The following is a 68199-nucleotide window of genomic DNA, read 5'->3' on the forward strand; positions in this document are numbered from 1 at the left end:
GAGTCTTGCTCTGTTGCCCAAGGTGGAGTGCAGTGGTGCAATCTCGGCTCACTGCAACCTCTGACCCCAAGTTCAAGCGATTCTCCTGCCTCAGCCTTCTGAGTAGCTGGGATTACAGGCGCCCGACACCATGCCCGCCTAATTTTTGTATTTTCAGTACAGCCAGGGTTTCATCGTGTTAGCCAGGATGGTCTCGATCTCCTGACCTCGTGATCTGCCTGCCTCGGCCTCCCAAAGTGCTGGGATTACAGGCGTGAGCCACCGCGCCCGGCCTCTCAGCTCCCATTTTTTAGAGTTGTCCTCCTTGGAGTGACAGGCTGGCAGCCAGCAGTGCCAAACCTCCGATACCAATTTGGGCCCAGGCACACAAGCGCTGGTGCTATCCCCAGGGCCCTCCCGTGAGGCTTCACCCCACTGCTCCAAGGACCGTGCTGGCCACAGCAGCAGCAGCAGAGGAAACATCGTGTCTCATTAGGTCCCACTTCCCTGCTTCAGTCTGTTCAGTGAGGAAGGAGGCTGAGGAAGGGGTGCTGGCAGGGATTCAGGAGGTGACCCTGGGCAGGGCTCCACACCTCTGTGTGCCCAGCAGCACTCCCTGTCCTCCCCACCCCAATACCATTCCATTGAGGAAAGCACTTCAGTCCCCAGAGCCCCACCGTGTCCAGGGACTGAAGTGGTTTCCTGCGTGGAATGGCACTGGGGTGAGACGGGCATTATCACCCTCACGATTTAGAAGAAACACAGCTCAGAGAACGTCAGTGACCGGCCTGCAGTCCCCTGGCAGTCTGAGATGGGTCTGCACGGTGCCCAGGCCATGCTCTTCACACGCCCATTGACCCGGAAGGCACAGCGTCCTGTGCTGCCTCCACGTGCCAGGGCTGGGAGCAGCCAGGCAGGGGTGAGAGTTGGGGGGTCAGACCCAGGGGAGGCCCCAGCCCAGACTCCAGGCCAAGATCCCACCATGGCAGAGATGCACTTGCTGCCGTCCCAAAGCAAGGCCCCTTCCGAGCGTTCCCTTCCGTTACTGCTGCCTCTCCGTGGAGACTGGCTGATGACTTCCAGGTACCCGGCTGTCCCTAGGGGAGGCCATGTCCTTCTCAGGGGAGCTGCCTCCTTCCAGGGCCGGGCAGTCCTGTGTGGCCCTGCTGCCCACAAGCCAGCTGTGATGGAGCTCCTGGCAGTGCCTCAGAGCAGCCAGGGATGGGCGGGACCCTGGGAGCTGCCCGGCTGACTCCACCCCTGTGTGCCACAGAGGGGCAGCCCAGGCTGCCAAGGATGCTGCCCCCAGGCGTGTTCCAAATCCCTTAATCCTCTCTCTCTGTGGCCGCTCTGGGCTCCCCATCAAGCCCTAGTTCAGCCCCCACATCCTCTAGCCTCCCGGCCCACCATCAGCTTTATGGCACCCTTGGCCACTCGTGGCTCGGGTGGAAAGTTTAGGAGTTTCTGCTTCCCTCTTTGGATGCGCCCCTGAGGGGAAGGTGGTGTCCCCCACTGGGCCCAGGAAGGGGAAACGGTCCCCTCTCCTCGCGGTGGTGGCTGCAGCCAGTTACTCCTCCAGAGCAGAACAAGGGTGGGGGGAGTGTGGGGGCGCTTGCTGACCTCAGACACCGCCCAGTTTGCCCTCAGGAGGGATGCATTTCCCCTGTGCACAGCGCTTTGAGGCTGGGCTCACATTTCTTTCTTACAGTCCTGGAAGCTGGGAAGGCCAAGATCAAGGCGCAGGCAGATCGGGGGTCTGGTGAGGGGCTTCCTGGTTTCCTGACAGCTGACTTCTCACACGGTGGAAAGAGGGCTACGGAGCTCTCTGGCCTCCTCTTGTAAGGACACTAATCCCATTCCCAGGGGCTCCACCCTCATGACCTGCTCACCTCCCAAGGGCCCCACCTCCTAACGCCATCACACTGGGAGTAGGGTTTCAACATGTACATTTCAGGAGGACACAAACCTTCAGTCCATCGGGCATATGGGGGACGGGTGGGAGCACGTGTTAGCTGGTGCATGGGTGGGTGGGTGAGTCAAGGGGGGCTCATAGGCCCCTGTTCACACCACTTGGTCGGAAGGGGGCTTTTACCTGGGTGTGGTCACCCCCAGCACCACTGGGGCCTTATGACTTTTATCACCAAAGCTCTACAAGGTGGCAGTCATGAATGAGAAACTGAGGCTCCGAGGGGAGGTGCTGGGCTCAGGCTCACCAGCTGCAGGGTGCCACATCTCATACCCCATCCTCCGCTCCCAGCCCTGAGGAGCCCTCAGAGCCCAGCCTGTCCCAGGCTCTCTGCCCAGTGGCAGAGGAGACCCAGGCCTCATTTGGTGGTTGCCAAAGGCACAAAGGCAGTCCCCGCTCAGTGATGCTATGGTCCCCTCCCTGAATCCACATGCAGAGATCAGGGCTGGAGATGGCCCCAGTGACCTGGGGACTGGCCAGCACCTTGGACACTGTGGCTGATTATCTGGGCTAAGCACACAGCTTCAAGAGTCTACCTGGAAGCTAGGCACAGTGAGCCCCGTAGTCCCAGCTACTCAGGAGGCCGAGGCGAGAGGATCATGTGAGCACGGGAGGTTGAGGCTGCAGTGAGCTATGATTGCACCACTGCACTCCAGCCTGGGTGACAGAGTGAAACTTCGTCTCAAAAAAAAAAAAAAGTTGATTTGGGCCCACTGGGGTGGAGTGGCCTGGGAGTGGTAATGGGGTGAGGATGGGGTCAGGGGAAATGAGAGGGAGGGAGCCGGTGTTGGTGCTGGAAGCTGCTTTTTGGGTTCCCTCCTCCCAAGCATAATGAGCATCTAGGGCGGGAGCTGTGTAGGGCCCTCCCGGGGGTCCCTCTGATCTCCTAGCCTGCCAGCACCCCTGCAGACCCCGCCAAGCTCCTTCAAGATCCCTCCTTCTCGGTGAAAGACGTCAGCCCTTCTCAGAATGCCCGTCTAGCCTTAAAATAAGAAACAGGCCCAACTCTGGACTCCCAGGCCCTAGGTCCCCTGTGGCCTCCTGTCCCACATCCCACTTCCCTCCCTCGCCTGTCCTTCTGGTCTTCCTCTTTGCTCTTCTTCACTCCTCACAGCAGGGGCTGCGGTTTGTGAGTTCCAACTCCAGGGCCTAGGACCACGTGTGGCTTTGAGCAGCCACCCGGGAGCTCTGCCTGCTGGATGCAAACGCCAGGGCCTGAGCACACCGAGAGGCACTGGGGACGTCAGCATAGAATCAACAGCATCAAAGGACATTCGGGCATGTCCTGGGCCCCAAACCTCCCCCAAGCAGGTGACGAAGGGCTCTTGGCAGAAATGAATAGAGTGAAGGGCTGGGGTGGAGGTGGGGAGGCATAGGCGGGCGGTGGCACCCAGAGAAGGGCTGGAGCCTGAGAGGAGAAGGTGAGAAGGTTCTTGGGAGGCAGAAGGGACCAAGGGGCCCTCGCAGTGCGAGCACGCTGTAGCCTGGTGTGACTCCTCCCTCCCCGCTCGCTGGCTGTCTCCATCCACACAGCCACTCCTGGAGTGAGTGGTGCTCTGGGGTGTGAAAGGGTGGCTGGGACCTGCAGGGACACTTGAGCCCAGCCCTTAAGGTCCAACCCAGGAAGTTCCAGAGGAGCCCGGAAGTGTGAGCGCAGCCCTGCTGGGAAATGGTACGGGATGGGAGCACAGAGGTGTTTCAGTTCCCAACACACAGGGGCATACTTTGGGCTTGGAGAGCCGCTCAGCCCTGGGCACGGGGGGACACCCTGTTGGTGGACACCTGGGTTGGCACATATGTCAAGGTCAGTGACTAAATTCAGTCAATTATAATGGAAAGCTAAAATATCCAAACCCAGCCTGGGCAATACAGTGAGACCTCATTTCTACAAACCAACCAACCAACCAAAACAAAAAAAAAGCGGCCGGGCGCGGTGGCTCACACCTGTAATTCCAGCACTTTTGGGAGGCTGAGGCCGGGAGTTCGAGCCCAGCCTGGCCAACATGGTGAAACCCCGTCTCTACTAAAAATACAAAAATTAGCTGGGCGTGGTGGCAGGTGCCTGTAATCCCAGCTACTCAGGAGGCTGAGGCAGAAGAATTGCTTGAAGACGGAGGTTCCAGTGAGCCGAGATCGCGCCACTGAACTCCAGCCTGGGGGAAAGAGCAAAACTGTCTCAAAAAAAAAAAAAAAAAAAAAAAAAAGCCCAATGTGGGGGCTGTTCTGTATTCCCATTTAGATTTATTACGGAAGCAAAAACAATAAAAGCAACACTCCCGTCCGCAACACACACAAAGACCGGCATCAGATTTATTATTATCTCTTGTTAAATATTTTCGATCTTTTCTCAGAACATGGTCTAGAAGGGCATAGTAGTTTTTTTCCCGGTACATGCGTGGGTGGGTAGTGAGGAGAAGGGAGCAGAGGTGCGCGCCAGGAGCCAGGCTGGTTCTCTGCAGAGAACAACCTCCAGATCCTCCCAGGGAAGCCTGACACGCCAGTCCCACGTTGGACGACGTGCAGAGGAAGGGGGAGGTCCACGGGGACGACGAAGATGACCTTATACGTGCACTCGGCATATCCTGGAGTAACGCGCAGTGGGGGAGGTGGGGAGGGGAGGGTCGGCCGGGCAAGCCCCTGCCCGCTGCGCGGCGCCTGTCCTGCAAGCGTCTGGTGCGTGGGTTTGGGGGGTCAGGGTGGTGGTCAGTCTCCGTGGTCCTAACGTGGGGATGTGGCTCTTTCTCCTGGTGAGATGGTTGGGCACTGTGAGCTGGGATAGGGGTCCTGAGCAGAATGCCTCCAGCCTTCAGGGGATCTCTCGGCTGCTCCTCTGGGAGGGCGGCATTCTGACCAGCCAGGGTGCTGATGTCAGGCACAGGGCAGGAAAAGGCTGAAGGCAGGTCCCCAGAATGTCCACTGAGTGCTGGGTGGCACAGGGCAATGCTGGGTGGTCCTTTGTGCCAGCCCCGAGCCTTCCTGAGTGGATCCCACAGTGTTCATCTCTCATGAGCTGGTTCACGGCTTGGGAGGGGCCGCAGGTGGCAGATCCGGGCTCTAAAGGGAAGAACCAGACCGGCAGCTCCAGACCCAGGCTCCTCGGAGTCTGGGCCAGGTGGGAGAGCAAGGGCCTTCTCCAGAGGCACTGACTGCTCTGCTGGCCTTGACCTGGGGCGGGGGTCAGAGTCATCTAGACTCAGTACAGCTGTCCCTGGGCGCCTTCCAGGCTGAATTCGGAAAGCAAATTCTTCTCAGCAGCTCTAACAGTCTGTGAAGTTCTGTTGAAAAAGACTTGCAGGATGGCTCTCAACACCCAGGCGCAGGTGTGCGGGCTGCCTCTGTGTTGCCAGCGTATAATACTGTCATACTGGTGGCCACCCCAGGGGCTAGTTGGCTGTTTGGTCAGGCCCAGAAGAGGACCCTGCAAATGCCTTCTTTGAGATGGAAACACAGCCCCTCCCTTCAACTGTGCAGGGGTGGGTGAGGCCAGCCAGCCCTCGTGGGGAGAGTAGCTGTGTGCCTGAGGAGGAAAGGGCGTTTGGGAGACCTCTGCTCTCGTATGCCTTAACCTCCAACACTGTGTGACTCCCAGACCCACAGATTCCTCGTGGGAAAACAGGGACCAGGCCACCACCCAGTGTGATGAAAGGAGGTCGCCAAAGAGACATTCCCATGGAAGTGCTGGCCCCGGGACCAGCACCTGCGGATGCTGAACTAAATGACATCTGAATCTCAGGGGGAGGGGCCGGGGCAGCTGGAGCGTGGCCCTGGCCAGTCGTGGTGACGGAATTCCGGGAGCCTTGGGCCTGGAGTCCTGCTCTTCCTAGCTGGGAAGTCTGCAGAGAGGGAAGAGGACACTCCTGTGCCACCAGAGTTCAACCAGATGAGTTCCCAGCCTGGGCCTCCAGCCCTCTGCCCGCCCTGCCGGGCCTGAACCCCCAAGTGCTGGGGGTCTTGTCCGATGCTGCTTAGTAGCTGTTGTCTGTGAAGAAAGTCACGCGGGCAGACGGGGAGCAGTGGTCCTCCTCGCTTGGCTCCGACAGCTCCCCATACTCGCTGTTGTAAAACACCTGGCCTCCTCGGGCCCCCCGCTCAGGCCGCCGCCGCCTCCCTTGGGAGTCAGGGTGTGCCCTGGTCACAGCCACATTCTGGCCAGGTCCTTTACAGCTGCCAAGACAGGGAAGGTGGTGTTAGTAAGAGAAGAAGGCTGGGTGGCGGGTGGTGCATACTGGTAATCCCAGTACTTGGGAGGCCTAGGCAGGCGGATGGCTTCAGGCCAGGAGTTAGAGTCCAGCCCAGGCAACATGGGGAAACCCCGTCTCTACAAAAAATACAAAAATTAGCCAGGCATGGTGGTGCACGCCTGCGGTCCCAGCTAAGTGAAACAATTGCTTGAGGCCGGGTGCGGTGGCTCATGCCTGTAATCCCAGCACTTTGCTGGGAGACCGAGGCGGGCGGATCACGAGGTCAGGAGATCGAGACCATCCTGGCTAACACGGTGAAACCCCGTCTCTACTAAAAATACAAAACATTAGCCGGGCGTGGTGGCGGGCGCCTGTAGTCCCAGCTACTCGGGAGGCTGAGGCAGGAGAATGGCGTGAACCCGGGAGGCGGAGCTTGCAGTGAGCTGAGATCGCACCACTGCACTCCAGCCTGGGCGACAGAGTGAGACTCCATCTTAAAAAAAAAAAAAATTGCTTGAGCCCAGGAGGTGGAGGTTTCAGTGAGCCAAGATCGTGCCGCTGCACTCCAGCCTGGGTGACAAAGTGAGACCCTGTCTCAAAAACAAACTAACAAAAAACAAGGAGGGACTGGAGCCCTGTCAGGGTCTGATGGGAACCACCAAGGACACAGTGGAGCATGGCATGCGTTCAGACTTCAGAAAACACACACAGACTCGACTCAAACAGCAAAGCGGATCGATCTGATCCAGCACTCACTGGAGCTCTGTCCCTACCTAGCCTGGACCCGAGACTGTGAAGAATGTCCAACTTCATCCCCCAACCCAGTTCTCACTCTGTCTTGCCCATCTCAGTGAACGGCACCACCGTCCCCTCAGCCGCTCAAGCCAAGCACCCTGGGGTTCTCCTTGCTTCCTCCTTCCCCTCACTCTTCAAAGCCAATCCATCCAGAAGTCCTGTCCATTCTAACTCCAGGACACATCCGTGCATCTCCATTCCTGGCCCTCCTGCGGAGCCAGCTGTGTCCTTGCCGGCTCTGTGACATCCTCCCGCGGACTGCTGTGTGCTTCCACCCTGGCCTCCTGGTGGTCCACCCTTCAGAGAGGTCCTTCAAGTTACACTATGTCATTCTCCTCCTGACACGCCCTCCAACGGCTTCCCGTCACTCCACGAAGCAAATCCAGGCCTCTCGCCTTGACCTAGGGGGTGGTTTCTGCCCCTGCCCTCCTCTCTGCCTGCCCTATCATGCACCATCCTCAAGCGCTCACTTTCTTTGCATTTTTTGAAGATGTTGACTTCTTGTTTGGTGCTTTGCATGGTGCTACTGAAAACTCTTGACTGTAAGTTTAAAATATTAGTTCTTTTACTGTTTGCATTTTCTTCCTCTGGGACTCCCAATTTTATATATATTGTCTCTTTTCTATTCCTGTCACTTTCTGATCCTTTTGCCTCTTTTCAGTTTTGTTTTCCTCTTTTCACGTCCATCCTCTGTGTCTGGCACTATCAGTCTGCTCATACATATTGTCCCTGTGGTGCCCTGGTTTTAGAAAAGATTTATCGGGTTTTTTTCCCCCAAAATGGGGGCTTGCTGTGTTGCCCAGCCTGGAGTGCAGTGGCACGATCATGGCTCACTGCATCCTCGACCTTCTGGGCTCAAGCAACTCTCCCACCTCAGCCTGCTGAGCGGCTGCTACCACAGGCATGGGCCACCACACCCAGCTAATTTTTAAAATTACTATTTGTAGAGACAGCGTCTCATTCTGTTGCCCAGGTTGGTCTTGAACTCCGGGCCTCAAGTGATCCTCCTGCCTCAGCCTCCCAGTGTGCTGTGATTACAGGTGAGAGCTACTGCCTGGCCGAATCTATCTTTTATTTCGATTTCTTTCCTGAATTTAGTCTGCTGTCAGTTGTATCATCACATTGTCCGTCCATTTCTATCCTGAAATTTTGAATTTCAGATTCAACAAAACAAGCCACTGCTTGTTTCCTTATATGTTTAATTCATGTTGGAGCATTTTGCTCGTTTTCCTGTTTCTTTTGAACAATTGTCTACCGGGAAGTTTTAACTCTAATACTGTCTTATTCCTATAACTTTGTATGGAGGGTGCTTTTTTGGGGGTTCAGGATTATTCATGTTAGGATTTCCTACACCAGAAATAGCCACTTCTCCTGTGGATGGGACTAGGGATTTTGGTGGCATCCTACATTTCTTCACTTAAAAGTGCCACCTCAAACCCATATCTTTGGCATCTCAAGTTCCTTTGAGCACATTCTTCCTTCTGAAGGCTCATACACGTCCCGTATCATCCTGCCACCAGGGGCCAGCTAGTCTCTTACCCAGAAGAGCTAGGCCCTCCACTGGCTGCACGCAGCCATGCTGAGTGACCACAAGCCCAGTTTCCTGATCTCCTTCCACCCACAGATGCAGGTGAAAAGCCACATCTATAGGTACGGGCTCTGGCATCCTAAGTGGGTACTGAAGGGGCTGGATGATGTAACCCAGGAGTGAGGAGGTGAACCCCCATGGGGCGAGTGCCGACCAGTGGTTAACAGGAGACAGCGAAGGACTAGGCAGATAGATTCCTCCTTCTTCTCCCCACACCCCACCAAGGCACATTCTCTCCTTGCACCTGTTTGCACAGCATTCTGTATGCCAAGCGGATGCACCCGCCAGAGACCTGTGGCACCTTTTCTTGGCTCATTGTCGACAGAGGACAAAGAACAGTGCCCTCTGCTGCCGATACAGGGTGGTGCAGTTTCTCAAATGAACAAATCCATCATGTGTCTTCTTCTGACTTCTGGATACTATCTTGCTTCCTTAGGACCCATGTCTTCTGGAACTTTCTTCTTCCTCTACCACCAAGCATCCAAGGGGCTGCACTCCCTTCTGGCTCGCCGCCCTTTCAGAAGCAAGATGGCTGCCCAGTGCCTCGGGCTTGGCAAGGGAGCTCTCCTCGCAGCCCCATCTCCTCCGTCACCCCTGGGTCTGTGTTGCCACATCCCCAAGGACCTCGTCACACTCTCCTCTCACGGGACGGCCCTATCTGACTCTCCCACCATGGTGCAGGCTCAGCCGTGCGGGTCCTGGCGTTGAGTCCCCAACTCACGTTTCCACGGAGTCTGTCTCCTAGCTGAGCCACAGGCCTGGGCTGAGCGGCCTTCTTTGATCTCAAGGAGCTGTGCTGTTTCTCGAAGGTGTGTAGAGGTTTGAATTTACGTGGCGATCATTCTCTGTGACACCTTTTACTTAATTACCTTGTTTTTTGAATGTCGAAATGCTGTTTGGTGACGAAAAATTAGCCCAAAGCTATTTCCGTAAATGTGACCACCATTGATTTTCCAAAACCAGGTACTAACAGGAGTCACCTGATGAGCTGGGCGTGGTGGCTCATACCTGTAATCCCAGCACCCTGGGAGGCTGAGGGCAGATCACTTGAGGCCAGGAGTTCAAGACCAGCCTGGCCAACGTGGCGAAACCCCGTCTCTACTAAAAAAAAAAAAAAAAAAAAAACAAACAAACAAACTTAGCTGGGCGTGGTGGCACACGCCTATAATCCCAGCTACTCAAGAGGCTGAGGCAGGATAATCACGTGAACCCGGGAGGTGGAGGTTGCGGTGAGCCGAGATCGCACCACTGCACTCTAGCCTGGGTGACGGAGTGAGACTCTGTCTCAAAAAATAAAAATAAAAATAAAAATAAAATGAATCTTTTAAGCAGACACTGAAGTCTTTGTTTAAATCTATACCCTTAAAAGTTTCAACATTCAAAATGGCCAAAACTGTTTTTCCCCTGGCTGTCATGTTGGGCAAATGGAGTTCACTTTCTATCTGGGATATGTGGGTATTTCTCTGTTGCCAAAATACATCCCAGCCTGTGGGCGAAGGATCACCCAGGTGCTGAGGCAAGAGACTGAAGGCACAAACTGTTTCAGTATAATAAAGAAAACAGTGGCCGGGCGCGGTGGCTCAGGCCTGTAATCCCAGCACTTTGGGAGGCCGAGGGCGGGCGGATCACGAGGTCAGGAGATCGAGACCATCCTGGCTAACATGGCGAAACCCGGTCTCTACTAAAAAAAATACAAAACAATTAGCCGGGCGTGGTGGCGGGTGCCTGTAGTCCCAGCTACTCGGAAGGCTGAGGCAGGAGAATGGCGTGAACCCAGGAGGCGGAGGTTGCAGCGAGCAGAGATCGCACCACTGCACTCTAGCCTGGGAGACAGAGCGAGACTGTCTCAAAAAAAAAAAAATACATACATACATATATATATATAAAATAAAGAAAATAGAATAAGAATAGTCATAATACAAATTAGATAGAGAGATGATCATGGACATTATCAGTCATTAGTATAAACATGATTAATTAGCTTTTAATACTACTCTTTGATGTATTACTCATATTACCAAGGAATAACTGGTGGGCACAGGGTCAGGTGCTGAAGGGACATTGTGAGAAGTGACCTAGAAGGCAAGAGGTGAGCCCTCTGTCACGCTGGCATAAGGGCCGCTTGAGGGCTCTTTGGTCAAGCAGTAACGCCAGTGTCTGGGAAGGCACCTGTTACTCAGCAGACCATGAAAGGGCGTCTCCCTTTCCTTGGAGGAGTCAGGGAACACTCTGCTCCACCAGCTTCTTGTGGGAGGCTGGATATTATCCAGGCCTGCCCGCAGTCATCCGGAGGCCTAACCCCTCCCTGTGGTGCTTCAGTGGTCACACTCCTTGTCCACTTTCATGCTCCTCTTGTCCTCCTGGTTCCTCTTTGAAGTTTGTAGTAGATAGCAGTAGAAGAAATAGCGAAAGTCTTAAAGTCTTTGATCTTTCTTATAAGTGCAGAGAAGAAAATGCTGACGTATGCTGCCTTCTCTCTCTCTGCTTCAGCTACCTAAGAGGGAAGGGCCCCGTCCCATGATCATGTGACTTGCTTCACCTTATCAATCACTTGAACGACTCACCCTCCTGACCCTGCCCCCTTGTCTTGCATGCAATAAATATCAGCGTGCTCAGCCATTCGGGGCCACTACCGGTCTCCACGTCTTGATGGTAGGGGTCCCCCAGGCCCAGCTGTTTTCTCTTTATCTCTGTCTTGTGTCTTTCTTTCTTACGATCTCTTATCTCCACACACGGGGAGAACACCCGCTAAGCCCCACAGGGCCGGACCCTACACCAGCCAGTTCAGATTACAGTATCTACCCGGCTTCTGGAGCCACTGGGTGAAGTTCCGGGGTTCTGGGGCTGGGGTGGCCTCCCCAACCTGGAGGAGAGTGTGTGTGCCCTGGGCATGGTGGGTTACGTGTGGTGTCAGAAAGACACAGCATCTGAGCTCTGTCAGATGACAGGGAGGTGTCGGGACCAGCGCCCACGTGGCCAGCATGTGACAGGGAGGGGCTCCCGCGGTGCTGTAGGTCAGGAGGGGTCTCAGGCAGCTCACCTTGAACGCGCGAAAAGGCCATAGGGAGCCACGAAAGGTTCCGGGAAGAGGGCTGGGCACACCCAGACCCCAGCCTCCCTCCTCCAGGGGAGGGCAACATCGATACCTGCAGTGCAGGAGGCTCACGAAGCCCTTACCTGAAGCCGCTTTCTTGTCTATGCCTGCTCTCTATCTGCTCAAACTCCTCCGAGGCCAGCACCATCCCACTGTCTGTCTGGTTGTCCTGTGTGGAGAGGACAAGCCAGGCTGTGGGTCCCGCCTGAGGCCCTCCTGCAGGGCAGCCACCCCCAGCCAGGAAAGTGCGGCATGGTCCTGCAGCGCGGCTGACCTAACACCTGTCCCTGGGAAGCTGAGCCAGAAACAAGGCGTCCATTCCATCCCAGGGTGAGGGTCACATGCCCCTGCCACGGAGGGAGACACTGAGGTCAGGGGGGCTGTGTGTGGCCCGTGGACGCCTCATACTTGGGGACCTCCACGGTGGCCAAGCATATGCTCAGTGTGTGAAGAGCAGGAGCCGTGGGAGAAGCAGGGAGAGGCCTCACAACCTGGCAGCTCGTAGTTCAAAAAACGATCCATGTGAGGCTGCCTCCCGGTTTGGGGGGCTTTGTTATCCTTCGACTGTGGCTTGGTGTGGTTTTTATTTTGAATTACACGGGAGGGAAACTGCGATCTTTTCAGAGTCCCCCAACATCTCCAAGTGGCCCTGGAGGCAGGAACCCAGGTCCCTGTGGTCTGGCCAAGGGCTCCCATGGGGCCCCTCTGCCCAGCGCTCACTGACCAGGCCCGGGACCCCCGAACCTGCCACCGAGGAGGAGCCGTCCTTCCACTGGGGTTTCTGCGCTGCTGAGGAGGGGAGGCCTCGTGTGGGGGTGACGAGGGCATAGGACAGAAAGCAGCTGTGAGTCGTGGCATCGCAGGAGGGCCCAAATGTGCCCAAGGCTCACCCTGGACTTGCACTTTCAAAGGACAGTCGTTGGGTTCTGCCATTTGCCTTACGAATTCCTGACGCTGCCTCCCCTGAGGCGGCCCCAGCCCTGAGCCGAGAGCGCAGCCCCCACCCTTCATGTGAAGTACCACAGAGCCTTTGTAGGTCGTTGGGGTCATGGGGAATTCCTCAAATGTCTTCATCCTGGAGGAACCACGGGTCTCAGCCCCTCTGGCCAGGCACCCGGGAAAGGACACCCAGTTGTAATACCTGTGGGGAGAAATCAGAAGGTGCTGAGGAACGCGCTGCAGCAACCCTCCTCGAACTTCTCTCCACTGTCCCTGTGCCCCCTCTTCTCCTGGAAAGGACCCCCCGCCTGGGGCAGGAGTATGGATGGGCCTGGGCCTGAGTGCTGGCAGGGGCTCCTCCGTGTGCCTGGCCTCAGATGTCTACCCCACAGCCCCAGCAGCACCCTGGGCTGTGTTTCCTCCCGAGTCCACTGCTGAGCTCTGTGATGGGAAGTGAGGGGGCATCCAGCCCCGTGTGGCATGGAGCTCCTCCCGGGGATGGGCTACCCTGGGCCAGCCAGGCAGCCCTGGGGCTGCAAGCCGCCGACTGCCCTGCCCGTACGTGGGTGCACTAAGGCACACGTTGAGGGGTTTGTGGAAGGAGCCTGGCAGAATCCAGCTAACTGTTGTTGTCCCCCAGGCCTAGCCCTGCCGTATGCTAGGGCAGAGGGACAGGACGCAGAGCCTGCATCTCAGCAACACTGCTGTGAATGGGGCCAGCACAGCCATCCTGAGTGTGAAATGCCAGGGATAAGAGAGCCTGGGCAGAGTTCCGGGAATTAGGTTACGTTCTCCTCCTGCCCACGCCTCATAGTTGGAGTCCTTCCCTGCTCCCAGGGACTCTTGGGGACTCACCCCCAGACTAATCAGTGATTTAGATAATCAGAGATTCCTGGGAGGAATCTTGGCCCAAACACAGTCCACTCCACCTCTCCGGGAGAAAAAGTACGCTTGCCGGGCGCAGTGGCTCACGCCTGTAATCCCAGCACTTTGGGAGGCCGAGGCAGGCAGATCACGAGGTCAGGAGATCGAGACCATCCTGGCTAACACGGTGAAACCCCGTCTCTACTAAAAATACAAAAAATTAGCCAGGCGTGGTGGCGGGTGCCTGTAGTCCCAGCTACTCGGGAGGCTGAGGCAGGAGAATGGCGTGAACCTGGGAGGCGGAGCTTGCGGTGAGCCGAGATCGCGCCACTGCACTCCAGCCTGGGCGACAGAGCGAGACTCCGTCTCAAAAAAATAAATAAATAAATAAAAAGTACCCTTGATGTTGGGGTGAGGGGACACTGGTGGGTGGACAGGACTCAAAAACAAGCACGCAGCCAGGCCACACGGCCGTGGAAGGACCCTGCAGTGGGTCATTTAAAGCCACTCTGTGCTCTGAGTTTGTGCACACTGGCCTCTGACGTCGCATGATTTGCTTTTCCCCGATGACGCAGAGGGATAAAATGCACCTTGTCCACATGGCTTTCTCCCACCCTACTCCTGGACCTGCAGGACAGCTGACCTGGCGGCCAGGCTGTGGCGCTGCAGGCTTGGCGGGCTGTCCTCAGCGTCAGCCTGGGCGATGTGTAGGGCCATGGTGGACACCTGCGAGAAGCTGCCCTCTTCTGAGCTCTGAGAGCTGCGCGGGGCCATGCAGACCTCCTCTTCCTCCTGGCGGGAACAGGAGAGGCAGCCAGGCCAGAAACCACCAGCCACTGCCCTCAGCCCTCGCCCCCACCCTCAGCCCTCACCCCCGCCCTCAGCCCTCACCCCCGCCCTCAGCCCTCGCCCCCGCACTCAGCTCTCGCCCCCGCCCTCGCCCTGCCCTCAGCCCTCGCTCTGCCCTCGGGACTGCTTGGGCTCCTGACCCCTGAGATAGGGCCCTAACAGACCATGCGGGCACGTGAGTGCTCCACAGAGGAAACGAGCTCATGCCAGAAACCAGCACATCTCAGCCATCAAGACAGATAAGGGGTCAAGGTAGCAGAATGCTGGCTGTGCCAGCCTCGCTAAGTTCTCCCAACAGCCCTTCCAGGTACATTTATGGATGAGGCAGGTGGGGCAGGCTGGGGCTCAGCCGGATCATCCCTCCTCCAGTCCCTAGCTGAGCTGGCAGCCTCAGGAACTGGGGCCAGCACTCCCTACCTTCTTCTTTGGATGGAACTAGACCCGCAGCACCCATCCCAGTCCCTAAGGCCTGGGCAACAGGCCACCCCCTGCTTCTTGCTCCAGGCCCCACCTTGAGCTGGGTCACAAGCCGGCTCCATCCCCCACCCTGGAGGAGCACCACGTGGGGAGGGAGAGATGTCAGCACACACAGGTCAAGGGTCCGTGTGTTCAGTGGAGTGGGGGACAGAACTGGCACCAGGTGAAGGAATACATCATGACGATGCCAGGGAGATGGGGCTGCCTCACAGGCCGGGGGGGACCAGCCTAGGATTCCCCTCGCGCAGGGACAGGCTCTGACTATCCACACAGCACCTGGAGCAGGCAGTGGAGCTGTGCAGCGGGTGTGTACTCAACAGAAAGATGCAAGGGTGTGGGGACGAGGTGTGGATAGGGGCCCAGGACCCCACCACCCTAGCCTAGCAGCTGAGAGGTGGGCAGAGCCTAGATGGGCTTGGAGGGGCAGCTCGGGCCAGGGACCCAGGGCAGGGGCCAAAGGCCATAGTAGAACAGGGTGGGGAAGGGGCTCACTTGCAGGCCCCTGCCCTGGAGCAGGTCCCCCAGGATCTCCACCAGCTCCGAGAATGCAGGTCTCGCCTTGGGGTCTCCGGACCAGCAGTTCAGCATGATGCGGCGTCTGCAGGATCACGTGGGCTGCTGGACTGCATGCACCCCACCCCCGTCCCAGGACCTTCAGTGCCCCAGCCTTCCTGGGCCCTCTCACCCACTCTGCCCTCCTCCTGACACGTCTCCCACTCTTGTCCAGCTACCCTCGTTCCTCCTTCAAGTGTTAGCCCAGCGTCCCCTCCTGGTGATGCTTTCCCTGAACACTCGGCTCTGTTCCGACAGCGCCCGGCCTTCCCTCCTGGTGTCCTCCTGGTGCAGCTGTGCTACAGACTACCCGTGTATCTTGAGGGTGGTGCCCAGGCCTGTCCTACTGGCCCTGGCTTCCCTGATGCCACCTTCTCATGGACACAACCCCCACGCCCCCGACGCTTGCTGTCCCCAAAACCTGCAGGGCCATGGGGAGGCTCACATGGCGGGAGTGGCCAGCTCCGGGGCCCTCATCCTTGTGCCGTCTCTCAGCCGCTGGCAGAACTCCTCATTGATCTGCACCCCAGGGTACGGGGAGGCCCCTGACAACAGGAAGGGGAGGTGGGTGGGGAGCAAGCCTCCTGCGGCTCAGCCCAGCCCCCCAAGTCACCCCATCCTGTCCCTTCCCCATCAAGTCACCCCGTCCTGTCCCTTTCCCCATCCGTGGTGGGGTGGAGATGGCTCACCCGACTGTGCTCTACCTGGGACCTGTGGGCAAGTCGCTGCCCTCCCCAGCTCTAGTTCATTTGGTTAAAAGAGGACTGTGCCGCCTGCTTGCTAGGGGTGCCAAGAGCATCCACCCACTGGCGACACGGTAGACATCATGGTTACTGGATCATCAGCGGCGGGGGAGCCGCCTGCAGGCAGTTTCAACAAAGCCTCTCTTGCTTCTCGCTGCTTCTCCTGCTGCTCCCCCCAACCCCTGCTGCTCCCCCCAACCCCTGCTGCTCCTCCCAACCCCTGCTGCTCCCCGTCCTGGACTGCTGAACTCCCTCCTTGGGCCCCTCTGGCTTACCCGAGCTCCCACGCCTCCTACACTCTTCCTGCTCCTTTAGTTTCCGCAGTAGCGTGGATCAGTTGCCACTTGGTGACATTTTAACTTTTTCAAGTTCACTGCCCTACCCTGGCCTGGAGACTTCATCATGCTCGCAGCGGGGCCTGAGTTCCCACATGGAGCTCTTGGAGCTCTTGGAGTAGGCACGTCTGCTGACTGGGCACTGAGCTCCCTCTGGGGCTGCCATGTGAAAAGGCTCAGTCCTGGCTCAGGCTTCAATGTGCACCCCACAGAGGGTGGCCCACGTTGGAGGCAAAGTCCTCTCGGAGGCTGGGCCAGGCTGGGGAGAGGTGGGGGGCCCTTGGTGGCCCACAAACCACCTGCTTCAGAACGACCTGGCACACACCTCCAGGTGCCCAGTCCCTTACTCCAGCAGGGGCGGTCATGTAACCTGCCGCCAGTGACCTCGCCTCCTCTCCCCACCGGCACCCCATCCTGCACTCACCCAGAGAGAAGATCTCCCAGAGAAGCACCCCAAAGGACCACACGTCACTCTGCGTGGTGTACACCTTGTCGAAGATGCTTTCAGGGGCCATCCACTTCAGGGGCAGCCGGGCCTGGGGAGACAGAGGGAAGCTTGTCCCGTGGTGGATGGGGAGACGGAGGGAAGCGTGTCCCGTGGTGGATGGGGAGACGGAGGGAAGCGTGTCCTGCGGTGGATGGGGAGACGGAGGGAAGCGTGTCCCGTGGTGGATGGGAAGAGAGGGCTGAGGCCAGATGCTCTGGCACCCCCTAACAGGGTCCTCTGCCTGGGTTGAAGGTATCTCCCTGCTGCTGTTCTCCTGGGTCTGTCTGGGCCCCTCTCCCTCCCAGCTCTCAGGGGAGGGGTATCGGGGTAGACTGTACACCTTCCTCCAGCCCTAGACCTCCAGCGCAGCCTCCTGATGAAACGCACCCCTGCACACTCTCACCATCTCCCCTGACAAGCACGCTCTGTCCACTCACTGTCCCCACCCTGGAAGCCGGGCCATCACTCCTGACACCCTCCTCCTGGGCTCCTGAGGCATCTCCGCCGCCGGCTGTCTCTCTCCCTCTCATGGTCTCTACCTGGGAGCCCTGAGGGCCAGGGCCCTTCTGGACTGGCCTCTACCTCCACCCCAGCACCCCCACTCCCCTCTCTTCCCAGCTTACGGCATAAGGGAGGTTTTTGTAACTGCAGACAACCTGACACTTCCCTCCAACCAGCGGCCATGCTGGGCTGGATGGCTCATCAAGACCAGGCCCTGGGCCCATCCTGCTCCTCCCCCTCTGACACCCTTTCTCCCCCAGGCGCGGAACCCTGACCCGCCTTGGAGGCTCATCCAGGCACCTGCTGCCCTGCCTGAGCTCCATTCACAAGACACTCCGCCTCCTGAGTTCCACATACTGCACCAAGCGGGTCCATCTCCAGGACAGACACCACAGAATGCTTTGCACTCTCAGGCTCCATAGGGCAGGCCCTGGGAGTCAGGACCCACCGCACGGAGCAAGGCGCGGGGCAAAGACAAGCTCCAATCAGAACAAGCTCCAATCGGAGCACTGCGGCCCCGCTGGTCACCTCCCTTCTCCACTTCCTTTCGGAGCACTGGGCCCCGCTGGTCACCTCCCTTCTCCACTTCCTTTTGGAGCACTGGGCCCCGCTGGTCAACTCCCATCTCCACTTCCGAAATCCACTTCCTTTCGGAGCACTGGGCCCCGCCGGTCACCTCCCTTCTCCACTTCCTTTCGGAGCACTGGGCCCCGCTGGTCACCTCCCTTCTCCACTTCCGAAATCCACTTCCTTTCGGAGCACTGGGTCCCGCTGGTCACCTCCCTTCTCCACTTCCTTTCGGAGCACTGGGCCCGCCGGTCACCTCCCTTCTCCACTTCCGAAATCCACTGTCTTTCGGAGCACTGGGGCCCCGCCGGTCACCTCCCTTCTCCACTTCCTTTCGGAGCACTGGGCCCGCCGGTCACCTCCCTTCTCCACTTCCTTTCGGAGCACTGGGTCCCGCTGGTCACCTCCCTTCTCCACTTCCTTTCGGAGCACTGGGCCCGCCGGTCACCTCCCTTCTCCACTTCCTTTCGGAGCACTGGGCCTGCCGGTCACCTCCCTTCTCCACTTCCGAAATCCACTTCCTTTCGGAGCACTGGGCCCGCCGGTCACCTCCCTTCTCCACTTCCTTTCGGAGCACTGGGCCCCGCCGGTCACCTCCCTTCTCCACTTCCTTTCGGAGCACTGGGCCTGCCGGTCACCTCCCTTCTCCACTTCCTTTCGGAGCACTGGGCCTGCCGGTCACCTCCCTTCTCCACTTCCTTTCGGAGCACTGGGCCCCGCCGGTCACCTCCCTTCTCCACTTCCTTTCGGAGCACTGGGCCCCGCCGGTCACCTCCCTTCTCCACTTCCTTTCGGAGCACTGGGCCTGCCGGTCACCTCCCTTCTCCACTTCCTTTCGGAGCACTGGGCCTGCCGGTCACCTCCCTTCTCCACTTCCTTTCGGAGCACTGGGCCTGCCGGTCACCTCCCTTCTCCACTTCCTTTCGGAGCACTGGGCCTGCCGGTCACCTCCCTTCTCCACTTCCTTGCCCCAAGATGCCTAAGGTGGGGGGTGGTCAGTAGGGTCCCCTGGGGGCAGGAGGTCCACCAGCAGCTGGGCACATGGCTGGCCAACCAAGGAGCTCACCTCACCCTGTGCCAGCCCTCCCTCTCCTGGACAGGCAGTCTGTGGTCCCACCCCTTCACCTGTTCCGCCCCACGTTCCCTCTCCTCAATGGCCTGCACTCACACTGCCCTTGCGGACGTAGTCGGGGTCTTTGTAGATGTCCCGGGCAAGGCCAAAGTCACAGATCTTCACCACGTCGCTTTCCGACAGCAGAATGTTCCGAGCAGCCAGGTCTCTGTGGATGCACTGGGGTGCGGGGAGGCGGCAGGGGGGCTGTCAGTGCAGGCCCCTGGGGTAATACCCACACCCGAAACTCCAGGGTGCCCAAGCAGTGGGGACCATGGGGATGCCCTGCCTGAACTGTGCTCCTTTGGGGAAGGATTCCCATCCATCTCCAGGACTCATCATGGAGAGAGCTTGTGGAATTGTGGGGACAGCAGAGAAAGTTGTGGAGTCAAACAGACTCTGCTGCTGACCAGCCAAGAGACCTTGGGAGGTCAACTCCATGCTTTGGGCAGAGTTTCCTCCTCTGCAAAGTGGGAGAGACACTGATGGACCACAGAGCCATTGCAGGGTGAGGCCAGTACCAAGCACTTCTTGGCGACTGGTGGGGATGCACCCTTTTCCCGTCTGAAGGGCCTTCGGGGGAAGCTCACCTTTCGGGAAGCCAGGAACTCCATCCCTCTGGCCACCTGGAAGCTGTAGCAGACAAGATCTTCCATGGTCAGCGGGCTCAGCCACAGGTCCTCAGCTACACAGTGGAGCCAGGTGGGCTCAGGAGGCGCCTCCTCCGCGGCCTCCATCTACCCAGCCCCAGGGAACAGCTAACAAGCATGTCAGCCCCTCTCCTGCCCCTCAGACTCTGGGACACCCACATCCTACTCCAGAGCACCCTCTCCTGCCCCTCAGCCTCTGGGACACCCACATCCTACTCCAGAGCACCCTCTCCTGCCCCTCAGCCTCTGGGACACCCACGTCCTACTCCAGAGCACCCTCTCCTGCCCCTCAGCCTCTGGGACACACACGTCCTACTCCAGAGCACCCTCTCCTGCCCCTCAGACTCTGGGACACCCACGTCCTACTCCAGAGCACCCTCTCCTGCCCCTCAGACTCTGGGACACCCACGTCCTACTCCAGAGCACCCTCTCCTGCCCCTCAGCCTCTGGGACACCCACATCCTACTCCAGAGCACCCTCTCCTGCCCCTCAGCCTCTGGGACACCCACGTCCTACTCCAGAGCACCCTCTCCTGCCCCTCAGCCTCTGGGACACCCACGTCCTACTCCAGAGCACCCTCTCCTGCCCCTCAGCCTCTGGGACACCCACGTCCTACTCCAGAGCACCCTCTCCTGCCCCTCAGCCTCTGGGACACCCACGTCCTATTCCAGAGCACCCTCTCCTGCCCCTCAGCCTCTGGGACACCCACGTCCTACTCCAGAGCACCCTCTCCTGCCCCTCAGCCTCTGGGACACCCACGTCCTACTCCAGAGCACCCTCTCCTGCCCCTCAGCCTCTGGTACACCCACGTCCTATTCCAGAGCACCCTCTCCTGCCCCTCAGCCTCTGGGACACCCACGTCCTACTCCCAGAGCACCCTCTCCTGCCCCTCAACCTCTGGGACACCCACGTCCTATTCCAGAGCACCCTCTCCTGCCACTCAGCCTCTGGGACACCCACGTCCTACTCCCAGAGCACCCTCTCCTGCCCCTCAGCCTCTGGGACACCCACATCCTATTCCAGAGTACCCTCTCCTGCCACTCAGCCTCTGGGACACCCACATCCTACTCCAGAGCACCCTCTCCTGCCCCTCAGCCTCTGGGACACCCACGTCCTACTCCCAGAGCACCCTCTCCTGCCCCTCAGCCTCTGGGACACCCACATCCTATTCCAGAGCACCCTCTCCTGCCCCTCAGCCTCTGGGACACCCACATCCTATTCCAGAGCACCCTCTCCTGCCCCTCAGCCTCTGGGACACCCACGTCCTACTCCCAGAGCACCCTCTCCTGCCCCTCAGCCTCTGGGACACCCACGTCCTACTCCAGAGCACCCTCTCCTGCCCCTCAGCCTCTGGGACACCCACGTCCTACTCCCAGAGCACCCTCTCCTGCCCCTCAGCCTCTGGGACACCCACATCCTACTCCAGAGCACCCTCTCCTGCTCCTCAGCCTCTGGGACACCCACGTCCTACTCCAGAGGACCCTCTCCTGCCCCTCAGCCTCTGGGACACCCACGTCCTACTCCCAGAGCAGTAAATACTGTTGCTCTGTGGGGGCCGGGCACCTGCTGCTTGGCCCTCCACTGCCTGCCTTGTCTGCAGGGCAATTTCCTATTCAGCCTCTGATGACCCAGTCAATCGTAAAACATCTGTGTGAAAATTGTCCCCGAGGTGTCTTCCCTTCCTAAGGCAGAGCCCATTCCACACTCTCCCATGAAAGCCCCCGCTGAGGACCCCAGGCTGGGGTGCCTGATCACGGGATATAACCGGGCCCGTCAGGCACTAGGAAAAGGGAAGAGGCCAGGCTCTCACCTTCTTGGTCTGGAGAAGCCCGCCTCGCTCCGCCCTCGGTCTTCGAGAACCGCGCGAAGAGGACCCTGTCGCTGCTCCCCGGCCGCCTCCGATCCAGCCTGGCGAGCTCCACCATGGCGCGGAAGCGTCCGCGCTGCTCGGGAGACTTCTCCTGCGGATGCACGAAGCTGGCTCGAGGGCGCCCAGTCGTCCGCCGCAGAGGCGCCTCCATTCCCCCGCCGCCCGCGGCGCCCCGCAGGCCGCCCGCTCACCGCGCAGGGGCTGAAGGCGTCCCGCTTGGCGCGCAGGAAGTTGGAGAGGTTGCCGTACTTGCAGAACTCCACGATCACCATGAGGGGGCCTGCGGCGGGACCGGGCGGCGGCCGTGCGTTCGGAACCCGGGGCGCGCTGCGGGCGCGCTCCGCGTTTGCACCCGCGCCCCCTCCCGCCCGCGGCGCCCCGCGCCCGGGGTCTCGCCGTCCCAGCGGGCCGCCCGCTCCGTACCCTGCGGCTTGGTGCACGCCCCGAGGAGGTTGACCACGTTGAGGTGGTTGCCGATGTGAATGAGGATCTTGAGCTCCGACATCAGCGCGCGGTGCTCGCTGGCCGTGGCGCCCTCTGGAGGGGACACGGGCCTCACACCGGCCCCGACCCTGGCAGGTCCCCGTTCCCCGCCACCCGGCGCTTTTGGGAGGGGGAGGGTTACTAAGGGCCCCCAGGACATCCTGCCGGCCCCACTGAGGCAGAGGGGGTTCGGGTGGTCCCTCGGCTCTGAAGCCCGCAGCCTCCCTGTAGAATCTCGGATGAGACTGGCTTCCAGCCTCAGTCTCCCTTCCCGAGTTGCCGTCCCACCGGCCCACCCCGAGCTGCTGCTCCTCACCAGCTAGGCTGCCCCTTCCGCCCGCTGACCCCACACCTTTCAGCATTTTCACGGCCACGGTGTCACAGCTGCTGCCCTTGTGGATGCCGAAAGCGGAGGCTTCCACCACCTTCCCGAAGGCGCCGTAGCCGAGCACTCTCCCTGTCGGGGCAGGGGGCCAGTTGCAGGTGAGCTGTACGGGGTGAGCGTGGAGACAGGTGGGCGGCGGGGGAGCCCCGTGCAGAGGTCCAGGAGGACAGGCCTGGCAGCAGGAGGAGCGTGGGGAGCCACAGCGGGAAGACAAGGAGAGGTGGACAGGAGGCCGCGCATCCTCCCGGGTAGGTGTGACAGATACACCCTGCTCAGGGTGGCAGCAGGTGACCTCAGGGAGCCTGGGAACTGGGGACCCTGGCTGAGGTTCTAGGTACCCACGCCCACAGGGACAGGTCAGGCCAGGCGGAACTTCCTGGTGCAAGTTTTGAAAATGGAGGGATTCAGGCACTCCGGCCTGCAGCAGGTGGGTCGGGCAGGAGGTGTGGGTTGGGCAGGCTGGTGCTGGCCTCACCCAGGTGCAGCCGCTCTCGGGGGAATTCCCACTGGCTGGCATCGTAGGACAGGTATTCGCATTGCTCCTCCAGAGGCACCTCCCCGGGGTCCATGATGATGGACAGGTAGCCCGTCTTGATGTCTGCGTGGGCCGGCTGCGGGGAGGGGACAGGGAGGAGTGGGGCAGCTCACTGATTTGGCCATACCACTGTGGCTTGGGCAGAACTTTGCCCAGGACAGATGGCACTTCCTGCGGGGTTCTCAGTCAAGGAGGGGACAGAAAAAAAGACAGACAACCTCTGCGGGGTTGGAGCCCAGCGTGAAGGGCAGGGAGGCTTCCCAGGAAACAAGGCTGCCAGGTGAACTAGGGCGGGCACCTTATTCTTTATCTTAGGGGCGGCCAGGGTGGGGAAGGCCTGAGAGAGACTCCATCAGGAGCGGGGAGGGACACTCACCCTCCTCATGTTACAGAAGATGAGGAGGAGGAGGACCCAGAAGAAGACAGCGATGACGCCGGTACCGACAAGGATCACGATCTCCATGCTGCCCTTATCCTCGGAGCCTGCGTGGGCAGAAAGGGGCCGGCGTGTGTGTGTGTGTGTGTAAGAGCGTGCACCTGCAGGCAGCACCCCTTCTGGTGGCCACGACTTGCCCAAGGTGGCCACAAGAAAGCGTTAACTGGGGACGGGAAGGGAGTTGAGGGGTGCAGCCTGAGGCCAGACCTTCCACGGCCACGCTGGCGGAGGAGTTGACGCAGCCCTTGGCGTTGCACACGCTGCACAGATAGCGTCCCGCATCCTCCTCGCGCACGCGCTGGATGCTCAGCTTCTGGTTGGAGTCCGCCAAGTCGACTCCTGCAGGGGGTGGGGTGGAGGTGCGGGTCCACCTGGGTTTGGGATCGTCGGCCTCGCGGGCCTCCGGACCTGCCCTTCGCCAGGGCCACCCTCCCTACCAGACTTTTCCTCCAGCAGCCTCTCGTCTTTGTACCACACGATGCTGGGCGCGTGCGCTCCGGCCACCAAGCACTGCATCTCCAGCGAGTCGCTCACGTTCACCAGGAGGTCGGTCAAGTTCTGCGTGAGCCGAGGGGCTTCCAGGGCTGGGGGCAGGGGTCGAGAGGGAGCTAAGTGGAGCTGCACTTAGCAGGAGGACCCTCTTTGGGCTGGGAGCAGAGGTAGAAAAGGATCCCTGGAAGCTGGACTTAGGGGTTGTGCGCCGGGCAGGAGCGCGGCGCGCCTCCGCAGGGGGCGGCGGATAGTCAGGAGGGGTAGCTCCTGCAGGCCAGGGCTGTGAATAGACCTCCCAGGGGCGAGCCACGCCGGGGCAAAGGCAGAGGCAGCTACTGCTAGAAGAGAGCGCGTCCCCGCCCTCCCCGCGGCCAGCCTCACCCTGCACCGACAGGTACTTCTTGTGGCAGTGCTTGTCATGGCTGCGCCGGTCTTGCACTTCGCACACATAGTGGCCCTCGTGCTCGGGCGCGACGCGGGGGATACTCAGGCTGAGCGTGGCGTGGCGCGCCCCAGGTGCCACCTCCTCCAGGCTGGCGGCCAGAGGGGTGGCGAACAGATGCACGTTCTTGCAGTCGAGCAGAAGCGGGTTCCCGTGCGCATCGTGCAGCGTGGACAGGTTGAGGCGGTACCAGCGCAGATGCTCGTACTTGTAGCTGTCGGCTTGGCAGCTCAGGAGCACCGGCTGGCCCTCTAGTAGCTCCTCGGATGGCTTGGATTCGATGGTGAAGCCGTCGGGGATGGCTGTGGAGGGAGGAAGAAGCCCTGTGGCACTGCCCTGGGAGTTTGCTCCCCCATCCACCTGCCGCCCCGGGGTCTCCTCCTGCCTCCCTCCCTCCCTCTCTCCTGGAGGGGCCCCAGCTGGACTGCTTGCCCCCCGCCCCACCAAAAGCCCAGGTCATCAGGAGTTCCTTGTCACCCTCAGTGGGACTTGAGTCCTCATTCTCTCTTGAAGCTTGCCATGCCCCACCCCATGCTCAGCCTGAAATAACGTGTTCCCTGGCTTTTCCCAGTGCCGTGCGCCCACTTCCTCTTGTCTCTCTGGTCACTTCTGGTCAGGCTCCTGTGGCCCCCCAGCCCCCGGGTGTTCTTTTGGGCTCCATCTCTCTGCTGGTGCCCTGATCTACATCTCTCTGCTGGTGCCCTGATCTACATTCTGGGACCCAGTGACGTCTGCTCCTGGGCTCCGCTCTCCTGAGGTCACTACCACATTTGAAAATCTGAGTAAACCACAGAGCTTCTCCCCAGAGCAAAATTCACACGAGTCACAAGGTCTCAGGGCTTGGGAAGGGGAGGGTGGGAGTGGGTATAGCTAGGAGGAGCTGCAGTGAGCCAAGGGCATCCTTGAGGGAGGAGCCCCAGGGTTGGGGACAGAGGATGCCATTCCATCCCAGTGCGCCAGCACCCAGGCCCTATGCTGGTGACCCTTAAATCTATTTTTCCTGTCTACAACCGGTAGGCCTTGGATCTCTCTCCTGGGTGTCCCAAAGACCCCAGAAACTCAATGAGCCCAAACCTGCCCCCTCCTGACCCTGTACCCAGGCCTCCCCGCCCTGGTCTGGTCACTCACTGGTCACATAGAAGTAGATGAGCCGCTCATCCTGGCCCACCTTGTTGGAGACCACACACTTGTACATGGCAGACACGTTGGCATTCTGGATCACCAGCTTGCTCACAGTCTGGGAGAGCACAGGCACAAGGATCCATTTCCTGCCCAAGTTCTCCCAACCTGGGCCCTGTCTTTCTGCAAGGAGGTCGCTGTGCACCACCCCCCCCAATCATGGGGGAAACTGAGGCTTTGGGCTGGAGAAGACCAAAACTCACAGGACCAGGGATAGTGAGGCAGAGGAGAGAAGGCCCCTGGGCAGCAGAGAGAGGTAGCTGCCCAGAAAAGTCAAGGGACAGTGTATGGACTGCTGGCCTAGGCTGCAGTGACGTCAGAGGGCAGCCTTTGGCAGGACCAGAGAGACCTCTGGCCGTGGCTATGTTGAGGGGGCACCAGCGTCAGTGCAAGCCAGGGTGAGAATTCAGCCTGGGTCACAGCAAAAGCCAGTCACTTCTGGATGGGGTCAGGCCCAATCCAGTCGCTGCTTGCTGAGATCCTCGTGAGATGGCCTCCTCAGCCCAGAACTGTCCTCAGCAGCAATCCCGAGGCCCAGGGTTATTGAGAGGGGTGGGGATGGCTCCCAGAAGGACTGAGGCCTCAGGGAGTAGGAAGCCTGAGACACAGGGGAGGAGAGAGGGCCACAGGCCCTGCCTACCATCCAAAGACCCCCACCCCCACCCCACCCCCAGCTGGGCACTTCCTGTCCAGGACTGGAACAGGAAGAGGCTCTGGAGGTGTGTAGGAAAACAGGAAGTGACTGGAGGAAGTAGGTGCCTTTGTTCAGTACCCCCTTCTCGGCGTTGCCCCCAGGCTGCGCCAGCGGCTCAGCAGCCCTCTGTGCAGACCTGGTCAGCCTCCAGCCCTGTCCCCTCCTGGTCCTGGGGCCTGTGGGCCTCAGGGGCTCATGGCCTGGCCAGGTGGCCTTGCATGTCAGCTTCCTTGTCTGGGAAGCCGCCAGAGGTCCGCCCTCCATCACAAAGCCGGAGACTGGCCCTCTGACCTTTCTGCAGGCAGGGTGGCCGAGGCCTACAGACTGCAGGAAGGTCACCCGCTCTCGGCTGCTCTGCCCAGCACTCTGGAAGCCAGGTGGAAACCACATGGCAGTAATGGCCTCTCTCTCCTCCCTTCTCCTTCTCCCTGGGCACTCAGCAGCGCGGCTGGCCTGTACCTTATTCTTTCCCTCCACAAACTCGGTCCAGGTGTCCAGGCTCTCGATGGGGTTCACGGCATCCTGCGTGGTCACCGCCCTCCAGTCACGGCACTGTGGCATGAGGTCTTGCTGCTGCCGCCGCCGGCTGCCAGGACCAGAAGAGGCAAGGGCAGGTCAGGGATACAGGCAGGAAGGGCCCACATGGGGGGCGGGGTCAAGCCCTTGTCATATCCAGTCACCTTCTCATATGGGGTCGTGGGCGAGGCTGGCCCTCGGGCCTGGGTGAGGGAGATGGGAAGGGGACTTTGGTGTTTTTTTTTTTTTTTTGAGACGGAGTTTCACTCTTGTTGCCCAGGCTGGACTGCAATGGCACAATCTCAGCTCACCGAAACCTCCGCCTCCTGGGTTCAAGCGATTCTCCTGCCTCAGCCTCCCAAGTAGCTGGGATTATAGGCATGTGCCACCACGCCTGGCTATTTTTTTTGTATTTTCAGTAGAGTCGGGGTTTCTCCATGTTGGTCAGCTGGTCTCGAACTCCTGACCTCAGGTGATTGGTCTGCCTTGGCCTCCCAAAGCGCTGGGATTACAGGCGTGAGCCACCGAGCCCGGCCTGTTTCTGGAGCTCTGTCTCCCACCCTTCAGGCTCAGGACCCGGCAACCCATCCTACACAGGCTGCCAACACCAGCTTCCTGTGCCCACTGTCCCTCAGGCACATGTGCACTCTGTCCCGCTTCTCTGTGCCCCTTCCTGCAGAGGCCACCTGGGATCTGCCCACATGGCTGCAGGCCCAGCACAGTCCCATGCTGCCCCCGGAGGCATCTCTGCCCAGCCTCTCCCTCTCTCCTGCTTTAGGAGCTGCGGCCTCCCTCTGGGCAGGGTGTGCATCCCCAGCAAGCTTGGCCTCCTGCCAGGATTGGGGGGGTAGTCTCAGGGCCCCAAGGGAGGCTCATATCTGCCCCTGTGGAGGAGCCGAGCAGGGACCCCCCGAAGGGCTCCATCACTTGGCACAGAGCATACAGGTGGCACACCCAGAAGGAAGGACATTTGGAGGTGCTGGCAGTGAGCTGCATGCCGCACGATCTAGAAGAATACCTATGAACCTTGGACATCTGGGGCCGGCTCATGCCACCCCTACTGAGCCTCCCCCACTGACCACACCAGAGCCACAGCCAGTGGGGCTACCCTCATCTCCCATGTAGGTTCCCAGCTCCCATCCCGCCCCAGTTTGATACTAGGAATCTCTTGCTAAAAGGCAAACCTGAGCCATGTCTCCACTTCTCAACACCCTTCACTGGCTCCCTAGTGCCTTCAAGCCCTGCCCACCTGGGCGTCCTCCTCTCACCCCCTGCTTGTCTAAATGTCCTGCTGGCATCCCGCTCAGTGGAGGGGAGCACGGCTCAGCAGGTGGCTGGGTCCTGTTGCTTACAGCTGTGCCCCTGGGAAAGCCGCCTCCCTTCTCTGACCCTATTTCCCTGTCTCTAAGGGGATGTGAGTGGTGCACAGATGAGCTGAGGCCCATGAGCACACATGGTGTGCCGTGGGGCTCAGTGCAACCATCCCAGGGGCTCAGGTGACACCCCCCCAGGTCCCCACCCCGCTGGAGGTGTCCTGCTGGGTGCTCAGAGACATGTGCTTCCTTCTCCCTCCAGATGATGCAATTACGTGTCCAGAGGTCTTCGCTCTTGAGGGAGGTGGGCAGGGGCCAGACCCATCCTGTGTCCAGCTTGGCCAGCTGATGGAGGATGGGTGCAAGGGAGGCTCTGAGCCTCACTCAGGCGAGGTGAGGCCAGGGATTGGCTATAGCTGAAGGTAGGGTTCAAGTTCAGAGCAGGGCCCTGAGAAGGGGTACAGGGAAGACCTGGGCAGTGAGGGGTGCTGTAAAGGAGGTTCCTCATGGCTGAGGCTGGGGGCTGTGGCTGTGCAGGGGACCTGAGGCTGGAGCTGTACTCACAGACTACGCTGGGCAAACATCTTGCAGGGTGTCCAGGGCCGCCAGTGCCACTGGATGCTGAGAGGCAGGGGCACCCCGTAGGCCGTGCAGGTGAGGGCCTGGCGGCTGTGACGCGAGTAGATGCTGGGGGAGGAGGCCTCCTTCTCATGTATCTGGGGGGGCACTGTGGGCACACAGATGGCCGGTCAGCTGGCCTCCAATGCCAGGCCGCCCACCCGTGCGCTCTCCCGTCCCTGACCTACCATTCACCACCAGCTCCAGGCTGATGTTGCGCCTCAGGCCAGCAGCGGAGTTCCACAGGGCGAGGGTGTAGGTGCCTGTGCTGGCCTCTGTCACCTCCTTGAGCACCAGGGCATGTGGACTGTGGCGCCCGGACAGTGCCTTTCCATCCTTGTACCTGGCCAGGGAAGGGAGGTCAGGGCCCATACAGATCCCACCACAGCCCCAACCTCATGCTGGCACCCCCACCCCAAATACAGTTGGGAGGAGGGAGGGGCTGGCAGGAGTGCAGGGTAGGACGGGGAACACTGGTCTGCGAGGGGATGGTCTAAGTCCCTGGAGATGGTCTCCAGGCCGTATCTGCCAGGTGTGACAACCGTGTCAGGCGGCCGGCTCGGGCATTGGTCACTGAGGTCTGCAGTAGCACCTCCTGCCTTGCCCCAAAGCCTCTGAACTCTCCACAAGTAGTGAGATGACCATGTCACTGCTGGGGCAGCCGCCTTCTCTCCCTGCCTGTGGCTGCAGACAGCCTTCTTCAGCCAGGCTTGCCCAGCCCAGCCCAGGAGGGTCCCACACACCTGGTTCCTCCACCCAGCTGGGCACGGCCTGGAGACCCCGTCCTCTTTCTTAGACACCTGAAGGAGTGGAGGTGCAGTCCCTGCGAGCACAGTCTAGCTCCTTGACATGTGCGTGGCCCCTGCAGACATGTGGGCTTCTTGCTGCCCACACCCCGCCCCCAGGCCTGGCTCTCACTGCCTGCCTCGCTGGGACACTCATTTCTGTAGCCAGGAATCTGCAGGGTTCCCTGCCTCCTTCATTTGGGTGGGGGCGTGCAGCCTTCCTGACTGTCCTATGCTGTGGCCTGCCCCTGCCTTGCTGTGTCTGTTTGCCCATCGTCCCCCTGGGCTGGGAGCCCCACGAGGGCAGTGCTGCCTCCTGCAGAGTTGCGCCCAGATGCCTACATGTCTGCTGCACACGTGAGGAAGCAGATGCCTCAGCCCCAGAGGGTGTGCTGGGGCCCCTGCAGGCACCTGTCTCTGTGGCCTGGACTCTGTATGGAGATGCTCCTCCTTTGGACAGGTGCCTGCCCCTGGTGCTGGGTGTGGCAGGCCAGAGATACACCACTGTGTCCTGGGAGAGGCACAGCCCTCGGGCAGAGACCAACAGAGAAGGGGAGGCAGGGGCCCATTCTCAACTTGGACATCACAGCAGGGGCCCGGGGGGAGTGCCTGGCCTGGGGTCGCAGAGTGAGGCAGGGCAGGGCAGGGGCGGAACTGAGGTGGTGCTGTCTGCATGGCTCTGGTCCTGAGTCTGCCACTTGCTGGATCTGAGACTCCTTCATTGCCTCAATGGAGATGACATGCACCTTGCAGCTGTCGTGAGGTTTAACCCGGACAGTGACAGCAGCGTGCTGGACACACTGCGGGTGCTTCGGAAGCCAAGGACCAGCCCATCTGTGTGTTTGCTAGACCGTCCACCCAGTCAGTGCTCGCCATCGTCATGTGCTGGTGCCATAGGAAGGGTGGGCACCACAGGAAGGGTGGGTGGCTGCCATAGGAAGAGAGCCAGATGTGGCAGGAGTGAGCCAGTGGAAAGCTGTTCTGAGAGGCAGCTGCCTGAGGACTGGGTAGACCCTGGACGCAACAGAGCTGCCACCTGCCCAGAGCAGGCTCAGTAATGGTGGCCTTGGAGGGCAGGGGACAGGGCCCAGGGGTCTCCAGGAGCTGTACCCGTGAGTGAGGCTCCAGGATCTGCCAGTGCCCTCAGGACTCTGCCCCAAGGGCCTTGGCACTGACCAGGTGCCTTGGATGGACACCGAAGTCTGTGTCCTCAGTGGGAGGGTCACACTGGGCTCAGGGCCAGGACACCCTGGGCCTTCCATCCCAGGAGAGACGAGCCCCCAGCCAGTGCAAGGGGCCCTGGCTGAGGAAACCCTGGGCCTCTGCTTGCCCAGCTCCAGGAAAAGTTGCCCTGCCAGGAGGGAGGTGCCCAGGCTGAAGAGAAGGAGGCTCTTGGGCTAGCTCAGTGCAGAGACCCCTCCTGGGGAATTGGCGATCAGTTAGGAATACCCTTTCCTAGCCTCTGCTTCCTCGTCTATGCAATGGGGACTCAAAGTGTGACTGACTGTGGGTGAGCCATGTGGATGACTCAGACGGCCTGAGGACGTGTTTGTGAGGGGTGCCATGCCCCCCCAGAGCCTGCAGGGAGTAGCCAGCGGAGACAGGGCCACCCCTGAGGCCTCCCTTCTCTGGGCCGCAGCACACGCTTGCAGATCGGGGATCTGCGGGGACTCCAGCAGCTTGTCGGCCTCCTGGAAGCTCTCTCGCTCGCTGCCGTGCAGCACAGGCCCAGCCCAGGCAATCTGTCAATTCCCTGTGGCATCTCCAAATTTCTGGACAGAAGGGTCCTGGGAGAGGCAGCCTCGCAAAAGGAGGCATAGGGAACGCTAAGCCATTGCTGCAGGGCAGGCCCTGGAGATTCTGCAGGGCAGAGAGGGGCCCAGCGGTCAGGAGGCAGTTAGGAAAAGCCCCTCGCTGTGCCCACCACACCCACATGTAACAGAAGGCTGGTACTGAAACCTTTCACAGTGTGGCAGGAACAGACAGACCTTCCATCTGAAATATCACATTATGGGCGGGTTCCTTGGGGGGTCTCCTGAGAGAGGCCCCCGCCATGCCTGGTCTCCGTGTGCAGGTCCTGACGGGGAGGACGCTGCCCGTCTTCCCCTATGGTCTGTTTTGCCCCTGGACTTGGAAGGGTATCGGCGGGGTCGGTGGGGAGCCAGGGCTGTTACCACTGGAACTCGGGCGGGGGGTACGCTGCCAGCTTCACGGGCAGCTTCACCAGCTCGTCTCCTGCCGTGGCCTCCAGGATGGGTCCTTTGAGCCACTCGACGCTGATGAAGGGATTTTCTGCCGGACAGGAGAAGTCACTGTAAATCCAGGACTGACCCGTCGTGGACTGACCAGGGACTCCCCCCACGGCCCCTGCAGCCCCGGCAGCCGGACATCCGCAGACTGGGGCTGGCCATGCCGCCCGGTGCAGGAGCTGGGCAGCTCCTCTGCTCGTGGCCCTCCCTTCCCTCTGGCTGGACTCCTGAGTGCTCAAGGGCACCGTGAGCTCTGGGCCCAGGCCCACAGGGCACAAGGACCCTGGTTTCCCAGGCCATACCATGCACAATGACCTCGGTGCTCTCCCGAAATCGCTGGATGCCGTTGTTGGCCTTGCACACATACGAGCCCAGGTCGTGCTGGCTGACGTTGTGGATGGTCAGGATGCTGGAGAGTTCTGTGTGGGTCTGCTGGGAGCGTCGCTCGGGCACCCACTTACCCCGCTCTGCCTGCCCGCACCCAGGGAAGCCCCGCGTCAGCAGGCGGGCTCCTGCACAGCTACCCCACCGAAGGCACACCTCCCAGCCCAGCCAGCGGTGGCTCCGGAAGCCCTGGACCCAGGCCCTGAGTTTTCTTTGGGTGGAACACTTGCCACTCAGACCGGGGCCCCTGGGGCAGGCCTGGGCCCACACATCCTCCACGCGGAGGCCCAGTGTGTGCTGTACAGTCACAGGGACTCCTGGGGACAGGACAGCCTGGCAGCGCTGCTGACCTCACCTGCTTCCCTGGGTAGTCCCAGTCAAAGGTGACACCTGAGTTAAACTCAGCCCACACGGTGCAGTTCAGGACCAGCTTCTCCCCTACCAGCAGCTCCAGCGACTTCCTGGGCAACAGCTGGATGTCATAGAGCTCGTTGCCTGTTGACACGCACACAGTGACTCCCACGCCCTCACAGGACGACACCCACTGAGGCCAGTGAGGCAGTGACAGCCCCGTTACTGGGAACGGGGCACAGCCCTGTTACCTGTGATGTGCACCAGGAAGGGGTTGGAAAGGAAGTCCTGGTCTCCCCAGGTGGTCTCGCACTGCAGGTACAGGGCATCGTGCAGCAGTGGCGTGGACACGAGCATGCCCCGCCGGTCATCCCACACCACCTCCTGCCCGTCTGGCCACAGCACCGAGCTTTGCTGGAGGGACAAGGCCACCATCATTGCCCAGCTGCCCCTTGCTCCTGGCCAGACAGGCGGCCGCCTTTCCCAGGGGTGGGATGGGAGGGTCGGATGCTGGGGTTGGGGTGGGGCCGTACCGAGCGCAGCGTGACATTGAGGCCGGGGATGGACACCAGACAGGGCACCCACATGGCGTCCTTCCTGTTGACCAAGAGCGTGTCAGGCTTGTTGATGAATGGCTGCTCAAAGTCTATGGAGAGGGAGCAAGCTGTTGGGGAAGGGACGTGGCGGCCAGGCTGGGGGAGGGCTCCACGGGGCTGGGTGGTGCTGGTCCTGAACCAGCCACCCGCTGGAGCAGGTAGGGCCCCGTTCTCTCCTCCTGCCAGCCCAGGGTCCACAGGCTGGGGGCGGTGTGGGCCCCAGCTGCCCGGGACCCTGCTCCAGCCTGGCCCGCCTCCAAGTCTCACCTCTCACGAACACGTAGGAGCTGGCGGCCGTGGTGCCCTCGATGCGTGCCTTGATGTACTTGTAGTAGCAGACGTAGCTGCCTGTGTCGTTGGCATGTACCTCGTGCAGCAGCAACACCTTGCAGTAGGGCCTGGCGTCTGTGCCCTCGCAGTCTCGCACCACCCCCGTGTCCTCGCTGTCCTTGTCTCCGGTGGCTGGCGCCTCCTGAGCTCCTGGCCAAGCCCACTCGAGGGGGTGCTGTCCCCTGGCAGAGGACAGGAGTGGTCAGGTGGGCCCCAGGGCAGCCCATGGGGACTGTCCCTGAGAAGCCTCCCTCAGGCCGAGCCTCACCAGGTTTGTCTTACCCAGAGCATGGAACTGCCCAGGGTTTGGGCGCACACTACAGACCGTGCCCAGGGCAGGGCACTCCCCGACCCCCGGGCCTCTACCAGGCTCCCGGGGCTGGCCTGTGGCCAAGCACAGGCCTTGGATCACAGCTGGGAAGGTGGGGAGGTACCCATCTCTGGGGCCCCAGTGGGTGCTCCCAGGGTGGCTGGGAGTGGATGCAGATGACCTGGGAGGTGGCCTGGGGTCAGTGTGAGGTGTCAGGAGTGGGGTGCAGGGTGATGAGGCCCCATATGAAATGCTGATGGGGTGGGCTGGGCACAGTGGCTCACGCCTGTAATCCCAGCACTTTGGGAGGCTGAGGTGGGTGGGTTACGAGGTCAGGAGATCAAGACCATCCTGCTTAACACGGTGAAACCCCGTCTCTACTACAAATACAAAAAATTAGCCGGGCGTGGTGGCGGGCACCTGTAGTCCCAGCTACTTGGGAGGCTGAGGCAGGAGAATGGCGTGAACCCGGGAGGCAGAGCTTGCAGTGAGCCGAGATCGCACCACTGCACTCCAGCCTGGGTGACAGAGTGAGACTCCATCTCAGAAAAAAAAAAAGAAATGCTGATGGGGGTGTGTGGTTGAGGCTGGGGAGGACCGAAGTCACCCACAGCCTGGGAGACCACACGGCCCCGAGGCCACTCTGCCCTGACTCTGCCCTGGGAGGGGGCTGCCATCTGGGCCCACAGCCACCACCTCCTGCCTTGGGCTTGTGCAGCCTCTCTGGCCTGCCAGTGGGAGAGGGACCCAGTACCTGCAGGAGATGGACAGGCTGTCACCGGTGTCGATGACGTGTGACTCCTCCGTGATGTTCAAGGTCGGGGGGGTCATGGAGTAGCCACTCACCAGGCCTGGGGTGGGAGACAGGGTCAGCGTGGTGCTGGGCTGTGACTTGGCACGACGTTGATGGGGCATGGCTGGGCATTCTGCATCGCAAGCGCAGACCCCTGCAGGGCCGGAGCAGCTCAGGTTCTCAGCCAGCACCGCGTGGCCTGGCCTCACCATGTGCGCCGTGAGCAGCACCAGCTCCCAGGCGCCAAGACAGCCACGAACCTCTCCCACAGGCGCACCCTGCCTTGCCCCACAGCCCCCATCCTCAGCTACACACCGGCCCTGGACCTAACCCCAACCTCTGACCCCGGTGAGCTGAGCGGCTGGCATGAAGGAGCGGGGGAGGGGCGCTGGAGTGTGTCACCTCCACATCACGGCCCCTGCAGTGCTGCTGCCTGAGGCCCTCCCTCCTGAACTGCAGCCCTACACCCGCTGCTTCCCAGAGGGTCCGCACATCCCAGGTCCTCCCCGAACCACGCAGGCCTCGCCCCCTCCTGCCTGCTCTCTGCCAGGGGCCTCGCCCCCTCCTGCCTGCTCTCTGCCAGGGGCCTCGCCCCTTCCCAGGCCACGTGGTGTCACCTCACAGGTGTCCTTTCGCTCCTCAGCTTCTCGCACCCTCACAGACCCTGCTGGCTGCCCCAGCCTCCTCCGGGCTCTCCCTGCCCAGGCCTCCCTAGACACCCCCAGGTCTTCTCACAGGGCTCTTCCTCAGACATACAAATAAACCCGCCTCATCTGGCTGAAACCCACCATCAGCCAGAGACTGTAGGCTGGCCGGGCTGGGCCTTCTGTCCTGCAGGACTCAGCCCTGCTGCCCCCACACCCTCCTCCCCGTGAGGTGGTGTGTGTGTGTGTGTGTGTGTGTGTGTGTGTGTGTGCACACGCGTGCCTCCATGTGCATCTGTAACTGTAGGCCTGGGTGTGTGAGTCTGTGTGTGCCTATGTCTGAGTGGTGTGTGTGGCTTCCTGCGTATGTGCAAACATGCATGCATGTTTGTGTATCTCGGACATGCTGGCGTGTGTTCACACATGAGTGTGTATGTGGTGGGATCCCGGTGTGGGTGGGAGCAGGCCCCAGGGGAGGTCTGGGTCTGGAACTCTGGCAGATGCATCCTGCCGGGGCCATCCTGAGACAACAGGAAGGGAGGGCTGCATGGCCAGAGGCCCAGGGCTGCGTCCTGTCCCTCCCCCAGGTCCCTGTCCTCCTGGGGGCACAGCCCACTCTTCTGCCCCCAGGCCCCTCCCGTCCAACACGTCCCTTGGGGTTTGAGGCAGCAGTAGTCTAGCTCCCTGAGGCCCCAGGGTCCCGCCCTGAAGCTAACGGGGGTGGGGTGGAGCCCAGGGAATCCTTGACCCCAAGCCACCCTGGGACGCAGCACCAGGACGGCACCTGCTGCACACCAAGATCTCATTTCGGCCTCACACGGGCAATGTGGTCACCGGTCAATGATCTCTGGCCTCTCCCTTCTTCTATCCCTCTCTCCTGGCCAAACCCTTCCAGGCACCACTTCACTACGGGTCCAGAGCAGGAAGGGCCTTAAACCACACATCCAGACCCACTGTACAGACTGGGACACTGAGGCCCTCCAGCCACCCTCAGAAGGCAGCGCCTCGCCTGTCTGCTGCTGTGACTACCACCGAGTCTTTGCTTTGCCAGCCCTCCCTTGGGGCCCCGAGGTGGAAGGGGGTTGTGGGCTCTGCAGCCCCTTCCCCTTGGGGGTGCCAAGCCCTCACATGCACCACAGCGGGGCCTGGGCACTGGCAGCCCGTAGCTTGCACCCCTGGGGCTGCCATGAGAGGAGTCTGGGCCAGGGGCTGGGGGATCCCTGCAGTGAGGTGGCTCCCCTCAGGTGGTGAGGGGCTAAGAAGGAATCCCTCTGAGCTGGGCTTTGAAGGAGGGGGATTTTTTTTCCAGGTAGTGGAAAGTAAGTCCATGCCAGGAAGACAGCTGGGCATGTATGTGGGCACCGGAGTGGGTGGTGGTCTGTCCTCAGAGCTACAGAGGAGGGATGATGAGCATGGGGCTAGACCCGTCCGGATGAATAGACTCTACCTTCCCAGTGGACCTAGCGGGAGGTCAGGAGACCAGGCTCGAGGCCAGTGTCCACCTGCCCAGCCCCATGACTGCAGGAGAGAGAACATCCCGCCACCCCTACTGAGGTCTGGAGTGTTGAGCTGGTGGCCCCCTTCTCAGGAGTGCACATCCAGCAGACACCTTCCAGCTCCACCGTGCGGCAGCTGTCAGCCCAGCTTCCTCTGATGGCTCCCCTCTGTTCCCAAGATAAAGCAAGGTGGGCTGGGCCTCTGCCCTCCAGCCACTGCCTCTCTCCAGCTTCCTCTCCTAGGAGGCATGGACCTCCTCCTCCCATCCTCCCAAAGTGCCTGTTGTTTTCCTGTCTTGAACACTTGTCCTTTTTCCTGGGACATCCCTCCTTCCTTCTTTCCCTCCCGAGGGCCTCCCTCTTTAGGGTCTAGTTCAGACGCCCTCATCACTCAGGCAGCATCAGCCTCCTCCTCTTCGAGCTTCTGCTAGAACACAACCAGACTGAACTGTGGTTTTATGATCACATCTGAACAGAGGCTCAATTTTATTCATCTTCCTAAGCCCAAGACAGAGATGTGCAAAGGAGATTCAACGGGTGGATATAAGAAAGGATGGATGGGCCAGGCGTGGTGGCTCACGCCTGTCATCCCAGCACTTTGGGAGGCTGAGGCGGGTGGGTCACAAGGTCAGGAGATTGAGACCATCCTGGCTAACACGGTGAAATCCCGTCTCTACTAAAAATACAAAAAATTAGCTGGGCATGGTGGCGGGCGCCCAGCTAACTTGGGAGGCTGAGGCGGGAGAATGGCGTGAAGCCGGGAGGCGGAGCTTGCAGTGAGTGGAGATCGCACCACTGCACTCCAGCCTGGGCGACAGAGCAAGACTCCGTCTCAAAAAAAAAAAAAAAAAAAAGAATGGTCAGATGGATGATGGATGGAAACGGGATGGATGAATGATGAATCGCCAGATGAATAAATGGACGGATGAGTGGACAGACAGATGGGTGGATGGGTGGGTGGGTGGGTGGGAGGATGGATGCATGGATGGATGGAAGTATGGGTGGATGGGTGGGTGGGTGGGTGGATGGATGCATGGATGGATGGAAGTATGGGTGGATGGGTGGGTGGGTGGGTGGATGGATGCATGGAGGGAAGTATGGGTGGATGGGTGGGTGGGTGGGTGGCTGAGAGGATGGATGCATGGATGGACGGAAGTATGGGTGGATGGGTGGATGGGTGGGTGGGTGGGTGGATGGATGGATGGAAGTATGGGTGGGAGGGTGGGTGGATGGATGGATGGATGGAAGTATGGGTGGAGGGGTGGGTGGATGGATGCATGGATGGATGGAAGGGTGGGTGGATGGATGGATGGAAGTATGGGTGGATGGGTGGGTGGGTGGATGGATGGATGGAAGTATGGGTGGATGGGTGGGTGGGTGGATGGATGGATGGAAGTATGGGTGGATGGGTGGGTGGGTGGATGGATGGATGGAAGTATGGGTGGATGGGTGGATGGATGCATGGATGGATGGAAGTATGGGTGGATGGGAGGGTGGGTGGATGGATGGATGGATGGAAGTATGGGTGGATGGGAGGGTGGGTGGATGGATGGATGGATGGAAGTATGGGTGGATGGGAGGGTGGGTGGATGGATGGATGGAAGTATGGGTGGATGGGTGGGTGGGTGGTGGGATGGAAGTGTGGGTGGATGGGAGGGTGATGGATGGATGGATGGATGGATGGATGGATGGATGGATGGATGGATGGATGGATGGATGGATGGATGGATGGATGGATGGATGGATGGATGGATGGATGGATGGATGGATGGATGGATGGATGGATGGATGGATGGATGGATGGATGGATGGATGGATGGATGGATGTATGGATGGATGGATGGATGGATGGGTGGATGGATGGATGGATGGATGGATGGATGGATGGATGGGTGGATGGATGGATGGGTGGGTGGGTGGGTGGATGGATGGATGCATGGATGGAAGTATGGGTGGATGGGTGGGTGGGTGGGTGGATGGATGCATGGATGGAAGTATGGGTGGATGGGTGGGTGGATGGATGGATGGGAGTATGGGTGGATGGGTGGGTGGGTGGGTGGATGGATGGATGGACGGATGGAAGTATGGGTGGATGGGTGGGTGGGTGGATGGATGAATGGGTGGGTGGAAGGATGAATGGATGGATGGGTGGAAGAGTGGGTGGACAGGTGAAAGGTAAGTGGATGGGTGAAGGGTGGATGGGGAGAGGAGTCTGTAGGAGCTTCCTCCTGAAGGCACCGTGCCACCAAAGGAAGCACCTGCATCACTGCTGAGCAGGACCATCCATCGCGCTTGCCAACCCTTTTGCCCATCCACGCAAGCTTTTTCATGACATGTCTCCTTTTTCATGACATACCATAACTTATTCCAGTGACCCCTCTGCCTTTACCAACCTTCCACTGTGCCCTGTGTGATCGGCAAACTTTGCTGTAGACCTCACTGTCCACTCCGAATGTCCCTTCCTGCCTTATGTGAAGCCTGGCTTTCTGGCCACGGCACTGGCCCTGGGCGGTTACTGCCCTCCACCCCACATGCCTGAACTCCTCGCAGCCACCTGCCCTCCCTACAGCAGTCCCTCTGAGGGTCCTGCTCTTTGGCGGCACCGCCCTCTTCCCCATTAAAGCTGTCATCAGCTGCACCCCCCCGTCACTTCCCCTCATTCTCTGCTGACCGTAGCTCCTGGCTCACCATCCCCCCCACCCCAGCTCCTGCCCTTCTCCATGACTTCACCATCCACAGGGCTGACTCACCAGCACCCTGGCCTCTGAGATCCCCCCTGCACGGCCCTCACATCTTCTCCTCCTGAATCACTCAGTTCTGTGGGCGCATCCTGGACCTGGTCATCACCAGAGACCGCGCCATCCCGGAACACCTGTCTTCTACGTCTCTCTCCCTGCTTCCCCTGTTCTTGATCCACATCCTTCAGCCTCATCAAAGCCCCCACTGCTTCCTCCCCACCCCTTGGTGCCCTCCCGGTGCTGCCCCGTCCTGGTGCGTGGGGTCCGCAGCCGCCTCTCTGCATGCTCCCTCCCCTCTTGTCCTGCATCCCAACCCTGAGACAGCATGCATTCCAAACAGCACAACACTGGCAGCACAAGGCCCCCACAGGAGCTCCTCCCCCCCATTTTCCTGGGTGCACACAGTTCAGGGTGCTCCTCCCCTCTCACTCTCAGCATCGACAGGGCGAAATCATGAGACAGAAACACCCCACTGGCTGGGCACAGTGGCTCATGCCTGTAATCCCAGCACTTTGGGAGGCTGAGGCGGGCGGACCATCCTGGCCAACATGGTGAACCCCATCTCTACTAAAAATACAAAAGTTAGCCGGGCACGGTGGTGGGTGCCTGTAGTCCCAGCTACTCGGGAGGCTGAGGCAGGAGAATCGCTTGAACCTGGGAGGCAGAGGTTGCAGTGAGCTGAGATCGTGCCACTACACTCCAGCCTGGGACAGAGCGAGACTCCGTCTCAGGAAAAAAAAAAAAAAAAGAAAAGAAAAAAGAAAAACTCCCCATCTTCCTACATCCCAAAACCCACACTGCCAGCCAGGGCCTCAGAAATCCTCTGACATGCCTCCTGCCTGCAAACCAGGCCCTCCATCGTGCCCAGGGTCCCCCCACCACGGATTTCTCTTCTAATCACCAGTCTTTGCTATGCAATCATCTCCCATCGTTTTTGTTTGTTTGTTTGTTTTGAGATGGAGTTTAGCTCGTCGCCCAGGCTGCAGTGCAGTGGCGTGATCTCGGCTCACTGCAACGTCCACCTTCCGGGTTCAAGTGATTCTCCTGCCTCAACCTCCTGGGTAGCTGGGATTACAGGCATGCGCCATCACGCCCAGCTAATTTTGTATCTTTAGTAGACGGGGCTTCTCCATGTTGGTCAGGCTAGTCTCGAACTCCTGACCTCAGGTGATCCACCTGCCTCGGCCTCTCAAAGTGCTGGGATTACAGGTGTGGGCCACCATGCCTGGCCCATCTCCCATCTTAAAAACAAAACAAAATAATTACTTGGTTCCACACTCTCTTCCAGCCACTGCCCCTTTTCCTATCCCCCTTCATGGCCACAGCTGTTCACTGTCCCCTCTGCTAGTCTCCCCTCATCCACCAATGGAGTGCAGCTCCTTCACTTCACAGAGCCACTGGGCGGGGCTCTTATGACCTCCAGGCTGCAGACCTAGTGGGCACACAGGATAGGGAGCCGCGCATGCTCTCCCCTGGGCAGCATCTGTGACCTACCTCTCCCCAGCTCCCCTCTGCCCAACACACAGTGCTGGCCACCGCCGTCTCTCTGGAGTCCAGACACCTCCCAGGTCTCTAGCTCCAGCCAGGACTACTGTTTGCAACTTCAGTTTTAAGCATCCAGCTGCCCACTGGACTTGGGACACCCCACAGACAACCCGCAGTCTACGTTTCCGATGCTAAACTGCAGACGTGCACCCCCTCCAGCCCCACCAAAGGCTCCTCCCTCGATAGCTCCCTCTCCCCAGATCCTCTCCCAGCCCATCCGTTGGCCAGACCACTGAAGCCTGTCAGGCTGGATGCACCTTAGGGCCCGCCCCTGCTCTCTCACTGGGGCCAGCACAGCTGCACGCACCCCAAAGTGGCTTCTGGGGCCCGCTCTTGTCGTCCTCCAGGCCTGCCTCTGGGCCCCGCTCCCTGCAGTGAGTGACACTTTAAAAAGCACAGGCCTGATCACACTTGTGCTTCAATCTCGCCGGTGCACTGGATTCCCCTGCACTCCCAAGAAAATCCAAACTCCTGGTCCCTGTCCCTGTCTCCACACCCTCGTGGTTCATCCCCTTCACATTCACGTCCTCCAGCCACTGTTGCCTCCAGATTGTTCTGTGCCCCCAGGCTGACTTCTCACGCTAAGGACTCAGCTTAGACACGGCCTCCTCACCCCTACAAAATGGCTCCATCCTAGCCTCCTGGCTGCTTACGGCATCTTTCCTGTCCCAACTTGGAATTATTTATTTATGTGTTTGTTTGTTTAAGTTATATCTGTCCATGTCCTCCAATAGGCAGTAAGTTTCAATGGGGTAAGGACCAAGACAGCTCTTTCTTACCCCACCCCATGCTTCCCACAGCACCTGGCACAGAGTAAAGTCTCAGTGAACACTCGTTGAATGAAAAAAATGGAGGGATGGAAGAAGTATGGATGGATGGGTGGGTGGGTGGGTAGGTGGGTAGATGGGTGCAAGGGTAGATGGATGGATGGGTAGGTAGGTGGATAGGTGGACGCATGGATGGATGGATGAATGGATGGATGGATGCATGGGTGGGTGGAGGAGTGGATGGGTGGGTGAGTAGAAGGATGGATGGGTGGATGGATGGACAGACAGATGAATGGATGGATGGACAGGTAGATGAGTGGATGGGTGGACGGATGGATGGATGGATGAATGGATGGATGGATGCATGGGTGGGTGGAGGAGTGGATGGGTGGGTGAGTAGAAGGATGGATGGGTGGATGGATGGACAGACAGATGAATGGATGGATGGACAGGTAGATGAGTGGATGGGTGGATGGATGGATGGATGGACGGATGGATGAGTGGATAAAAAGATGGATCAACAGATGGAAGGATGCATGGATGGGTAGATTGAACAGAAGGATGGATGGACGGGCAGATGGAAGGATGAACGAATGGCTGGATGGAAGGATGAATGGATGGTGGAAAGGTGGGCATATGGGTGAAGCATGGATGGGTGGATGGTTAGATGGTTGGATGGATGGAAAGTAGATGGATGGATGGCTCAACAGACCTCTGAAACCTCAGAGACTCTTGTCAGACCCTGTTGTTCCACTGGAAAAGATGCTTCCTGTTTTATAGGATGGGCTCCCTGGGCAGATTCAGGCCTGCAGCCTGCCACGTCCAGAGGCTCTGTGACTGCCCAGCCCCCACCTGCAGCCCTGAAGAAGGCGCATCCTTCCTGCCTGGCTGTTGTCTGTCTCTGCTGTCCTTCCCTTCCCGCAGCAGGAAGCACTGTCATCCTGGCCTCTGCTGCGCTCCCCCTGCCTTCCTGTTCCTGGCCCGGGAACTGGCTTCTTCCTTCCCTGAGGCCCCGCAAAGCCCTGGCTCCCAAGCCTGCAGCAGCGTGGTTGGGGCAGGCACCGGGTGGAGGTCAGAAAGGCCAGAATGCATACCTCCTCTTCTCTGTACTGTCAGCAGCCCCAGGACACCCTCCGTCCTCGGGCCACGGGGCCTTGGCGTCAGCCACAGGCGTGGCGGGCGTGGGAGCAGCACAGGAGGGTCCTGCACCTCCCCTGGGCAGTGCTGGCACCCCTCCATGAGGGCCAGGCAGGGTGGGGGAACGTCCCATGGGTTAGGCACTAGCAGCGAGCGAGGTGGGGGGCAGCCGGCCGGCTGCGACTGCCTCATTTGATCCTCACAGCAGCCTGGGAGGGAGGGCTCAACAGCCAGGTCAGCGAGTGAGGAAACTGAGGCGCCAGGCCTCACAGCAGCAGGTGGCCACGTGGGAGCCCAGTCTGGCTGAGTCCAGGTCGGTCCCTGCCCCAGGACCAGGCTCCCCTCCAAAGGCCGGGGGCAGAGGCTCAGGCCAGACCCCAGCCCGGCCTTCCTCCTAGCCCCTAGCATGAAGCCTCAGAGACCCCTGCAGGCAGGAAGGCCCACGTAGGAGGCACATGGCTGCCTGGGCCCTGTGCCCCAGTGGCCTCCACCACACCCCTCCTTGGGGCCTGGCCTCCATCTGGCTTCATGCCCTAGTTGGCTGAGGGCAAAGCCCTTTAAGCTAATGATGCCGTTTTTTTCAAAAGCTTCTTTCCTGAAAACGGAGGGAAAACCCAGCCCAGCCCAGTGAGAGCTGCTGGGAGAGCCAGCCTTGCTTTCCTCCCATGATGTGGGAGTCGGCCCCTCCCTCGGCTCCACACCTGCGTGTCCTGCGTCCCTTGTTCTGTACAGAACCCATATTTTCTCATCAAATCCTCTCTGGGCCCACCAGGATGGGACTGAGATGGGCTGGCTGTGCCATACCCTGGTGGGACAGGGTCCCGGCCCTCTCTACGGGGCAGTGTGGGTGAGCGCTGGCCTTAGCTGGTTTCTGGGAGCTGCTCTCCGAATGATGGCTGAGTCCACAGGGCATGGCTGGGTCCAGGTCCTGGTGCAGAGGTGAAGGGGCCGGCATGAGAGATTGAGGGTAGAACTAGCTGCATCCTCGCAGCCCTGCCCTCGCCTTGCCATCTCTCTCAACCATCACCCTGAGCACCAGCCTCCCAGGCCCCTGCTCTCCAGCAGGCTCCTCCCTGCCCGGTTGGGCTGTGTCCTCTGTCCTCCCTCGTCCTCTGTGCCCGGCAAACTGCTGCCCCCAGCTGAGCATGTCATCCCCACTCTGGCCTTGACCCACAGCACGTGGAGGGTCCGAGTCATCAAGCGGCTCCTGGGCCGGGGTGTCATCAGCCCATGGCTCTGTCCCCAGGCCCAACACAGCCGGCACAGGGATGGCACTGGGATTATCCATCAGCTTGGGGCCCCTCCACATTGGCAGAGAGCATGGCCCTGCGGTGGCCACCCTGGGCCTGGCCCTACTTCTCCCTCTCCCTGGGGTGCTTGGGAAGACGGGGACTGTGTGGCAGGCCTGCCAGCTGGACACACACTTTCTGGGCAGCTGAGCCCAGGAGGACAAAGGCAGCCAGAAGCCAGGCTGCAGACTGGAGGGAGCTGGCGGGGAGCAACGGAGCTGCTGGCTGAGCTGGGGTTGGGCAGAGGGGGTCACCTGCACCCTCTCTTCACTCCTGGGGCCAGGCCTCTGCAGGGACCTGGGGGGAGGCAGCAGGAGCGTCCTGTCTGGTGGCCCCTGCTAACCTGGCCAGCAGCCCCTGTGCCTTCAGAGCTTAAGGGGCTGTCGGTCCTCACTGCACATCCTGCAGGTCTGAGAGAGCTGAGCCCGCATGCCCGGCTGGGCACCCCGCACTGCCGCTCTTTGCTGTATGGTCTTGGGCAAATCACTTCCTCTCTCCAAGCCCCAGTCTTCCCACTTGTGAGATGTGGATTGGCCCTAGGATGACTGGGAACTACAGACCACAAACAACATGGTTAAGAATAAACTGTCGGCTGGGCACAGTGGCTCACGCCTGTAATCACAGCACTTTGGGAGGCCAAGGTGGGCGGATCAGGAGGTCAAGAGATTGAGACCATCCTGGCCAACATGGTGAAACCCCATCTCTACTAAAAATACAAAAATTAGCCCAGTGTGGTGGCGGGCGCCTGCAGTCCCAGCTACTCGAGAGGCTGAGGCAGGAGAATGGCGTGAACCTGAGAGGCAGAGCTTGCAGTGGGCCGAGATCGCGCCACTGCACTCCAGCTTGGGCGACAGAGTGAGACTCTGTGTGAAAAAAAAAAAAAAAAGAATAAGCTGTCTCTGGCTCATGCACACGGATCCCTCTGCTCTCACCTGCCTCCTGAATGCTTGGTTTGCTACAGCTGCTGTATCACTGTGACCCTGTGTTGTCGTCAGAGCATGGGGGCCTCGCTGGTGGGAGAGGATTCATGTGAGCTGAAAGGGGCATTGTAGACTGATTAGGAGCTTGCTGGCCCAGGAGGCGGGCACACAGGCCAGAGTGCCGGTGACTTTGGGCCCTCAAGTAGATGGAGCAGATGGAGCATGGTAAAGGTGATGAGGCCGTGGAAGCAGGCCCAGGTCCCCAGCCGGCCTCGGGCCCTGTCCTGCTCGCTGGATGTACTCTCTCTCTCGATGGTGGCACACCGGGGGGCTTCAACCCCACTCTGTGCTCTCACCCTCCCTGACAGCTCTCCTGGGCTCCAGTCCTGGAGGACCCCAGACCTCGAGCCCAGCCCACATCCAACACTGGGTAGGATGACTGGAAGCACGGAGCTCACAACTGTGCACCCGCCAGAGGAGCAAGTACCACAAAGAATGAGAATTCCCAGCGCTGGAGAGAATGTGGAGAAGGAGGCACCCACACAGTAATGATAAACAGCATCCATACACCGATGGCAAATTCTCCAAATTCTCCTTTCCCAAGACCTCCTGCTGCAACAGCAGCAAGCGTGCACCGAGCACTGTCCATGTGAAGCACAGCCCTACGCATGTGTGCATTCCACATGCCTTCACACCCCTGCGGTTGCCTCCGTATTGCCACTGTACAGATAGAAAGCTAGCACACAGAGGTTAACGCATTCCAAAACACATGACCGTTAAGATATTGTCTTGGGAAGACAGGATTAAGGGAAGCTACTATTCATTCTACAGATGTCTGTATAATTTGCATTTCTGCATTTTACAAAATGTAATCATCTCTTCCATCAGCGTGGGAAACCCTGCTCTCCCTCCCACTAGGTTGGCTGTCCAGGTGATGCTCACCCACCAGACATTCCTGACCCCGCTCATCCCCCACAGCCAATCGGTCACCAAGTGCCTCCATTCTGAGCTGAAATGGGCTTTGCAGACTGAGTAGGAGCGGGCCCAAGAGGAGGGCACTGTGGGTGGGGTGGCTGAGAGTGCCAGGCCCCTGCCCCCACCTCTCCTCACCATCCTGACAGCAGCTTGGCGTGGATGCTTTCTGGCCGCAGAACCCCTCCCGGGCATTGCAGGCGTGCTGTCCCTCCACTTTCCCTCCTCCCCTCCCCGCTGCTGGCCAGCCTCAATGGCTCTCCCCCCGGGTGGCAATACCAGTGTCTCCCACTGGCCCAGTCCTTGCTCAGGGGTCAGATGATCTTTCTAGAACACAAGTCCCTCTCCTGCCTAAAACCATCCCCTGCCCCTTTGCTGCTTATGGACAGAATCTGGTGCCTCCTTGGCCTCCTTGCCACCCACCCGGTGCGGCTCCAGACCTCCACGTGCCCTAGATCTGGAACAGCCCCTCCCCACCTCTGACGTCTGAGCTGCTGTGCTGCTTCCCCAGCGTCTCACACCGAGGCTCCCCACCCAGGACTCCTGCACTTTTCCATAGCTCTGTGGAGCGGCCGGCTCATTACCACTTTTAACAGGTTTTTTTTTTTTTTGAAGTGGAGTCTCGCCCTGTTGCCCAGGCTGTAGTGCAGTGGCACGGTCTCGGCTCACCGTAACCTCCGCCTCCCAGTTTCAAACAGTTCTCCTGCCTCAGCCTCCCGAGTAGTTGGGATTACAGACGCCTGCCACCGCACGCAGCTAATTTTTGTATTTTTAGTAGAGATGGGGTTTCACCGTGTTGGCCAGGCTCTCAAACTCTTAACCTTGTGATCCGCCCGCCTTGGCCTCCCGAAGTGCTGGGATTACAGGCGTGAGCCACCATGACCCGCTCTTAACGGTTCTTTAGTTCAAGACAAGGGCTTCTGTGTGTCTTTTCGTCGTGGCATATTCCCAGGATTGGACTTAGCCAGCAATTTACCCATGGCTGGTTTTGAGGATCCAAGGGACCAAAAGAAGCCATAGTATGTGTGGGCAGGTGTAGGCGTGAGCGGAAAGAGGGCACAGGGTACCGGGAGGGTGGAGAGGCTGTGCACGGAGGGGCACGCCGGGCGTGTGGTGGACCTGGGGGAAATGTCTGCAACATGCTGCTTTGTAAAGGTCTCTGGGACAGCAAAGTAAAAATGGCCATGAGGTGGTTAGAAATTGAAGAGTCCACCTGGCCAGCCCTCTAGGGCATTCCCTGGGGAATGTGGACAGTGGCCTGTGTGCCTGCCCCTTCTTTCCCGCTTGGCCCCCATGCTATTTGGAACCAGATGTCAGACACCTATTAACCCCCTGAAATGAGCCATCTATTATCTAGAGAGCCGTTTCACCCTTGTGGCCTGAATTTCCTAATCTCCAAAATAAGCATAATAAGGTCTGCGTGACGAGGTTAAAACCTGTACGTGCCCTGCTGTGAAGCAATCTGAGAAACCATTTCACACGGAGGTGTGGCCCACTGCCGGACACGCCACATCTGTGTGCATGTGCCGGTGCACGCTTGCTGCTTAAAACAAATCAATCTCCATTTGGTAGAATTTAGAGTAGCTTCGAGGACAGTGTGTTGAGTTGGGTGATGATGGGGGCTTCCCCTAAACCCACCTGAAAGTCTGAGGCACACTGTGAGCGGGAACGAAGCCATCACCTGCCCCGGAAGGCCCCTTCCGCTTGGAGCAGCACCGTCTGCCCGGAGTTCCCAGCAGTCTCCCAAAGGGCACGTCCAGGGTGGGCGAAAGGCCATGGTGCTGGGGCTGGTGTGTGCAGTGGGTGGAGGCTGGGTGGACGCGGGGCTAGGGATGGCCTGGGACTCCAGCAGGAAGGGCCGGTACCACGAGCCCAAGAAGCTGGTGCTTATCTTGTGGGTGAGTTGGGGGGGGCCCTGAAGGCTCATTTACAGCAGTCCCTTTGGGGCAGAATGGAGACAAATTTCTGGAAGATGCTGGAAACAGGGAGTGGTGATGAGGTTGAGAAGGGCTGGACCTGCGGGGAGCGTGGGCTGCCTGAGTGCCCCGTGGGGGTGGAGACCAGGAGGAGGGGGCCTGAGCAGATGCTAAGCTCCCAGCACACGGCCGCCGTGGGGCAGCCAGCTATGCCAGGCAGTTTCCCCGGCTTCCGTGGGGTCAAGGCTCTGCTTGCTGGCCGGCAGGACGAGCGGCGTTATCAGACAACCCAGCTGGCGCAGAGGTGGCCCCCCAGTGCTGCTAAATCGGGGCCACCAGCTCCTGCCGCAGGAAGAGGGAAATGCAGGCAGGATGTCCTCTCCTGTGGCCGACAAGTCCTTTCCCATGAACCCCTGCTGACCTCGCCGGCCACGTGGCGGGCCTCCCCTACTCACCACCTGGATCTACCCAGGCCTGGCCGTGGGCTAGGGTGGTGCGGGCCTCAGACAGGGCCGGGGGTGTGCCTGCTGTTACCCCGTCCAGCCCGGCCAGGGCTGGCGCCCTGCTCCTCCTCCGGGAATGAATGCCCGCATCTTCCTGCTCCCAGACCTGTCTCCTCAGTGTGACCGGAAAACCCAGATTCCAGAGGAAGCCAGTGTCTGAAAAGGATCGAAACTCAGGAATCCCTGGCTCCAGCTGGACACACTGACTGAATCTTGCTCAGAGTCTAGGGGGTGTGAGAGGCTCTCCAGACCCCTCTCCCTGCCCACCCCCAACTCCGAGGGGCATCTCAGAGGGACGTGGGGCACAGGCTAGGCCTTGGTGGAGAGAAAACTGCCCTGTGGAGGAAAATACGGCAGCAGGAGGGGAGTAAGCCAGACACAGAGAAGCACCTCCCCTTGCAGCTGATTCGCTTAATTTCCCTGGTTCCCCCATTCCCCTCTGTCCCATCATACTCAAGTGCTCCCAACTTTCCTCCCTCCTTATCTGGCCGGGTGCATCAGCTGAGGTCTCCGAGGAAATCCCATTGCCTACCTCCACCCAAGGTCCTGCTCCTCTCCCAGGGTCTCCCTTTGATAAATTATCCTTGAAGCCAGAGACCTGGGACTTCCTCTGTCCCCACCATCCCCAGCTGCTACCTGCCTCCACCCCAGTTTATCCCCTGGGTTATCCACTTGCAGTTCCTGTCTCCCCTGGACACCAGCCTCCTTGCTGCTGGCACTGCCGCATCTCCAGCCTCGTTTCCCCTACCTCCCATCCACTCCTCCCAGACTCCAGCCTCACCGGACCACCCACTTGGCCACATTCACCATCTGGACTTGCCTGTCTCTGGGGCTTCATGGGGTTCTTTGCTCTGCTTGGAATTCCCTGTCCTGGAGTTCTGCAGACCCCACCAGGAAGCCCTTAGCTGGAAGTGACACTGCCTTCCTGTGCAGCTTACAGCCACCAGCTGGGCCTCACCAGGGCCCCTGAACACTTTCATCCCTGGGCAATACACGTCTGATGGCATGTCTGTGTCCCTGCAAGGCACAGGAAACCCCTGTGCGATGGGGCCAGGTCCAAGTCCTCCCTGGGCCACCCCGAACAGGCACTATGCTGGGGTCTTGCATAGAACTGCAGGCTCCTTCCCTGGGTCGGGGTGCCACTGCTGGGGGTTACAGTGAAGAATTCGCCAGACAGACCACACATCACACCTCGTACCCTGTCTGGGCCCAGCCATGTGGGCCCTATGCTCTGGGAGGGCTCAGGACTCCTTCAGCCACACTGGCTCTGTGCCATAGGCCTGGTGGATGAGGGAACAGCACCTGCATTCGAGTCCTCAGAGCCCTGAGCTGGAGCAGAAGGTCCCCAGGCCCAAGTAAAGTGGGCCTGATCCCCACATCCTGCCTGCAGTGACTTGCATCCCTGGGCCACACATCTGTCCACATCTGGGCCTTTGTGACCCAGGTCACAGCAAGGGCAAACGTCCTGAGACCAGGCCACTCCAGATGCCCAGCAGACCCTGCTCCTGCATGTCCCTGAGCTGGTAGCCACAGTGCAGAGGTGCCAATGGCCTCTCTCTAGACTAAGCCCCAAGAGACATCTGTGACCTACCCTCTCCACTGGGGCAAGACTGTGGAACTGCAGCAGGCATCTGGGTCTTGGAGTCCAGCCCAAGCACACACAACCCACACAACCTCGGGGCTTGCCAGCTTGTGCCATGGCTATGCTTGTGCCATGGCTATGCTTGTGCCATGGCTATGCTTGGGGAAACTGAGGTGCAGGGAGGGGAAAGGAGGGGGCCCAGGTCACACAGAAAGGACTTTACGGCAGAGGCAGGACAAGAGTCTGGTTCTATGATCAATAGCACACTTTTAAGGGGTCAGCTTCAGGATGCTCAGGCTTCTGGCCTGCTCCCACCGGACCAGCTGCCCTGACACCCGACTGCAGCTCCCACCGGACCAGCTGCCCTGACACCCGACTGCAGCTGAGGGCTTGTGCTTCCGCCATGGCATCCCCCATCAAGCTGGGGGCTCCCGGGGTCTTCAGCCTAGCAGGGGGTACAGCAAGGTGCAGGGCTCACGGAGGGATGACCTCTGTCTTCATTGCCATCTCCCCACCAGCCAAACCCAGGTCCAGCCCAGGACACCCCTCTCCATGGGGCGCCCAACTAATGCCCTCTCTCCTCTTCATAACTGGGTCACTAAGAGTCACTACTTACTGCAGGGAATAGCTTCCTCACCCTTCACCCCACGTCCCTCTGTGCTCCACCCGGGAGCACCAGGACACTGGCCTCTCCTGGTTCTCCTTATACCTGCAGAATGTTCCCTGGATCCCTGGAAGCCCCCTTGCCCTCTGGGCCCCTCCTCCAGGGTTCCCCTCCCGGGTCTCTCTCTTCCTCTCCAGCTACTCAGCCCAGCTCAGACACTGCGCCCAGGTGCCTGTCCCATGTCTCCTCCAGGATAAGCGTCTCCCATTCTACAGCCCTGCAGTCCAACCAAGGTCTACCAGCCACTCGACAAATACATCCTGAGCACCTGTGGGAGCCTGGTCCTGGGCTGGGTCCAGGAGGGCCAAGGGCAGCGCCCTGATCTGGCCTGCCCGACTCGGAGGCCCAGATAGATGTTCTCCTCCCTCCTCCCCTGGTTGAGCCAGACCTGCCCCCTCTCCTGTCCTCTGCCCTTCAGCCAGTGGACATACAGGTGGTGAGCAAAGGCAGGCTTTGTCAGGCTTACTTTGGGCCTCCTGGGGACCTTGGGGAAGTGACACATGTCCTTGGTCTAAGCTTCTCCATGTGTAAAATGGGTCTGACACTCCCTGTGAGAATTACAAGCATGTAAAGCCAGTATTTAATTCCTATGGCGTGCAGAAATGTTGAGGTCCCCGTCGCTGACTTCAGGGCTTCAGACACTGGAACCCCTGACCCCGCCCTTACACCCTTTGATTTCCAGGGACACCAGCTCCGTGGGGACTCCCAGCTCATCTTCTCAGCTTCCTCCCTGACATCTCCATCCACTCCCTCTGCCGCCCGCTCATCCCCCACAGTCCCTCTTTCCAACCCCTCCGCCTCCGCTTCAGGTCTGCGTCTCTCCCCGCCAGAGCCACATCCCAACACAAACCGAACCCCGCCTCTCCTGTGCAGGGGACCCTCCCGCGGGGGCCTCTGCTCCTCAGCTGGCCTTCGAGGCCCCTGTCCCCTCAAATCCGGGGACCCCTGGCCTTCCGCCCCTTCTGCGGCGCTGACAGCCCGCGATTCGCCTCCTCAAGATTCGTCTCAAGTGCCAGCGTGCACCTGCACCCGTCCGCCTCGGGCGCGCGGTGGTCCCCGGCCCCTGTCCCCGCCGTCGCCGGCCACGGGGAGGGGGAAGCCCGCCTCGAGCGCCCTCTGGGGGACCGACCGCGAGCGGAGGCGCTGGGCGTCGGGAAGTGCGCACCCAAGTCCGGGGCCCGGCCGGGATGGATCTCCGGCGCGCGTGGGTCGGGACGGCGCGGCGCGGGGACCCCGCGGGGAAGCGAGTAAGGGCGCGAAGGATCCGGGCTCAGCGCGCAGCCCGGCAGGGCCCGGCTCCGAGGACGCGGAGCCACCGACGGAGACGCGGATTCAGGGGCCGGGAGAGCTACCCCTGCGCCGAGGCGCGGCCCGGCCGCCCTGGCCCTGACCCGGCTGCGGTCCCCGCCCGCCCCTTCCTCATCCCGAGGTCCCGCGCCCCAAGCGCCGTGCTCCCCTCAGGCGTCCGCGCACCAGGGCCACCGTGTCCCCCGCCCGTACCCGGCGGAGCGGTCTCAGCGCCCGCCCCAGGTGCGCGGTACCCCCTCCCCGGCCAGCCCCACGCTCGGGCGGGTGGCCCGTTCGCCGCGCTCACCGTCCAGGAGTCCCAGGCAGAGCCACAGTCGCAGGCACAGCGCGGCGCCCCGCTGCATCTCCGGCCGCTGCGCGTGGGTCCGACCCGAGCGGCCGCGGCTCGGGGCTGAAAGTGTCCGCGCGGGCGCCGGCTGGCCTGGGGCGGGGCGGGGCGGGGCGGGGGCCGGAGGCGGGCCCGGGATTCAGGCCGCTCCCCGCGCCCCCCTCCCCCCGTCCCTCCCAGCCCGCCGCGGGGCGTCCGGTGCACCCGAGCAGTGCGCGCTCCGCACCACAGGGTCCGGGCCCCCTCCTGGGCGGCTCCGGGCGCGGGGACGCGGGTAACGCAGACGGTCTCGCGATGCGCTCCGGAGGTGATGGAGCCTGGTGGGCAAAGGGGAGCAAAATGCGGCACGCGCTCTTTTCCGTCCTTTCTTTCCATCGGTAAAATCTAGACTAAACAAGAAAGCAATCCTTGTAAAAATAGTATGTTACATCTTTGAAAATAGTGGCACCAGCCGGCGTAACATAGGGAGACCCAGTCTCAAAAATAAACAAGCAAATAAATAAAATAATACGCCGAGCTTGGTTGTGCGCGCCTGTAATCCCAGCTTCTCGGGGGGGCTGAGGCAGGAGAATCGCTTGAACCCGGGAGAAGGAGGTTGCAGTGAGCCGAGATCGCGCCACTGCACTCCAGTCTGGGAGCCAAAAAAAAAAAAAAAAAAGCAAAAACAAAACCCGTTCAGCAGTGTTTACCTGCACAGTGTCGACGGACAGTGTCGACGGAAGCCGCACCCGTGAGCGGGACACCCGGGATGACCGACCCCCTCCCTGCAGGCCTGGCCTCCTAGCTTTAGAACTCCCCCAGATGTTTTGTTCTCAGCTCAATCAGGACCCGCCCCCACCTTTTTAATAAAGCGACACTTTGCTTTTGCTTTCTGACTTGGCAACCCTCTTACAGACTTCCGTTCTCTTTTCAGTTTGTCTCTAGAATTTTCCTGTTTAATAATGAAGCCCATGACCATGACTGTCTCAACCTCCTTCCCTGCTTTTCGTTTCATTCACATTTTCCATCCCCCCACCCCCGCCCCCCAAAGCCCTTTCATCCTCGCCAAAAAGCAAGAGTAGATTTTCAATAACCACTACCAGCTCTCTCCAATCCAGGTAAGAAGTGGCTATATTATTAAGCTGGAATCACAAATCAGTGCGGATAGTGTAGATAATTTAACAAATAAGGTTGGGGAAACTAGGTAACCAAGCGATACATGAAGTTAGGTATTTATCAATCATATATTGATTTTTTTTAGCTTTGAAAGATTATGAGATGTAACACACTTATGGAAAGTACATAATATATCAGCATATTATAAACCTGAATTTTAAAGCAACAAATACCTGTGTTTCCATTCTCCAGGCCAAGGGATGTAGAATGACATCCCCACATCCCCTCACTTCCCATCACAAACCCCTCACCAACCCCAGAAGATGCCCACTACCCTGGCATTATCATTTCCCTGCTTTTGTTTATCATTTTATCATCAAAATATATGTTTTGCTTTTTTTTTCAGAATGTACTTTTTTTTTTTTTTCTCAAAGTCTCTCTTTTGTTGCCCAGGCTGGAGTGCAGTGGGACGATCTCACTGCACTGCAATGCAACCTCTGCCTCCTGGGGTCAAGCAATTCTCCCGCCTCAGCCTCCTGAGTAGCTGTGATTCCAGGCACCCGGCACCATGCCCGGCTAATTTTTGTATTTTTAGTAGAGATGGGGGTTTAACCATGTTGACCAGGCTGGTCTCAAACTCCTGACTTCCTGATCTGCCAACCTCAGCCTCCCAAAGTGCTGGGATTATAGGCATGAGCCACTGTGCCCCGCCCAGAATATACTTGTTTTTTTTTTGTTGTTGTTGTTGTTTTAGACAGGGTCTCACTTTGTCACCCAGGCTGGAGTGCAGTGACATGATATCTGCTCACCGCAGCCTCAGCACCCCCCGGGCTCAAATGATCCTCCCACCTCAGCCTCCCAAGTAGCTGGGACCACAGATGTGCGCCACCACACCCAGTGACTTTTTTGCATAGCTGGGTTTTCGCCACGTTGCCCAAGCTGGTCTTGAACTCCTGGGCTCAAGTGATCCACCTGCCTCAGCCTCCCAGAATGCTGGGATGACAGGGATGAGCCGCCGCATCCAGCCAGAATGTGCTTTTAAAATTTTAAAGTATACTTAGAGGACATAAGTGCAGATTTCTTAATTCATATATTGTGTACAGGTGAAGTCTGGGCTTTTAGTGTACGCGTCACCTGTACAGTGGACACTCTACCCAAAAGGTGATTTTTCAGTCCTTACCTCTTGCCCTCCCTCCCTGCTTTTGGAGTCTCCAGTGTCTATTACTCCTCTCTGTGTGTTTGTGTCCCTACAGTTTAGCTCACATTTTGCTTGTTGTTTTTTTTTTCCACTTTATCTCAGTGCCTTCATACCATTTATATTCTTTTGCTCAACACCATTAGTGAGATTCATCTATATTGCTGTGATGATCTATACTTTGCTCATTTTCGTAACTGCATAGTTTTCCACAGTAGGATACACCACAATTTGTCCATCTACTATTAATGGAAGTTTGAGTGGTTACCAGTTTCCAACTTTTGCCACAACACTCTTGTATGTGTTTCCTGGTGTACACATGCTGTCTTCAACTTTGGTAGCCAGTGCCAAGTATTTTTTCAAGTGATTTGTACCATTTTGCATGATCATGGCAGCGTAAGCAGTTACCGCTGCCGCACACCTTTACCCACAGTATTGTCAGTTTTGGTTTTTAAAATGTGGCCATTCTAGTTGGTTTGCATTGGCATCTCATTGCGGTTTCATTAGCTATTTTTTTTTTTTTTTTTTTTTTTTGAGACAGAGCCTTGCTCTGTTCCCAGGCTGGAGTGCAATGGCGCGATCCTGGCTCGCTGCAACTTCCACCTCCCAGGTTCAAGCAATTCTCCTGCCTCAGCCCCTGGAGAAGCTGGGATTACAGGCATACGCCACCATGCCCAGCTAATTTTTGTATTTTTAGTGGAGACGGGATTTCACCATGTTAGCCATGCTGGCCTCAAACTCCTGACCTCGGGTAATCCACCCGCCTCAGTCACCCGAAGTGCTGGGATTAACGGAGGTGAGCCACCATGCCTGATCTATTAGCTTTTCCTTAATTACCATTGCGGTTGAGCACATTTTTATAATTGGCCATTTAGATTTCAAGTCTTTTGCTCTTTACGACTCCCCATCTGTCTTTTTCTTATTGATTTGTAGTTCTTTATATATTCTGCATATGAGTCTTTTATCAGTTCCTTTATTATTGCTGTATAATGAAGTACTCCAAGATGTTGTGGGGCAAAGCAGCAGCTATTTCGTTTTGCTCATGCTTTTGAGAGTCAGGAATTTGACAAGGGCTTACTTAGCTGGGTTGGATGCCTGGTGGTCGGTGCTGGCTGTTGTCCAGAAGCTCAGCTGGGGCTGCCAACCAGTGCGCCCATTCGGTGTCTTTCCAGCATGACAATCCCACATTAGTTGAAGTTCTTGTGTAGCAGGTGGCTTCCCCAGAGTGACTATCCAAGAGAACTAGGTGGAAACTAGATAGTCTCGAAGAAGTCACAGCCTGCCTAGGGGACATGTTCCCCACAATTATTAGAGAGAGGCAAGGTCACATGCAGAAGAGCATGTGGGATGGCAGACACTGCCAAGGCCATCTGTGGAAAAGGAACTTGGGTACATTGTGCTACACATCTCCTCTCATTCGGGGTCTGAATTTTCACTTCCGTAATGCTCTCTTTTTGGGAGGCAGGATGAAGACAGAAGATTTTCATTTTAACACAGCACGCTTACAAATTGGTTTCCTTATGGCTGGTGTTACTTGTGTTATCTCATTATTTTATTACTATTATTTTTTGTTTGCGATGGAGCCGTGCTCTGTTGCCCAGGCTGGAGTGCAGTGGCAAGATCTCGGTTCACTGCAACCTCCGCCTCCCGGGTTCAAGCGATTCTCCTGCCTCAGCCTCCCGAGTAGCTGGGACTACATGCGTGTGCCACCATGCCTGGCTAAATTTTGTATTTTTAGTAGAGATGGGGTTTCGTCATGTTGGCCAGGCTGGTCATGAACTCTTGACCTCAGGTGATCCGCCCACCTCGGCCTCCCAAAGTGCTGGGATTACAGGCGTGAGCCACTGCGCCCGGCCTTGTGTTCTTTTAAAGAAACCTTTATCTTGATGTCATGAAGATATTTACTATTTTTTATCACTTATAAATTTTAATGTTTTATTTTCTCTTTCATATTTAGACCTGCGGGCCCTGGAATTGCCTTCTCTGTGTAGCGTAAAGTAGGTGCATGTGTCGAGTTTCTGTCTTTCACCCCGTAAAGATATCTTGCTACTGGCCGGGCGCTGTGGCTCACGCCTGTAATCCCAGCACTCTGGGAGGCCGAGGTGGGCAGATCACGAGGTCAGGAGATCGAGACCATCCTAGCGAACATGGTGAAACCCCGTCTCTACCAAAAAATACAAAAAAGTTAGCTAGGTGTGGTGGCGGAGGCCTGTAGTCCCAGCTACTCGGGAGGCTGAGGCAGGAGGATGGCGTGAACCTGGGAGGCGGAGCTTGCAGTGAGCAGAGATTGCACCACTGCACTCCAGCCTGGGTCACGGAGTGAGAGTCCGTCTCAAAAAAAAAAAAAAAAAAGGTATCTTGCTATCTCATGACCATGATGAGAAGGTCATGCTTTCTACACTTTTCTCTAGCTCCCCCTCAGTCATACATTAACGATCTACACGGAATGGTTCATTTTCTCAGCTTTGTCTATTTTTGTACTGATACTGTCACCAAAACATCACAGGTTCCGTCTAGGTCCGGCCGCCCACCATACAGAAAGCCAATGACAGAGGAGACAAGTATTGTCAAGGAGGAACGTTTTAATCAGGTGCTGTGGCTGACAAATCCATCTCCCTGACCAACTAAAACCAGGGCTTTACATAGCAAGGAAGAAATGAAACAATGTGTAACAAAACAAAAACTAAGGAGGGGCAAGGAAGCAGTCATGATGAATGAACGGTCCAGCATCATTGTCTGGATGTGGAGATCTGGCGATTCTCAGTTCTTTGATACTTTATTTTTTTATTTTTTTAGAGGACTGAAGGTTGTTTCCTGAGGAAGGAACTCAGCTAAAACAAACTTAAGGTTCAAGCTTTAAGACCAGAAGCGTCCATTTCTACATTTATCCAAAAAAACTATCTATGGGACTATTGAGTCGGTTTCAATAGTACCATATCTTCATTATCTTAGTTATATAAAAATCTACATATCTGGAAGCGTAAGTCCTTCCAACCTGTTCCTCAAAAGTGACTTTGGAATTTTTCACAAGTTGAATTTTCATTTAAATTTTAGACTTATTTTTAATCAGCTTCCACACATACATGATATGCTGGGATTTTGATTAGAGTTACAATTAGCCTATGACCAATTTGGGGCAAACCAACTTTCTTTTAATCCATAAACATGGAATATCTCTTCGTTTTTATTTTTAATATATATGATGGTTAATATTGAGTGTCAACTTGATTGGATTGAAGGATGCAAAGTATTGTTCCTGGGCGTGTCTGAGGGTGTTGCCAAAGGAGATGAACATTTGAGTCAGTGGGCTGGGAGAGGCAGACCCACCCTCAGTCTGGGTGAGCACCATCTAATCAACTGCCAGCACGGCTAGAACAAAGCAGGCAGAAGAACGTGGAAGGACTGAAAGAATGTACTTTTTTTTTTGAGACAGAGTTTCGCTCTTGTTGCCCAGGCTGGAGTGCAGTGGCGCGATCTTGGTTCACCGCAACCTCTGCCTCCCGGGTTCAAGTGATTCTCCTGCCTCAGCCTCGTGAGTAGCTGGGATCACAGGCACGCACCACCACACCCGGCTAATTTTGTATTTTTCATAAAGATGGGGTTTCTCCATGTTGGTCAGGCTGGTCTCGAACTCCCGACCTCAGGTGATTCGCCCGCCTTGGCCTCCCAAATTGCTGGGATTACAGGCGTGAGCCACTGCGCCCAGCCTCGTCTGTATTTCTTAAATTAGTCTAGCTAATGGTTTGTCAGTTTCATTTATCTTGTCAAAAGAAAACTTTGTTTCGTTGATCTTTTAAAAAATTGTCTCTATTTTGTTTATTTTTGCTCTGATCTTTATTATGTCTTTCCTTTTTACTAATTTTGGGTCTGGTTTGCTCTTGTTTTTTTGAGGTGTACTTTTAGGTTGTTTATTTGAAATTTTTCTATTTTTTTGATGTAGGAGCTTATTGTTATAAACTTCCCTCTTAGTACTGCTTTTGCGGCAACCTTAGGTTTTGGTGTGTTTCAGTAAAATTTTAAATTACCCTCTTAATTTCTCCTTTGACCATTCAGGAACACGTCTAATTTCCACATATTTGTACAGTTTCCAAAATTCTCTTCTTACTGATTTTCTAGTTTTATTCCAGTGTGGTCAGCAAAGATACTTGATCTGATTTCAATTTGCTAGAATTTGTTGACACTTGTTTTGTGGCCTAAGATATGGTGTATCCTGGAGAATATTCTATGGGCTGATAAGAAGAATGTGTATTCGGTGAAACCCCGTCTCTACTAAAAATACAAAAAAAAAAAAAAAAAAATAGGGCGTGGTGGCAGGCGCCTGTAGTCCCAGCTACTCAGGAGGCTGAGGCAGGAGAATTGCTTGAACCCAGGAGGCAGAGCTTGCACTGAGCTGAGATCGCGCCACTGCACTCCAGTCTGGGCGACAAAGCGAGACTCTGTCTCAAAAAAAAAAAAAAAAAAAAAAAAGAATATGTATTCTGGCCAGAGGCGGTGGCTCATGTCTGTAATCCCAGCACTTTGGGAGGTTGAGGCGGGCGGATCATGAGGTCAGGAGTTCGAGACCAGCCTGGCCAACATGATGAAACCCCGTTTCTACTAAAGATACAAAAAATTAGCTGGGCGTGATGGCATGTGCCTGTAATCCCAGCTACTCAGGAGGCTGAGGCAAGAGAATTGCTTGAACCTGGGAGGCCACTGCACTCCAGCCTGGGCAACAGAGCGAGACTCTGTCTCAAAAAAAAAAAAAAAGTGTATTCTGCAGCTGTTGGATGAAACGTTCTGTAATATCAGTTATGTCCATTTGGTCTAGAGTATAGATTTAACTCCAGTGTTCTTTACTGATTTTCTCTTGGGATCGTCTGCCCACTGCTGGAAGTGGGGTGTTGAAGTCCCCTATTATCATCGGATTGCAGTCTGTTTCTCCCTTTAGATCTATTAATATTTGCTTTCTACATTTGAGTGCTCTGGTATTGGGTACATTTATATTTGTAATTGTGATATCCTTTTTCTGAATGGACTCCTTTGTCATAATATAATGACCTTGCTTGTATCTTTTTACACTTTCTGACTTCAAGTCTATTTTGTCTGATATAAGTATAGCTACTCTTCTTCTCTTTTAGTTTCCATTTGCATAGAATATCTTTTTCTACCCCTTCACTTTCGGTCTACCTGTGTCCTTACAGCTGAGCTGAGGCAGCATAGAATTGAGTCTTGCCTTTTTATTTATTCAGCCCCTCTACGTCTTTGAGATAATTTAATCCATTTATATTTTAGGTCGTTATTGATAGGCCTGTACTTACTCCTGCCATTTTGTTAAATTGTTTTCTAGTTGTTTTGTAGAGCTTCTGTTTTCCTCCTCTGTGGTTTGATGGCTTTGTACTCCGGTATGGTTTGGTTCTTTTCTTTTTATCTTTTGTGCATCTATTACAGGCTTTTGCTTTGTGATTACCCTGAGGCTTACATAAAACATCTTATAACAAGTTAATTTAAGATGGTAATAGCTTAATTTTGATCTCATACAGAAACTCTCCATTTTTACTCTTCCTCCTCCCAGGTTTTATGGTTTTGATGCTGCGCTTAATGTCTTTTAATAAAATGTATCCTTTAGCAATTATTGTAGCTTTATTTATTTATATTATTTTATTTTTGAGACGGAGTCTCACTTTGTGGCCTAGGCTGGGATGCAGCGGTGCAATGTCGGCTCACTGCAACCTCTGCCTCCCGGGTTCAAGCGATTCTCCTGCCTCAGCTTCCTGAGTAGCTGGGATTACAAGCACACACACCACCACACCCGGCTAATTTTTGTATTTTTAGTAGAGACCGGGTTTCGCCATGTTGGTCAGGCTGGTCTCAAACTCCTGACCTCGTGATCCGCCCTCCTCAGCCTTCCAGATTGCTGGGATTACATGCGTGAGCCACCGCTCCAGGCCTATTTATTTATTTATTTTTAGATGGAGTGGCAGATCTTGGCTCACCACAACCTCTGCCTCCCGGGTTCAAGTGATTCTCCTGCCTCAGCCTCCTGAGTAGCTGGGACTAGAGGCGCACATGCCACCAAGCCCCGCCAATTTTTGTATTTTTAGTAGAGACGGGGTTTCACTATGTTGGCCAGCCTGGTCTTGAACTCCTGACCTGGTGATCTGCCCGCCTCGGCCTCCCAAAGTGCTGGGATTACAGGCGTGAGCCACTGCGCCCGGCCTTAGTTATTTTTTAATAGATTTGACATTTGACCTTTCTTTTCTTTTTCACTGACAGGATCTTGCTCTGTCCCCCAGGCTGGAGTGATTAGTGATGTCCAGGATCTTTTTCATATGCTTGTTGGCTGTATGTCTTCTTTTGAAGTGTCTTTTCATGTCCTTTGCCCACTTTTAAATGGGGTTGTTTGTTTTTTGCTTCTTAATTTAAGTTTCTATTTCTTATTTTAAAAATTGTGGTAAAATACTCATAAAATTTACCATCTTAACCGTTTTTAGGTATACAACTCAGCGGCATGAAGTATGATCACATTGTTGTGCCGACGTCACCCCCATCCGTGTCTTCAGAGCTCTTTCCATCTTGCAAAATTGAAACTCTATACCCATTAAAAATAACTCTAGGCCATGTGGAGAGGCGTGTGCTGCGCGCGCCGGACAGCGGGACAGAGGGACAGAGGGACAGCGGGACAGAGGGACAGAGGGACAGAGGGACAGCGGGACAGAGGGACAGAGGGACAGCGGGACAGAGGGACAGAGGGACAGAGGGACAGAGGGACAGCGGGACAGAGGGACAGAGGGACAGCGGGACAGAGGGACAGCGGGACAGAGGGACAGAGGGACAGAGGGACAGAGGGACAGCGGGACAGAGGGACAGCGGGACAGAGGGACAGAGGGACAGCGGGACAGAGGGACAGAGGGACAGCGGGACAGAGGGACAGAGGGACAGAGGGACAGAGGGACAGAGGGACAGCGGGACAGAGGGACAGCGGGACAGAGGGACAGAGGGACAGAGGCCCAGCCCGGGAAGCCGCGCGGCTCCTTCCCCGCGCCCTGCCTGCCGCTCCGCAGGGGGGTGGCCTCGTCCGTGCGCACAGCTCACCTGTCTGTGGTTTTTTCTAGGACTGCCCGCCGCCTCCGTCCTGCACTTGATTCCTCTCGCCTTATTGCTGGACGGTGGTGGAAGGGCAAGAAGCAACCGAGGACGCCTCTGGGTGTTCTGTTTCTGTTTCCTTCTCGCAGCTTGGGAAGTGGAGGGCGTGGGATGGAAAAGAACCGGGACCTCCCTCCTCCTCTCCACCTTCTTATACTAAGGAGCCTGCTCTGCCTGCGGTAAGCCCCTAATTTCCCTTCCTCCTTTCCCTCTATCGCAGTCCTCGCCCACCCCGCGTCCCCGCCGCCACCCCCCACCCCGCGTCCCCGCCGCCACCCCCCACCCCCCAGTCCCCACCTCTCCGCCTCCCCCGCCCGCCGCCTTCCCGCCAAGCCAGGGGAGACAGTGAGCCCCGGCTTGTAAAGAAAAGTAAAATGGGCTGGGCGCGGTGGCTCACAACGTGAGGCCCAGGCGAGAGGATCGCTTGAGCCCAGAAGTTCGAGACCAGCCCGGGGAACATGGCGAAACTCAGTCTCTACAAAAAAATTAGGCAAGCGTGGTGACGCACACCTGTAATCCCAGCTATTAGGGAGGCTGAGGTGGGAGGATCACCTGAACCCGGGGGGCAGAGGTTGCAGTGAGCCGAGAGATCGTGCCACCGCACTCCAGCCTGGGCGACAGAGTGAGACTCTCAAAAACAAACAAACAAAACAATTAGCAGCTCTGCTACACACCAACATTAACCAGCCTGACAATCAAATCAAGACAACCCCTTTTACACTAGCTGCAAAAATAAAACAAAATGCTTAAGAATATACCTAAGCAAGGAGGTGAAAGATCTCTACACAAGGAAAACTGCAAAACACTGCTGAAAGAAATCATTAGACGACACAAATGGAAGCACATCCCATGCTCGTGGATGGGTAGAATGAATATTGTGAAAATAACCATACTGCTAAAAGCAATCTACAAATTCAGTACAACTCCCATCAAAACTCCACCATCATTCCTCACACAACTAGAAAAAAACCCCTAAAATTAATACGGAGCCAAAAAAGAGCCTGCGTAGCCAAAGCGTGTTCTGTTTTTAAAGGTTTATTTTGTAGAGACAGGGTCTTCCTATGTTGCCCAGGATGGTCTTGAACTCCTGGGCTCAAGTGATCCTCCTGCGTTGTCCTCCCAAAGTGCTGGGATTACAGGCATGAACCGCTGTGCCTGGTCATGTTGAACTATCCTTACAATCCAGCAATAAATCTTACGTGGTCATGATGTATAGTCTCTTTAATATGCTGCTGAATTCAGTTTGCCAGTATTTTCTTGAGTTTTTTTTTTTTTTTTTTTTTTGAGACAGAGTATTGCTCTGTCCCCCAGGCTGGAGTGCAGTGGTGCGATCCTGGCTCACTGCAACCTCCCCCTCCCGGGTTCAAGCGATTTTCTTGCCTCAGCCTCCAAAGTAGTTGGGACTACAGGTATGTTCACCACGCCCAGCTAATTTTTGTATTTTTAGTAGAGAGGGGTTTCACCATGCTGGCCAGGCGGGTCTTGAACTCCTGACCTCAAGTGATCCACCCCCCCGGGCCTCCCAAAGTGCTGGGATTATAGGTGTGAGCTGCCGTGCCTGGCCTGTTGAGGATTTTTACATCAATGTTTGTAAGGGATGTTGGTTTGCAGTTTTCTTGAAGTGTCTTTGGCTTTGGTATAGGTCATGCTGGCCTCGTAGAATGTGTTAGGAAGTGTTTCTTCTACTATTTCCTGGGAAAGTTGGAATAGGATTGGTATTAATTCTTCTGTAAATGTTTGGTAGTATTCAGTGGCAAAGCCATCAGGCCTAGAACTTTTCTTTGTTGGGAGATTTTCTATTGCTGTTTCAATTTTCTTACTATAGGTCTGTTCAGATTTTCTATTTCTTCATGGTTTAGTCTTGGTTGATTTTGTGTTTCTAGGAATTTGTCCATTTCATCTGTGTTATCCAATTTGTGGCTGTACAATTACTTATGTTGCTTTTGTATAATCCTTTTTATTTCTGTAAAATTGGTACTAATGGCCTCACTTTCATTTCTGATTTTAGTAATTTAATTCTTCTCCCTTTTTTCCTTAGCCCATCCAGCTAAAGTGTGTGATTTTGTTGATAATTTTGAAGAACTAATTTTTGGTTTTGTTGATGTTCTCTGTGATTTTTCTATTCTCTATTTTATTTATCTCATCTTTAATCTTCTGCTAGCTTTGATTTTAGTTTGTCCTTTTCCTGCTTATTTAAATTATCACGTTAAGTTGTTGATTTGAGGTTTAAAAAATCTAAATGTTTATAGCTATAAACTTTCCCTCTTAGCATTGTTTTTGCTCCATCCATAAGTTTTGGTATGTTGTGTTTTGTTTTCCTTTGTGTCTAAGTATTTCCTAACTTCCCTTGCAATTTCTTCTTTGATCCATTCATCGTTTAAAAGTGTGTAATTTCCAAAAATTTGTGAATTTTCCAGTTTTCCTTCTGTTATTGATTACTAACTACATCCTGTTCTGGTTGGAGAAGATATTTTGTATGATATCTTTTAAAATATTTTGAGACTTAATTTGTATCCTAACATATGTTGTATCCTGGAAAATGTCCCATGTACCCCTGAGAAGAATGTATATTCTGCTGTGATTGGGTAGATTGCTCTGTATATGCCTGTTAGATCTACTTGGTTTGCTGTGTTTTAAAGTTCTCTATTTCCTTATTTATCTTCTGTCTGGTTGATCTGTTTATTAATGTGAGTAGGGTATTGAATTCTGCAAGTATTATTGTAAACTGTCCACTTCTCCCTTCAGTTCTGCCGACGTTTGCTTCTTCATATATTTTGGGACTCAGTTATTAGGTATATATATTTGTAACTGTTATATATTCCTGATGTACTTACTCTTTTTTTTTTTTTTTTTTTTTTTTTGAGACAGGGTCTGATTCTGTCACCCAGACTGGAGAGCAGTGATGCACTCATGGCTCATTGCAGCCTCGACCTCCCAGGTGCAAGTGATCCTTCGTCCTCAGCACCCCCCAGTAGCTGGGACTACAGGTGTGCACCACGATCTCCAGCTAATTTTTTTTTTTTTTGTATTTTTTGTAGAGACACGGTTTCGCCATGTTGCCCAAGATGGTCTTGAACTCCTGGGCTCAAGTGATTCTCCTGCTTTGGTCTCCCAAATTGTTGAAATTGCAGGCATGAGCTACCATGCCCAGTCACATTTATTGTTATTATTATTATTATTATTCTAATCAACATCTAATGTCCTTTGTTGTCTCTTCTAACAATTTTTGGCTCAAAGTTTATTTTGTTTGATATCACTATAGCCACACGGGCAATCTTTTGGTTACTGTTTCTGTGGAATATCCTGTTCCATCTTTTCACTTTCAAATTTGTATCTTTGGATCTAAAATGAGTGTCTTGTAGACAGCATATAATTGGATCATGTTTTTACCCTTTCAATCTCTTGATTGTAGCATTTAATCTATTTACACTTAATTACTGATAAAGAGGGACTTACTTCTGTCATTTAAAAATTTTGTTTACCAGGAGCAGTGGCTCACACCTGTAATCCCAGCACTTTGGGAGGCTGAGGCAAGTGGATCACATGGTCAGGAGTTCAAGACCAGCCTGACCAACATAGTGAAACTCCGTCTCTACTAAAAATACAAAAAAAATTAGCTGGGCATGGTGTTGGGCGCTTGTAGTCCCAGCTACCTGGGAGGCTGAGGCAAGAGAATCTCTTGAACCTGGGAGGTGGAGGTTGCAGTGAGCCAAGTTTGTGCCACTGCACTCCAGCCTGGGTGACAGAGAGACTCTGTCTCAAAAAAAAAAAAAAAAAAAAATGTAGGCCGGGCACGGTAGCTCATGCCTGTAATCCCAGCACTTTGGGAGGCCGAAGCAAGTGGATCACCTGAGGTCAGAAGTTCAAGACCAGCCTGGTCAACATAGTGAAAACCGTCTCTAGTAAATTTTTCTTCTCAGTCATTGTGCATTTCAGTTCCAGAATTCTGGGGGGCTCTTTTTAGGTTTTCTATTTCCTTATTGACATTTCCATTTTGTTCTTTTTCTTTTTTTGAGACAGAGTCTCGCTCTGTCACCCAGGCTGGAGTGCAGTGGCGCAATCTCGACTCACTGAAAGCTCCGCCTACCAGGTTCACGCCATTCTCCTGCCTCAGCCTCCTGAGTAGCTGGGACTACAGGTGCCCGCCACCACGGCCAGCTAATTTTTTGTATTTTTTTGGTAGAGACGGGATCTTCTGACCTCGTGATCCACCCGCGTTGGCCTCCCAAGGTGCTAGGATTACAAGTGTGAGCCACCGCGCCTGGGCCTCCATTTAGTTCTTACATCTTCTTGACTTTCTCCACAGATTTTTTTTTTTTTTGAGGCAGAATCTCACCCTGTTCCCCAGGCTGGAGTGCAATGGCACGATCTTGGCTCACTGCAACCTCTGCCTCCTAGGTTCAAGCGATTCTCCTGCCTCAGCCTCCTGAGTAGCTGGGACTACAGGCGAGTGTGCCACCACGCCCAGCTAATTTTTGTATTTTTAGTAGAGATGGGGTTTCACCATGTTGGTCAGGCTGGTCTCGAACTCCTGACCTCAGGTGATCCACCCGCCTCAGCCTCCCAAAGTGCTGGGATTACAGGCGTGAGCCACTGCACCCGGCCTCTCCACAGATTCTTTTTGTTCTTTGAAAACACACACACACACACACACACACACACATACACATATATATTTTTTTGAGACAGAGTCTCACTCTGTCACCCAGGCTGGAGTGCAGTGGCCCGGTCTTGGCTCACTGCAACCTCTGCCCTCTGAGTTCAAGCAATTCTCCTGCCTCAGCCTCCTGAGTAGCTGGGATTACAGGTGCCTGCCACCGTGCCCGGCTAATTTTTTGTATTTTTAGTAGAGACGGGGTTTCACCATCTTGGCCAGGCTGATCTTGAACTCATGACCTCATGATCCACCTGCCTTGGCCTCCCAAAGTGCTGGGATTACAGGCATGAGCCACCATGCCTGGCCTCTTTGAACATATTTTAGACAGTTGGTATGAAGTCTTTGTGTAGTGGATCCTCTCCCAGCTCTTTTGCAGGGATGGTTCCTGTTGGTCTATTTTTTATTTTGAATGGGCCATACTTTACTGTTTCTTTGTATACTCTTGTTGGTTTTGTTTTTTTTTTTTTGGTCAAAAACTGGACATTTGAATCTAACACTTTAGTGACTCTGAAAATCAGAATTTCCCCTTTCTCCAGGGTTTGCTGTTTTTTGCTTTTGTATTTGTTTGTGTTTTGCTTTTTTGTTTTTTTGGAATTGTTGTAGACTGTCTTGGAGCTAAGGACCAGCTTGAGGTGTAACCTTAAGGTCTTCTCAGGCCTTTTCTGAAACTACGCCTTCCCCTGGGCATGCTTGGTAGCTTTCTAATTTCCCCTGTATATGCAGTTGCTTTTGAATGTCCTACTTTTTATTGTCTGGCTCCAAGAAGGGGAAATAGAGAGAAATTAAGGGGGAAAAAGTCACCAGTCCTTTAAGTCCCCTGGAAGTCACTTTACCAGCAAGGGAGGGGCTTGTAACAATGGGAGAAGGTGGCCGGGCGCGGTGGCTCAGGCCTGTAATCCCAGCACTTTGGGAGGCCGAGGCCAGCGGATCACGAGGTCAGGAGATCGAGACCATCCTGGCCAACACAGTGAAACCCCGTCTCTACTAAAAATACAAAAAAGTAGCCGGGCGTGGTGGCGGGCGCCTGTAGTCCCGGCGACTCAGGAGGCTGAGGCAGGAGAATGGCGTGAACCCGGGAGGCGGAGGTTGCAGTGAGCCGAGATCGCGCCACCGCACTCCAGCCTGGGCGACAGAGCGAGCCTCCGTCTCAAAAGAAAAAGAAAAAAGGAGAAAGTGCAAAGTGCAATAACAAGGGTTGCTGCCTCTTTGTCTGCACTTCTGTGATCAGATGAAGCAATCAGTGATCAGAACAGAGACTCAATATCTGGAGGACAGGGTCTCTCATACCTACCCTGGCTCCTGTCATCGATCTGTAAGCTGCTCCAGGAACGTGCACAGTTGCCTGCTGTGGGGATGAGAGGTGGGGAACAGGCAGCTGCAACTATGCTAAGAGCTCACTGACCAAAATTAACCACAATGTACCATCCGAGTCTTCCTGGAAGTTGCAGGCCTTCAATGGACTTCAGAGTTCCAAAATAGCTACAACAGACAGATTCTGTGAGTATTATTGTCTAGGTGAGGAGAGAGATTTCTCAGGCTTCCTGCTCCTCCATCTTCCCAGAATTCTCTACTTGGTCATTTTATTTTTAACAAGGCTTCTAAGACCATTCACCACGAGAAGAAATGGCCTCTCCAACAACTGGTGCTGGTACCGCTGGATAGCCATAAGCAATGAAGTTGAAACTTTACCTCACACTATAGACAAAAATTAACTCAAAATGGATCAAAAATTAACTCAAGGCCTAAATGTAAAAATGAAAATATAAACTTCTGAGGAAAGCCAAGTAGTAAATCTTCATTTGGCAATGGAAGCTTAGCTAGGATATTCAAGAAAAGAAAAAACGGATAAGTTAGACATCAAAATTAAGACATTTTTGTG

The 68199-nt window shown here is 56.7% G+C and overlaps 1 protein-coding gene across 10 annotated transcripts, besides 7 other annotated features; it reads right to left on the minus strand.

Moving 5' to 3' along the window:
* On the minus strand, positions 4225-53017 carry FLT4 (fms related receptor tyrosine kinase 4). 10 transcript variants are annotated; one of them, XM_017009263.2, is made up of 31 exons: positions 47586-48498; positions 34401-34497; positions 33274-33518; positions 32944-33056; positions 32662-32824; positions 32415-32554; positions 31978-32146; positions 31601-31718; positions 28830-28984; positions 28588-28750; positions 26654-26780; positions 25450-25558; positions 24261-24623; positions 23825-23971; positions 23595-23726; positions 23328-23434; positions 22892-23027; positions 22384-22488; positions 21972-22085; positions 21740-21828; positions 21489-21639; positions 19619-19713; positions 19086-19208; positions 16787-16898; positions 15730-15829; positions 15225-15330; positions 14050-14198; positions 12624-12744; positions 11878-11950; positions 11687-11772; positions 4225-6109 (listed from the first exon to the last, which is right to left on the minus strand). In XM_017009263.2, exons 1-30 carry the CDS (start codon positions 47872-47874, stop codon positions 11726-11728), a joined length of 4158 nt encoding a protein of 1385 aa, XP_016864752.1. In that variant the 5' UTR covers positions 47875-48498; the 3' UTR covers positions 4225-6109; positions 11687-11725. The 10 variants fall into 10 exon arrangements, with proteins under 10 accessions (XP_016864752.1, XP_016864757.1, NP_891555.2 ...); XM_017009268.2 differs by lacking the exons at positions 11878-11950; positions 47586-48498 and adding an exon at positions 52938-53017; NM_182925.5 differs by lacking the exons at positions 11878-11950; positions 47586-48498 and adding an exon at positions 52207-52319.
* Positions 5297-5797: an enhancer, noted in NCBI's record as "H3K4me1 hESC enhancer chr5:180029578-180030078 (GRCh37/hg19 assembly coordinates)". NCBI's record gives its function as "activates a minimal SCP1, AML or CMV promoter by ChIP-STARR-seq in naive H9 embryonic stem cells {active_cell/tissue: H9 hESC(naive)}" and the evidence as "EXISTENCE:reporter gene assay evidence [ECO:0000049][PMID:30033119]".
* Positions 22550-23749: an enhancer, noted in NCBI's record as "CDK7 strongly-dependent group 2 enhancer chr5:180046831-180048030 (GRCh37/hg19 assembly coordinates)". NCBI's record gives its function as "activates an origin of replication core promoter dependent on BRD2, BRD4, P300/CBP, MED14 and CDK7 cofactors, with strong dependence on CDK7, by STARR-seq in HCT116 cells {active_cell/tissue: HCT116}" and the evidence as "EXISTENCE:reporter gene assay evidence [ECO:0000049][PMID:35650434]".
* Positions 34738-35367: an enhancer, noted in NCBI's record as "H3K27ac-H3K4me1 hESC enhancer chr5:180059019-180059648 (GRCh37/hg19 assembly coordinates)". NCBI's record gives its function as "activates a minimal SCP1, AML or CMV promoter by ChIP-STARR-seq in naive and primed H9 embryonic stem cells {active_cell/tissue: H9 hESC(naive and primed)}" and the evidence as "EXISTENCE:reporter gene assay evidence [ECO:0000049][PMID:30033119]".
* Positions 35368-35997: an enhancer, noted in NCBI's record as "H3K4me1 hESC enhancer chr5:180059649-180060278 (GRCh37/hg19 assembly coordinates)". NCBI's record gives its function as "activates a minimal SCP1, AML or CMV promoter by ChIP-STARR-seq in naive H9 embryonic stem cells {active_cell/tissue: H9 hESC(naive)}" and the evidence as "EXISTENCE:reporter gene assay evidence [ECO:0000049][PMID:30033119]".
* Positions 42674-43320: an enhancer, noted in NCBI's record as "H3K4me1 hESC enhancer chr5:180066955-180067601 (GRCh37/hg19 assembly coordinates)". NCBI's record gives its function as "activates a minimal SCP1, AML or CMV promoter by ChIP-STARR-seq in primed H9 embryonic stem cells {active_cell/tissue: H9 hESC(primed)}" and the evidence as "EXISTENCE:reporter gene assay evidence [ECO:0000049][PMID:30033119]".
* Positions 44933-45089: a silencer, noted in NCBI's record as "fragment chr5:180069214-180069370 (GRCh37/hg19 assembly coordinates)". NCBI's record gives its function as "represses an EF-1alpha promoter that drives an FKBP-Casp9 reporter gene in an ReSE screen in K562 erythroleukemia cells {active_cell/tissue: K562}" and the evidence as "EXISTENCE:reporter gene assay evidence [ECO:0000049][PMID:32094911]".
* Positions 48218-48883: an enhancer, noted in NCBI's record as "H3K27ac-H3K4me1 hESC enhancer chr5:180072499-180073164 (GRCh37/hg19 assembly coordinates)". NCBI's record gives its function as "activates a minimal SCP1, AML or CMV promoter by ChIP-STARR-seq in primed H9 embryonic stem cells {active_cell/tissue: H9 hESC(primed)}" and the evidence as "EXISTENCE:reporter gene assay evidence [ECO:0000049][PMID:30033119]".

Source organism: Homo sapiens, chromosome 5, assembly GCF_000001405.40.
Source record: "Homo sapiens chromosome 5, GRCh38.p14 Primary Assembly".
In the NCBI taxonomy this organism is placed as follows: Eukaryota; Metazoa; Chordata; class Mammalia; order Primates; family Hominidae; genus Homo; species Homo sapiens.

Coding starts and splice junctions, on each gene's coding strand:
- FLT4 (XM_011534478.4), bottom strand. CDS start 47,874: ATGAGCCTTCAGGGCCCCCCCCAACTCACCCACAAGATAAGCACCAGC. Junction 19,714..21,488: donor GGCTTCTCCAGACCAAGAAG/GTGAGAGCCTGG, acceptor TCCACTGTGTAG/CTGAGGACCTGTGGCTGAGC. Junction 16,899..19,085: donor ACTACGTCCGCAAGGGCAGT/GTGAGTGCAGGC, acceptor CTGTCTCCCCAG/GCCCGGCTGCCCCTGAAGTG.